At 48.8% G+C, this 65,362-nt stretch overlaps 3 protein-coding genes and 1 non-coding gene across 14 annotated transcripts; 2 read left to right on the forward strand and 2 right to left on the reverse strand.

Moving 5' to 3' along the window:
- The first annotated feature begins 352 nt into the window (after positions 1-352).
- LOC120248584 (palmitoyltransferase ZDHHC11-like) lies at positions 353-44,293 on the forward strand. 8 transcript variants are annotated; one of them, XM_039256973.1, is made up of 11 exons: positions 353-455; positions 1,207-1,262; positions 1,966-2,058; positions 10,281-10,493; positions 14,786-14,961; positions 15,393-15,494; positions 17,471-17,595; positions 19,759-19,914; positions 22,336-22,445; positions 24,115-24,149; positions 44,014-44,293. In XM_039256973.1, exons 3-11 carry the CDS (start codon positions 1,981-1,983, stop codon positions 44,057-44,059), a joined length of 1,041 nt encoding a protein of 346 aa, XP_039112904.1. In that variant the 5' UTR covers positions 353-455; positions 1,207-1,262; positions 1,966-1,980; the 3' UTR covers positions 44,060-44,293. The 8 variants fall into 8 exon arrangements, with proteins under 8 accessions (XP_039112904.1, XP_039112903.1, XP_039112902.1 ...); XM_039256972.1 differs by lacking the exon at positions 44,014-44,293 and adding an exon at positions 41,860-41,965; XM_039256971.1 differs by lacking the exon at positions 44,014-44,293 and adding an exon at positions 28,645-28,728.
- A 1,306-nt stretch (positions 44,294-45,599) lies between these two features.
- On the reverse strand, positions 45,600-45,671 carry TRNAE-UUC. The gene has a single exon. It is a non-coding gene; the product is annotated as a tRNA-Glu (tRNA).
- A 1,733-nt stretch (positions 45,672-47,404) lies between these two features.
- On the reverse strand, positions 47,405-51,705 carry CCDC115 (coiled-coil domain containing 115). Its single transcript, XM_039256968.1, has 5 exons — positions 51,424-51,705; positions 51,249-51,352; positions 51,083-51,165; positions 50,325-50,456; positions 47,405-48,578 (listed from the first exon to the last, which is right to left on the reverse strand). The coding sequence occupies exons 1-5, from the start codon at positions 51,532-51,534 to the stop codon at positions 48,466-48,468; spliced, it is 543 nt and encodes a 180-aa protein (XP_039112899.1). The 5' UTR covers positions 51,535-51,705; the 3' UTR covers positions 47,405-48,465.
- A 406-nt stretch (positions 51,706-52,111) lies between these two features.
- Positions 52,112-56,020, forward strand: IMP4 (IMP U3 small nucleolar ribonucleoprotein 4). 4 transcript variants are annotated; one of them, XM_039256964.1, is made up of 9 exons: positions 52,126-52,263; positions 52,383-52,491; positions 54,036-54,119; positions 54,821-54,930; positions 55,009-55,141; positions 55,239-55,393; positions 55,475-55,569; positions 55,669-55,742; positions 55,832-56,020. In XM_039256964.1, exons 1-9 carry the CDS (start codon positions 52,261-52,263, stop codon positions 55,942-55,944), a joined length of 876 nt encoding a protein of 291 aa, XP_039112895.1. In that variant the 5' UTR covers positions 52,126-52,260; the 3' UTR covers positions 55,945-56,020. The 4 variants fall into 4 exon arrangements, with proteins under 4 accessions (XP_039112894.1, XP_039112896.1, XP_039112895.1 ...); XM_039256963.1 differs by having other exon boundaries at positions 52,112-52,263; positions 55,239-55,569; XM_039256965.1 differs by lacking the exon at positions 52,383-52,491 and having other exon boundaries at positions 52,120-52,263; positions 55,239-55,569.
- Positions 56,021-65,362: the final 9,342 nt, after the last annotated feature.

Here is a 65,362-nt window from a genome sequence, read left to right on the forward strand (position 1 = left end):
CTTAGGTCATGATCTCGCGGTTCGTGGGTTCGAGCCCCGCATCGGGCTCTGTGCTGACTGCCAGCTCAGAGCCTGGAGCCTGTTTCAGAGTCTGAGACTCCCTCTCTCTCTGACCTTCCCCTGCTCACGCTGTCTCTCTCTCTCCTAGAAATAAATAAAACATTAAAAAAAAAGAGTTGATACTGAATCTGAATATAACAGCTTCTTTATCTAATTTAAGAACTAGTTTCTAACATTCTGTGTATTCAATTTTAATTTTTTGAATGTACAGTCTAATCTTTGTAGCTAGAATTGGGAATGGAGTTATTTTCAGTCTGTGTGAGTTTATTTTGGCTTTCCTTCTCATCACAGCCCATCTACTTGGGTGCGTGTACGATTACATTTACATCTTCCAGCTGAATGACGGTGGCCCCAGCAGTGAGACCCTGTAGGAGGAGCCTGAGAACATCACGGCAGTGAGTCACTGGGTTCTGCCCACAGGAGCATAGGCATTGTGGGTGGTGGCGAACCCGGGACATGACATCAGGGGTCGGTCAGAGGCTTGAGCTCTCCAAGTCAGTTAGCCAGGGAGATTGTATTCATCCATAGCTTTTGTAGGTTTTCAGGGTGTTTTATTTCTTGTGGAATGGAGGGCATGTTACAAGGTAAAAGTAGGAAATCCACCGTAAGACTGTGTTCCTTCAGGAGGGTCCCTCAGAGATGGTGCTGTGAATCTGGAGGTGTTCTTTCCTTCCCAGTTGGTCATCACCTGCCGGGACCACCCTTCCGCCTGCCTTATTCGGGCTTCCCTGTGGACTCTGCCATGGTTCCAGCAGGTGGAGTCTTCAGCAATTCCGTCTGGTGTCCTGACTGCCAGCCCAGACCTGCCCAGCCCCCACCCGCTGGCTGGTGCAGAGAGCGATGGGGCAGGCTCTGTGCTTGTGGCAGAGCACGGTCCACAGCAGATACTTGTGTATGGTCACATGACAAGAAAGTGACCCCGTACTCCATTTAATTGTCTGTTGAAAGCTGTGTGCTGCCAGATATTTTTCTTTAAAGAAAAAGTAAACTTTTAAGAAAAAATTCAAAAATTTAACTTCCCAGTAATGAGACATTCAGCAAGTTATATGTGGTAACATAGAGAGTGTCAGTGGCTCAGGGCAGACCTCACAGATCAGTGTAGTGCTTGCTTTCCTAAAATTGGGATTTTGTTTTCCTCTGTCCCAGCTGAATTCCACGGGCTTTGGGACAGCCTGGCATACGAGGTGGAGGTCCAGTCTCATGTAAGTTGCTGTGTTATTTTGCAAGAAGGTCCGGTTGTTTGAGGTGGGGTCAGTATTGTGTTGCTCTCCAGCATCTTGGAGCCCGATGAGTCAAACAGGCTTTGGGGAACTTTTCAGGCTCCTGGAAGCCCATGTCCCAGATACCTGTCCCGTGGGGGAGGGAGGGGAGGTGCAGAATGGAAGGAGAGCTTTCACTGCATTGTGCTCTTAACCCCTTGGGATGAGGAGGCAGGGCCGAGGGGCAGACAGAGCAGGTGGGCAGGTCCGAGCAAGCACTGGCTCGTCTGAACCCCCTTTCAAGGGGAAGGGTCCCCCATGCTGTGGGGGATGCCAGAAGTCCATCCCCACACCGCCGCAGGCTGCGTGACCACAGCCCAGGCTGTTGTCCTGAGTGAATGTGCTGTGGCTTGCCCGCTGCTGTGTGATCCCAGAGGGAGGGGCCCACTCATCCCTTGCTAAGTCTAGTCCTTTTGTGGGTCCTCTGTGTCTGTACAGTTAGAGTAGCAGCAGCCAATCTGGCCACGTACGTTCTGAGTTTCTTCCAAAATGAAAGCCTGTGAGGTACCCGGCACTTGGTGCCAGCAGTCTCTGAGGGGTGGTTGGTGCCTGTCCCCTCTCCTCGGGCACCGGCTCCAGCAGCACCTCTGTTTGGAACCTTTGCCTTGTCTGTACCTTTATCCGCATTTTACCTTTCTTTGCTCAGCTCCTCGATGATGTGATGACAGCCTTACTATTTTCAGACAAGAAGGCATCAACAGCAATCTCATCGCCTGGAACAGGGTGGTGCTGCTTCATGGTAGGAGCATGTGAGGTTTTCTTTATTTAACCAGATAAACTGTTGAAGTTAAGCTTTTTACTTGTCCCGTTGGCCTTCGAGGAGTTACAGTTCTGATGCAGCCAGAGCTGTCCTCGAAGGTCCCCTCCCTGAGAAGCCACTCCAGCTCATGTTACTCTGGGCATCTGTCACCTGACCCTTCACTCAGCAGCTGCCTGGTCTCTGCATTGTGACCTTTCTACATTGTTATTAAACTCTTCAAATAACTACCTAATTCCCCCTAAGTAATCGTACATTCCTTAGGACAGAAACAGCCTCACATTTTTGTAGTGTTCCTGGAGCTTCGCTTTGTGACCTTAAACTGCAACATCGTGCTTCACTGAAATTCTGCCTGAATCTTCTGAGGAGAACATTGGATTTTTTCTTGATGTTACTGGTTAGAAAGAAATCGAGAGAATGCCCAAATAATAGTGAGGTAGGAATGCAGAGTAATTAGCTTCTCAGATCAGTTAAGATTATATGCTTCTGTGGAGTCTTAAAAAGGTGTCTTTTTAAAAAGATTTTATTTGTTTTGACAGAGTACACACATGGGGGAAGGGCAGAGAAAGAGGGAGACAGAGAATCCCAAAAAGGCCCTGTGCTATCAGCACAGAGCCCGACTCATGGCTCAATCTCACAAACTGAGATCATGGCCTGAGCCAAAATAAAGGTTCAGATGCTTAACTGAGCCACCCAGGCACCTCTGAAACAGTGCTTTTAAACAGCAGATATTGTCACCATATTGTCCTGATACTGGGTTCTAAGTACGCAGTGAGTAGGTATTTTGATTAGTGAAATAAAGTGTTTCCCATTTAGAATTGGTTACGTATTTCTTCTTTAATTATCCAGAATGCCTGTAGAAAATCAGATGTGAAAGTGTCTGCGTTTTCTGATAGATGCGTTTGTCCCTCCACATTGGCCGTCTCAGCTACTGCCCGGCGTCCTGCTCGGTGGCACGTGGGCCAGGGGGCTGTATGAGCAGGGCCTCGCCAGCTGCTCTTCTGGTTCAATGTGGGCGGCAGTGAAAGCCGGGGATGCTGTGCGCTGCAGAAATGGCAGACTTCAGTGCCTTAGTCCAGATGCTTCTCATGGAAGCTGTTTGGCCTTTCACAAGGTGCCTTAGCGAGTGGGTTTTATAGAGGATGTGTGGGGACAGGGAGGGTGTCAGTGCGGACGGAGACCAGGAAATGTGCTCACTCTGGACGCTGAGGGGATGCACAGGCCGGGGGGCGATGCCGTGTTGGGTCATGGAAGCTGAGAGCAGAAACACGGGCTGAGGTCAACTGGGAGAAAAAGGAGAGCCTCGTGAAGCATGTTGTTAATATTTTATAGCACATGCGCTGCTAGCAGACTTCTTTGCGAGCTACCCAGCAGTCCTTGGGGTGATAGCATTCGGAGCTCTGAGCTCTGCTCGGTTTGTGTGCTGCGGATAACGCAACTACTGTTGCTTTAAGGAATTTGTTACCACACTGACTTAAAAACACATCGCTTGGTTTCGTTACAGGTCCTCCGGGAACTGAAAAAACATCCCTGTGTAAAGCACTAGCCCAGAAATTGACCATCAGACTTTCAAGCAGGTCACTTTTGGTAATTCGAGAAAGGGGAGCACGAGGACAGGGCTGTTTGCTCTTCATGTGTGACATAGAAAGTGGTTTTATGTCTTCATAATCTTCCTTTCATATTAGATGCCTCTCTTTCAAGGTGAATTCACTCCTGTACTGAATATTGTCCTGAGTCACAGTTTCAGTCTTAAATTTACGGCTCTTACTTTACGTGGTCTTTTGGGGACTGGCCTACATGGGTGTCCGAGTCACTCTGCCCGCAAGGCCCGATGCCTGCTGCTCTTGCTGACGGTCTACTGTACTGTTGCCTGAGAGAGTCATGACCAAACTATTGGTGGATTTGTCTGTTTCTCCTTGGGTTCTCTCTTTTGTGGTTTATGTGCATCATGTTTAGACACCATTTGGCCATTGTTTTCTAAACATATCCCCCTCCCTCCCCCAAACATACACAAACAAACATTATCTAGGGGTGAGCCCAATATTTGTGTGTTCAATTGTTTGATATTCTCCCATGGGCCACGGATGTAGCTTTTTTGTCTTTGAGGTTTTTAGAATTTTTCAAAGTGTTCCATTTTGGGCAGCTTTCTAAGATATTTGGTAGATTCACAGTGTTCTGCTGTCACCACGTGTGTTGAATTCAGAACATCTCCGTCACCATCAAAAGAAAATCCCACCCCCTTTAGCAGCCACCCTCAGTCCTTTCCAGAGCCCCTGGCAACCTACTCTGCTTTTGACATGTATGGGTTTTCCTGTTCTGAGCATCTCGTTTAAGTGGAATCATACAGGATGTGGCCTCTTACATCTGGCCAACCCCTCAGCATGGGGTTTCTGAGGATGTCACACTTAAAGCGTGTAAATACGGGCCCAAGGATGCCCTGCTGTTGCCATGGGCCCCACCAGGACTCAGGCTGCTCCTTCTTGGGTGTGTCACAGCCACGAAAGGGGGACCTGGGGCTTGGATTGCCTCCCTGTGCCGGCTGCCCCAGGAAGCTGGTAGGATCCCAGTCAAAACCGACAGATGTGGGGCGGCTGGGTGGCTCAGTTGGCTAGGTGTCCAACTTCAGCTCAGGGCATGACCTCGCAGTCCCTGGGTTCAAGCCCCACATCGGGTTCTGTGCTCAGAACCTGGAGCCTGTTTCAGATTCTGTGCCTCCCTCTCTCTCTGCCCCTTCCCCACTCATGCTCTGACTCTCTCTGTCTCAAAAATAAATAAACCAAAAAAAATTTTTTTAAAAAACCCACAGATGCTTTGGGTGGTCAGAGTAACTTGGCAGGTGGGTAGTGAGGGGGAGTGTCCCTCAGAGCCTCAGGGGCCATGTGCCAGCCATGGACTGCACAGCCGAGCCACAGCACCTCAACCACACTGTGGACTTTCCAGGGAGTGGGGCTGTCTGGGCGGAGTGCTGGATGAGGCGGATTCATCTTGCTACTCTTTTCTTCTGGAATCCACACTCAGAACAAGACCAGTGAGGGAGAGTGTGAGCACGTGTGAGTGTGCACACTTGTGCAGTCTTGTACGTGCATCTGTGCTCGTGCACAGAAGTGCACATGTGGCATGTGAGCATGCACATTTATGTCTGTAAATGTGAGCACGTGTGATCATGTTGCACATGTGTGCCTTTGTGCCAGTGCATGTGTGAGCGTATGTGTGAGCACACATGTGCACACATTGAGTCTGGTGTACACGTCTGCATGTGCACATTTGTGCCAGTGCACATGTGAGCATGTGAGCGTGCATGCAGATTCGTGTCAGTGCACGTGTGGGCATATGTGTCAGTGTGTGTGTGTCAGTGCATGTGTGTGTGCGTGTGAGTGCCAGCACCTGCCTATCCCGCCCTCGGACTCGTTCCTGACATCCCTGCCCACCGCACCCCGGTCCTGACCCCTCGGGGGTGGTGTGTTTAGATGTGTGCACCGTGGGGCTGCAGGCGGGCTCAGAGCAGAGCTTGTGAGTGACCTTCCTGTCCGGCAGGTTATGGATCAAGTACGGGATTGCTCTGTGAGCCTTAGAAATATGGGCGTGTTTGTGTTGAGGGAAGGGAGGACCAGGCTGCCATTTGGGGACGAGAGTGGGTTGCAGAGTGGGGCCAACAGGACGTTTGTCCCGTTAGGCTTTCTGGGCCTGCAGCCGTTCGTGGGTAGAGGTCCTGGTTGCCCGGGGCGGGGTTATGGCTCTGGTTTTAGGTCTGTTTCTTAGGGCTTTTATGGTGAATGTAGCTTCTGAAGTTATTCTCATGGAGCAAAGTGGTCTCTTTGGAGGCTCATTTCTCATGGGTGTGAGTGGCTGAGGTCACCGCGGCTCCCGGTCAGCCAGGGGACCCCACCGCCCGCAGACTTGGGGGGCCCTGGGGTAGTGCCGCCCCTGCGCCACTCCCCGGTGGCCTCCTGCGGTGGCAGGGCACCAGGTGCTGAGGTCACAGGCCTGAGAAGAAGCCCCGGTGAGGGGCCGGCAGCCTGCACACAGGTGCACCTGGGGAGACACGTTCTGTGCAGGCGGCCGAGACGTTGTGTCTCCATGTACCGAATGGACCCTTCAAGTGCTGTAAAGACTGTGCTTTCCCGCAGCTTGAGCTCTGCCGGTGGGAGTGGTGGCCTCACTGCCTAGCTAGCATTCTGTGTCAGACGTGGCCTCAGAGGTGAGTGCACCGTGGGAGACCTGCACTCTGGCGGGTGCCCTGCCCCCAACTGTGTTCAGTCACCGGCGTCTCCGTCTGCAGCCTCTGCTGTGCCGACGGCAATGTTCTTGGGGGGTCTGAGTTCCTGTTCAGGCAGCCTGTGGTCTGCCCTGGGTCTCTGGGGGCGCGCTGTGGACAGTGGTGGACGGCAGGACTGGGCCCAGGAGTCCTTGGCTCCTACATCACTGGAATGTGGCTCTAGGTGGAGGTTGGCACACAGAGCTCTGCTGCCAGCTCGGGGCTGCCATGGGCACTTCCTGGTGTGCAGGGCACATAGGCGGCAGCCAGTCTCTCCTCTCCCCTTGTCCGGTGACCGACCTCTACCACCCTCGTTCTCCAGCACACCTCACATCCCAGGCCCCATCTCCTGCTGCCCGCCTGTGGTCAGACAGGGCTGCCAGGATCAGTGTGCCTGTTACCTCCATGGACGCTTTGCTCCTGGAGATCTCAGCATGGCATGTGGGGCCAAAGGGTGCGTGTTGAGAATGTGGAAGCCCAGGTAAGCAGGCTGGATGGACCTGGACTGACCCAGACCACAGGTCAGCCTCGGTACTAGCCACGTGGCCCAGCCCCAGCCCAGCAGAGAGGTCTCCTGGCTCTCCAGTAGGGTGCTCTTGACCATGTGTTGGTGACACAGCCTTCCCTCCAAGCTGGTCCCTGCCCCCTGCCCAGTGGCCTCGTAATCCACCCGTCTGTCTTTGTCTTGGGCCTCTCCCAGCTGCCCGGTGGGAGGCAGACACCTGGCCACTGCAGGTGCTGGGCAGCAGGGCCGCACTCCGTGCACGCGGGACGCTAGAGCAGGTACCCCAGGGAGCTGTCTGGTGCCAGGGGCAGCAGAGCTCACGCTGTGCCCAGACTTAGGAGGGGAACGGGATCTGAGATGGCTGAGTGGGGGCCTTGGAAAACTCCTGCACTTGATAGCTGAGACCCTGAGGGGAGAGACCGGGAAATGGGGTGTCGATGCTGAGCCGTCCCTGGGAAAGACTCTTCCGAGTGCAGTGTGCACATGCCCCTCACCCCTGCCTCTTTTTTGGCCTTTTAGTGACATTTTCCCTGCCACCATGGCCTTTCTGTGACCTCTGAGGGGACAGGCTCAAGGCGGTGGTGTCTGACCTGACCTGGAAGGAGTGCTCAGGTCTGGGCTTCCAGGGCAGAGTCCACCAGTGGGACAGTTGTCACAAGGAACACTGGCCCAAGCAGGAGCTTAGGGGCCAGGACACACCACTGGTTCCTCGGGGCGGGGGGGGGGCGCTGCCATGGGCAGCCTGCGGGTGCCGCCTGCCACCCGGCCTGTCTGGGGGCCCCGCATCTTCTCTGCAGGCTGTGCCTGCTGTGCCTACCCTGGCCCCGCTGGCCCCGGGGGCCCCGGCGCAGGGCCGACCCAGCTTTATGAGGTGCTTTGGGTTCTATTGTTGCCACAGCAACTGGGTTTGTTACTCCTCAGTTAGGCCCGGGCCCAGCAAGCCTGTGCTTTTCTGTCCTGCCTGGACTCTGACCAGGAAGGAAGTGGAGCAGGTTCTGTCTCCCAGGTGGTAGGTGTCTCCTGCTTCTACTGTGACCAGAGAACTTAGAAGTGTAAACTCTACACATCCTAAGCAGGACACAGAGCAGAACAATGATTTTGGGGCTGACCTGTGTCAGAGTTCTGAAGGTCACGTTTGCCAGGCTGCAATATCATGAACACGCAGGTGGCCCAGGACACCCTGTCCTGGGGAGCATGGCATGGTGGCATCCATCCTGCAGACGGCCCTGGTGGGCAGGGTCAGCGGTTACAATGCCTGCCTCTGCCCACAGCCACACTGGCCAGTGCGGTGGCCTCTGCGTGGAGCTCCCGAACGTCAGCCGTGTTTGTGTTGGGGAGGTGGATGTGACGTCAGGAACCGAGCTTGGGGTGAGAGGGGACCCAGGCCCCACCGAGCCTGCCCAGGAGGGAGATCATGAGTTTCCCTTCCCACGGCCTGAGTCCCAGCATTTGCAGAAGGAGTAGACGAGGGCCTGGATCAGACCTGGTGGGGGTGTCAGGGAGGTTGTCTAGGGAGAGAGGCCAGCACGGGCTTGAAAGGCAAGAGATGGCCATTAGTTGGGGGAGGGGCAGAGACACAGATCTAGGGCGGTGTGTGTGCTGTGCATGTGTGTGATATGTGCATGTGTTTGTGCATCCTGTGTGTGTGTTGTATATATGCTTTATGTCTATGTGGTGTGTCGTGTGTATGTGTGAGTGTGGTGGATGTTTATGTGTCTGTGCTGTGTGTGTTGCGTGTTTGTGTCCAGTATGTACGGTGTATGAGTGGGTGGCTTATCACATGTGTGGTGTCTTGCATGCGCATGCCTGTTGCACGCGTGGAGTGTGAACGTGTGGACAGGTATGTCTGCACAGGCGTCTCATGCACACTTGGAGCCCTCATTAACTGCTGTCTGGTCCTGGCAGGAGGCAGGAGCTTGTGCATTTGTTTGGAACTGTATATTTGTCCTGGCGAGAGCTTCTGGGAGCTTCTGAGAGACAAGAACTGAACTAGAAGAACCGAGCAGTTGTGCGAGCTGAGCACGTGCGCCTGTGAGGGGCAGGAACGAGGCTGCCACCCCGCTGCCAGCTGCATCTTCTCTCTCCAGACCCCCGGTCTTGCAAGAGTCCACACGACCACGGAGCCCGCGGGAGCCCGACTTTGGCAGTGCCCTCCACGCTGGCTCACGGTGACTGTGGGTAAGTATGCGCTGCCCACCACCACCGCTTGGGCCGCATGTGATTGTGACCTCACACTCATGCAGATGTGGTCCCGCCGTGGCAACTGAGGATTCACTCATGCCCTGCGCAGTGTTGCCCTCGGTGCCACATCGAATGCAGGGAAGCATCCAGGGACCTCTGAGGAGCGCTGAAGTCATGCCCCTGCGTCTGCACACTCAGCCTTGTGTTCCAATGACAATTTGGCTGGGTCTGTTCAGGTTCAAACTAGTTTCAGAGCTTGAAAACTTGTTCTCTTTCAAATTTCACAAAATCCAATGCCAGCTGCAACCTCAGCATTTCCACACGTTGTCAGTGATGCCATTTCCATCCTGGGAAGCCCCATGGAACGTGTCCCGTCATGGCTGGCACAGCAGGCTCCTGGGTGGACGCACGCCCTCCCCACGCCCTCCCCACGCCCTTGTGTCCTCGCCACACCCCCTCACTCACTCCAAAGCCAGTTGTCTCTGCTGCCACCCTCCATGCCCCTTCTGTTTCCTCCCATGCCCCTGCTTCGCCTCCCTGTGCTGAGGTCTGTGATTGTGCCCTAGAGCCCACCTCCCTGTTGGTGGAATTTCATTTTGGGAGGCATCCTCTCCATTGGCAAGTGTTTCCATCTGAATGTTGTTTTCACTGGGGAATCATGTTGTAACACAGGGTGCTTTTGTGTGCCCAAACCCCAGTATGCTGGCCTTGCCTTCCACATGGGATGCTCCCAGCCCCTCAGCTCGACCTGGTTGACCCCAGAGCACCCAGAGGCCCCAGAAGCCCCTTGGTCAGCAGGCCTTTGTTCTGCAGCAAGAACAACAGAACTCTCTGGGGGCGTGATGTCTTGTTCTGTCCTCGAGGGAAACTTGCAGGAAATTCCCTGAGGATTTCAGCAAATAAAAGGATCACGTGGCCATAGGTCTGCTTTTCCTGCACACTTTTCTCCAGCTTCCCTGGGGATTAGAGCTTCCTCCTGAAGTGGGTCTTCCTCTGCATGTGATCTGTTTTCTGATGAATCTGTGCACTCACCCCCAGAAGGGGCCACGGCCATGCCCCACTGGGGGTGTGCTGGACAGTGTGTGTGGAGCTGCATCGCTGCTGTGGCCTGGGCAGACTGCAGGACTCCCCTGGATTCTCCTGGGAGGCCCCCCCCCCCACCCGCCTCGGCCCCAGAGGCCGCAGGCTGCAGTCCCCGGGTGCTCCCGGACGCGCAGGCCATGCAGGAGTCCATGTCTGCCTGCCCCTCCTCCTGTCTTGCAGATGGATTTGTGTGGCTGGAGCCAGAGACAGGCCGTGCTGGAAGCCAGGAACAAACGAGCTCCAGTCTCCAACCTGTCTCGAGTGAATGGCTGGTCATGGCCCCTGCACCCCTTCCAGGCATTGGCCTGGACGATGGTGTTCATCTTTGCCCTGGCCAACTTTGGCGTCTTCATCCCCTTCCTGCCGCCTAACTGGAACTTCATCGCCTATGGTGTATCCTTTACTGTGGGAACAGCGCCTGCTGTCCCAGGGAGGCTCCCTGCAGGCCCTCCCTGAGATCTGGCTCAGGGCCCTGCCATGCCTGCCGGTCCCCCACACCCGAGTCACCCGCAGGTCCGCACCCTCTTCTGTGACCCCACTCTCCCCTCTTCGCCCCAAACACCTGCCATGGCCATGGTGCCTGGAACCTGATGTCCGTTCACTGTGTGGCTCACTGGTGTGGGATCCGGGCTGAAAGCTCAGGAGTGTCTGCTACTCGCCTGCCATCTGCATTGGAATAGTGCGTCTGGGGGCCCTGGTGGAGGGGCTGTGGGGTGGGGCAGGGAGCTTGGACTAGAGGAAGGAGCTGCAAAGGTGTCACAAGGCACAGAGACTGAAGGCTGACTCCCAGGGATTTCCATGTCATTCGGTCTCAGGGACCAGGGTTCCCTGTGTGGGTGTCACTTGTCTGCAGGGCTACAGTGGGCTGGGTCAGGCTGGCCGGTGCGCGAGGCACGCCAGGGTTCCGGGGAAGACACTGAGTATAACCGTGGCCCCTGTTGAGATACGAGTATGTTACCAGGTGTTGGCAGGGCCTAGAGTTGCAGAGGCTGGAAAGAGAGCTCTCCAGCTGCTGGCAGCCACAGCACAGGCCCCAGTGGGGACTGCGAACCCTGTGGCAGCCTTGACAGGAGGCTCCAGACACGGCACCAGAGTCGACTTCAGGCCAGTTGTATAGGCACTGGGGACACACGTGGCACTATCATGCAGGCCCTGTGGAGGAGCAGCTGGAAGGGGCAGCTCTGTGTTCCTCTCCCTGCCACGTGGGCATCGCCAGGCTCGCTCCATCTTTACACTTTACTCTGCGGATCGGTACCTCAGTTCCACCAGTGCATCTGTGCTCTGGGGATCACCTCTGGCTGACCCTGGGCGTTGGCCAGGGCATGGCTGGGCATCCACCATGGCCTGATATGCAAGCCTGCTGCTCCCCCGCACCATACGTACCCCTGATCTGGCCAGCCTCCTCCTGCGGGGATCTCAGGGTGAGGGCTAGTCTGACCCAGCAGCATGGGGCCTGGTACAGCTGCCCCACCTGTAGGCCTGTGGCTCAGGGTTGGGGGTGCTGGGTGGGGCCTCCAAAGCCAGCATCACGCGTCCCACGTCACCCTGCATATCTTGTGTCTTTCACAGACTAGAGGATGGGCAGAAACTGTACAACCTCGTAGGTATCCCATCTCAAAATTTCTCCAGTTGTCCCCAAGGCATGCTTTGTTGGGGTTTTTTTTAAACCCAGAATCCAGTCATGGTTCATGGTTTGCATGTGGTGATGAGTCTCCTCTCTATGGCCCAGCACAATGGCCACTGGCACCCGTCCCCACGGCGTCCTGGTCAGAACTGCCCTCTTGCTGAGGTCTCGCACGACTGTGAAACATCTACCAGTTCTACCCTTCCTCCTGTGCACGGAGCTCACGTTCTCGTGTAGAGGGAGCACTCTCCTTCCGGAGCCAGAGGTCCTCAGTGCAGGCGGGGGGCCGGCTCTGGGGAGGGCTGGGTCCTGGCCTCCTCCCCGCCTCCAGCTGCCCCGTGTGTGTATCCTGACCTCTGTCCCTGACTGTGGGTTTGCTTGCATTCTGGGTTATAATTCATGGTCTCCATTGTCCCTTGACTGCAGCTCAGACTGTTCTGGGGCCTTTTCAAGCTGCCTTGTGTTCTCTGTCCAGGGAGCATTCTGAGCACTCACCTGCTTTCAGGCCCAGAGGGTGCCCCAGGCCCACTTGCACACCTTTTCCTCTAGGAGCCCTTGGCTGACCCCAAGTGCTAGGTTCTGGGTGGCTTCCATCCCCTGTGGGCTCTGCAGCACTTGGCCACTGGGGAGCATAGATGTCTTTCGGAGCCTGCAGGGAATGCTGCCCTGGGAGGGAGGGCAGGGTCTAGGTTGCAGCCTCCAGAAGACACAGCAGAGAAGGCAGACCCCTGGTTTCCGCCTGACTTCAGCTGCCAGCCACTCACACCGCCCAGCCCCTGCTCAGAGGGACTGGCCTCTCGTGTGACAGGTCTTAGTCCTAGGGCACTGTGGCCGGGCAGAGCCCCTGGTTAGGTTAGTGACTGCAGAGCTGGTGGGAGGTGGTGGGAGCTCTGGGGGTGCCTCTCCCCTTCCCGCCTCAGAACCAGAAGGACTCAGAAGGAGGGATGGCGAGATGGCGTGTGTTCTGGGCTGGCATCTCTGTGTGTTTACCAAACAGATTGTCGATAAGGGCACAGCAGGGGGCCTTGGCGTGGGGGGGGGGGCGGGGGGCTGGTCTCCTGCTGTGAGAGACCTCCTACCCTGTGCCTCTTGTTTTTTGTTACTCTCTGCAACCTGTGAGAAACCCATCACCTGGCCGTTTGAATGTGAGGACAGAGCCCTGGGGTAGCGCCCACCCACTGACACTTTTCTCAGCCAAGTGGCTGACGGAGTGAACAGCCAGGCAAAATACAGTGGCCTTTGGCTCACTTGTATCACTCCCCTGGGTGACCTGGGGTTAGAAGGACATCCTGAACCTGTGTTTACGCTTGAGGGGGCTTGCCTACCACATGGCAGGGGGCTGCCCCTCTGTTCCTGAGGGGTGCATTCTGGGGACAGCCTGGCCACAGCACCTGCAGGCTTGGGATGTGGGGAAAAACAGGCTCAGGGCAGAGGCCTCGGTGCTTCCAGTCTGAGGCTAGAGCGCAGGCCACACTGTCCCCACACTGCCTCCCTGGTGGTGTTCCCTTTGGAGCTGAGTGTAGTCATGGGGGCAAAGGGCCCCATGCCTCAGTCCCTGCCCAGCAGCCTGCCCTCCTGTTTCTAATGCAGCAAAGGAAGGGGCCACACCTGGCCCATTGCCGGCCTTCCTGCTGACCCCAGACCCCCCTGCGCAGGACCTGCTCCTGTTCCCCAGGAACCACACAAACAGTGCTTGTCTCTGGCCAGCACCCGCAGGCTTCTGGGAGCAGGTGTAGGGACCGCATGCCAGCACCGTGCGGGTGTCTCCAGCAGTGACAGCAGAGCCTGACCTGGCCCCACACCCTGCTCGGCAGCAGTGCAGATGAGGCTCAGGCCATACCCAGCCCTGCGGGTCCGGTGGCCACAGGATGGGCTTGGGGTCACCGCATCCCTTATGGGGCGCTGAGGGATCTGGTCAGTCCCGTCCCCCGTGCAGGTCCCCCAGGGCCCAGCTGGTTCTCAGCCACCTTCCACTCACCCCTGGCCCGGGCTGACTCTGTGCCCTCGGCTCCTTCTCGGCTGCCCTCCTCCTGCCCCCTCCCCCAGCAGCAGGGCTGGGTCTCCATCACCTCCATGTCATCATCTGGCAGCCTGAGCCCTGGGTCTGCACTTGCCACCTGGAGACTGGAGGGCAAGGGAGGAATGAGCGATTTTGGCCAGAAGCAACCTCCCGCTCGGGCTAGTGCACTGTGGATATTTCTTACGGAGCCTCCGTGGAGGCAGGGCCGTGCCCATGAACCAGGCTGGCAGGGCCTGAGGAAGACCCCACGGGGGCTTCCTGTGGGACTAAGCAGTGGCCAGCCCCCTGCTCAGAGACCCCCACCACTGTCAAATCACTGCAGACCCCGGGGCACCCGTGGCCTCGGCCTGCCGGGCTGGGTCATTTCCCTGCCACACGCTGGAGCCCAGGCTGTGAACCCTGAACCCTCCCTCTCAGCCCCGGTCCTGGGGCGCCGCGTAGGACTGACAGGGAGGCGGCTTCCACCTCTCCTGTTTGGTTTCCATGTGGACAGTGTGTTGGTCCCGAAGGGGAGGAGGAGGGTGGGATCCCAGGGCCTGGTTTTACCCTGGGTGCCATGGCTGGAGTGGGTGCCAGAGAGCTGGAGGGGCCTGGGGGTGAGGAGAGAAAAGACGAGACCCAGACAGACCATGCAGACTGGGTGGGTGAGCCCTCGCTGCTCCCCTCCTTCATGCTAGATGATATGCTTTCTTCCTTCATGCACGTGCTCTGAGCATCTCCGCTGCCCAAAGAACCCCTATGACCTTGGTACCCAGCGTGGTGGCCGCTGGCCCCCAGGGCCTTCCCTTGCTGCCTCGCTGAAGCATGGGGGCCATGCCCCCAGGATGCCAGCAGGCTCCTCCAGGGTCCTGCATCTAGTTGGAGAGCCTGTATCCAGCACACTCACTTCCTCACGGGGGAAGAAACGGGGGGGCTCTGTCAGCTGCAGGGGTGCGAGTGCAGGGTCCTGTGTCCTGGCCAGGTGCACAGCCCCCGCAGCGCTGACGGGCAGCCACCCAGAGTGGGCACCTTTGTCGCACGTTCCTTGACACTCATGCCCAGGTGACTGGCGGGCTTTTCCTTTTCCATCTGGTGGTTCACTTGACTGCAGTTTCCATCGACCCGGCAGAGGCTGCTGTGAGGCTCAGGAACTACGCAGAGCCTTTGCCTGTTTTTGACCGCACTAAACACGCTCATGTCATCCAGAACCAGTATTGCCACCTGTGTCAAGTCACGGTGTGAGTGCCCAGGGTGTGGGGGCAGGCGGACCCGAGGGCGCTGCCCTGCCGTGTGGACCTGCCCCCTTCCCCACGCTGTGCACAGGCAGGGCCCTCCCCAGGCCTTTCCGATTCCGTGCAGCTGACTGGTGCTACTTTCTTTGAAGGAAAAGCAGTGTGCCTCAGACACGCAGGGCCCCTCACCGATCTAGGGGCTCAGATGAGACCCAGCTCCCCGCCGAGCCCCACCTGGGCACTGAGGGCTCAGCAAGCAGCTTGGCAGTGTGGCCTGTGGCTCAGGGTGGGAGCTGGTCCTCTGCGTTCCAGGCGTGGCTTAGGGAAGGCACCCGCCTGGGGCCTGGTCTTCCCTGCCACCTTTCTCTCCCCTCTGACCCTGTCTTCCTCCTGCACACACTGCCAACTGACTGCTCATCCTGAATGCTTCCTTCCAGCAATAAGAAGGCCAAACATTGTAGTTACTGCAACAAGTGTGTATCGAACTTTGACCACCACTGCAAATGGCTGAACAACTGTGTGGGGAGCAGAAATTACTGGTGAGGGTCTGCAGGGAGGAGGTCTAGGAAGGAGGGGAAGAATACTGGGGGAGGGAGAGGGAGACCCAGCAGGGAAGAAGGGTGAGGGGTTTGCAGGGGAGGGAGGGGTAAGGGAGGAGGGACCTTGCAGTGGGGAGGGGTGAGCTTCTGGGCGGGGAGAGGAGGGTGCTAGGGAAGGGGGAGGTGGGACTTGGCAAGGGAGGGGTGAAAGGACTGGGGGAGGCAGGGACACTTGAAGGGGGGAGGGTTGAAGGGACTGTCAGGGAGGGAGGGGGACAGAGGAGTGGGGAGGGGCGAGGGCCTCACGAAAGGGGGTCTGCAGGCTGGGACCTCATGAGTAAGTGGGTGGGGGCCACAGGTGGTAGAAGGGTCCTGTCCTGTCCCCAGCACAGTGGTCCTTAGCGTCCTTCTGTTCTCCTTTTGGCTCTGAAACATGTTGGCCTGGAGCCCCTCCCAAATGTGGAGGCCCAGCCCCACCTGAAGGGGCACAGGCTGAGCTGACTAGTCCTTACCTGCTGGCCCGGGCCTGGCCGCTTTCTCCCTGGAGGCAGTCAGAGCACAGAGGATGGGGGCCAAGGCTGCACTGGGAGCAGGTGTTCAGCCCTGCACAGGCTTGGTGCAGGGCCTGTGGGCTTGGCCAAGACCCCACGTGCCAGGGCCCAGGCTGTGAGTGGCCAGGAAAGTCTCAGATGCTCCCCCAGCTAGTTCATAGCAGCCCTTGCCGGCTGGTGGTCCTTCAAAGGGGCCCCACTGCTCCCCCTCCACCCACAGCAGGCATGTAGCATGCAGCCCAGTAAAGGAGCATCGCGCCCTGTGTAGCCTGGTGAAGGAGTGTAGAGCTCTGTGCAGCCCCGTCATGGAGCATCCTGCTCTGTGAGGTGTGCAGTCCATTCAAGGCCATGTGAGAAATGCTCCACTTATTCAGGCCTGAAAAGCATTGCTGCTTCGAACAGAATGAAATGCAAAGCCTCATGATTAGAAAAGTCTAATGAGACTTGGGGACCTGGGGTGCCTGGAAGCCCCCATGCCCCCACTCCCCTACAGAGGAGCAGCTCCGGGCCACCCTCCACATCCACCTGACCCTTTGAGGACGCTCATGTTTTAGCTCTCTGCCTAAAGATGTGTGTAAAAAGAACCTCAAGGTGTTCTGGAAAAGAATAATGGAATCAAATAACTGTAAGCTGAAGAAAGGACATTAAGGTAGAAAATATTAAAGATGTAGTTTTCTTTAATATCACAACAGCAGAAAGCCCAAACGAAGACCTTGCAGCAGAAGCTTCTTCCAAGAATTGTGGACCAGAATTTAATTGTTGGATGGATTTAAATCATTCTGTGCCTTCAGAGCACAGGAAAGAGGACAGGACTGATTTTGTTCTAATGCCAAAGCACAAGATGTCGTTTGTGTACAGAAGCGTGCACAGCCCCTGGGAGGGTGTGTGGAGAACATGCACTGTGGGCCGCTGGCCAGCCAGGCACCTGTCCCAGCCCCTCCGGACTCCCCGAGTGGCCAGGCTTCCGTGCCTCTTGATGGAAGAACAGCACTCAGTATTCTGTGCAACATGGGGCGGGGCAGGGGATGGTGAACCCCACCCAGACTGGGCGGGAGCCTGGGTGAGCGGTGGTGAGTGTGGCGGGAGCCTGGGTGAGCGGTGGTGGTGAGTGTGTCGGGAGACTGGGTGAGCAGCGGTGGTGGGTGTGGCAGGAGCCTGTGGCCCTGCACTTGACACAGAGGCTCTGTGTCCCTGCCTGTGAGCCTGGCTGGACCCTCCTCACTGACACAGGGGGGTAAAAGGGGAGTTCATCTTTACTCCTTCAGGCATAGAAACTGGAGGTGCCCTCAGGGTGTCCCCTGGAGAGCTCAGGCAACAGAAGACCGGAAGAAGGATGGGCCTTGGGCTCAGGGTCAGGGACACCCTGAGCTGGCAAGCACATCCCCCCAACCCCCAGACCTGAGCCTGGCCCTGCCTCTCCCACAGGTATTTCTTCAGCTCCTTGGTCTCTTCCTCCATCAGCCTGCTCTGCCTGATCACCATCCTGCTGTTCATTTTCATCCAGTTCTTCATCAACCCGGCACAGCTGCGCACGCACCCCCACTACAAAAGTATGTTCGGAAGTATGGGATGGCTCCTCTCAGTTGGGGCTTTTTCTCAGGTCACTCGTGGCATCAGCTTCTCCCTCCAGCTGTATTTTGGGTAAAGCTCTCCTTCTGTAGGGTGTCGGCCTGGCCTGCTCCCAGATGGGTGAGCCATGGTTATGGGAAGGAGGGCAGCAGTCCCCCAGGCACCAGTATGCAGGTTCAGGGACCCGTGCCCGACACGCAGCCATTGGTCACGGCAGGGAGCAGCATGGGACAGGAGGGAGGGCTGCCTGAGAAAGGTTGTGGATGGCATGTGACTGCAGGTCTCTGCTGAGTGGCTCCAGGAGCCTGGCCTTGGGGACAGATTGGGGCTGGATGTGGCCTCGAAGTTCTGTCCATCACCTCACCCCCAGGCCTGTGACTGTGACCTTATTTGGGGAGAGAATCCTTCCAGATGTGATGAAGGATCCCGCAATCATGATGGGTTACCCAGGAATGTGTGGGGTCCTAGAGGTAGTGAAAATACCCTTAGAAGAGACTAGAGGGACACGGCCACAAGCCCAGTGTTGCCCGGATCCCAAAAGCTGGAAGATTCAAGGACGGATCCTCCCCTATGGCCTTGGAGGGAGAAGGGCCCTGCAACACCCTGACTTTGGGGCTCCATCTCTGTTGTTGAAACCGCCTGGTCTGTGGCCATCGGTCATGGCAGCCCTGGAAACTGATGCAGGGAGCTGATGCAGGGAGGACCCCAGGCGGAGCACCTCCTGTGTCTGTCCTGAGTGTTTGGGGATGTCAGCCCTCAGGGTGCAGAGCAAAGCTTCCTTTCTCAGCCCAGGCCTCTCTGAGCTGTGAGCATGTCACAGCTGACCCTCTTCCTGGAGGGGCACCCCGCCCTGTGCACTTTCACCCCCAGGCCCACACTGCACTTGGGATGGACGATCCCATCCCTTGTGGGATGGACCATCTAACCAGCACTACTCTGAAGTGCATCCTGGCTATTTCCATGATAAAAGGGAATAGTGGGGGTCTCAGTGAGACCAGGCCCCACCCAGCAGCATGAGGCCCCACCTGCCACCCTTCCTGACGGTGCACACACGCAGCCTGAGCAGAGAGGCTGGTGGTGCCTGCTCCCTCCAGAGCAGTCATGGGTGGGTGCTATGGCTTCCCTGTGAAGGCCTTCCTGCTCACAGGGCCTCTCGTGGCCCCCACACACTCCGAAATGTGGCTTGCACGTGGTAAGAGGCAACTCTGCACTCCCAAGTTCTGCAGCACGTGTCCTTACTTCCTCCCAGCATGGACATCGGCGGGGCTCCTGCTGTCATGCAGTGTCAGGACAGAGGGCAGCGTGGCCCCGGCAGGTGCTTCTCTGGGACTTGTGGTGCTGGAACTGTCGTGGTCCCGCTGCACATGATGCCTGATGACTGAGGCAGTCTCCTGCGTTTGCTGTTCTAGAAGATTCTGTGGGGCGGTTTAACTGCCAGTTCCCTGGGGTGCTTTGCTCTCATCGGTGGGAATTCACTGAGACGTCACCAGCTCAGGGGACAAGCGTGTGCCGGCCACACCATGGTGCAGCCAGCCTCACGCTCCCTATGCCGCAGTCCCTGAGGCCCACAGCCACACAGCACAGCGGGCCTGTAGCCACCTTCCGTGCCACAGAGGGGCCTGGAGTCTGTACTTCCTGGTCTCCATGAGGGGTGGGTGCCTTCCAGCTGGAATTCTGTCTCCATGGGCCTGCCTGCAGATCCCTCAGTGCTTTCCTCACACTTCAGTTTGGACGTGTCAGCGTCCCCAGGGGCCCAGAGGACCAGGTCCTGGAGTTGCCCACGGTGTAGGCCACCACCTTGCAGCTCCCTGTGAGGGTAGCTGGTTTAGAACAGGGAGGGCCCAGCACAGTGGCGTGGCCTGCAATACGGTGGGTGTTGGGCCAGACAGGGGGTCAGGCTCTGCCACCTGGACACTTAGTTATCCTCTCCCAGCCTCACCTTGCAGACATGTCAAGTGGGGCTGTGATACCTGCCTTGGTCAGGGGGCCACAGGGGCACCTGGGTGAGGTGTAGGGCACACACCCTGGCGGGAAGGGGCTTCCTCCGTCTGCCGACCCTCCCCCATTTCAGAGCATGCTCCCCAGAGGAGAGGCTGGCCACGCCCCAGGTGCTGGGCGCACACGTGTCTCCCTTGCCTCCGCAGACATCTCTGATGCCAACACTTGGCTGCTGTTCCTGCCCCTGTTCCCCGTAAAGACGAAGACCCTGGGGGTCCTGGGCATTGGGCTCTTCGTGCTGTTGTTATCGATCTTCAGCCTCGTGATGCTTGGACACCTGCTTATCTTCCACGTCTACTTAAGTATGTGTCCTGGACCCCACTCTGGTGTTTGTGCCTTGCGTTCCCACGTGTCCCAAGACAAGATCTGCTGTCCCCTTCTGGGGAAGAGCACACTGGACAAGTCATAGGACAGGAAGAGACACCTCTAGAGGGACAGCAGGGCTAATTCTGCTCTGAGGCCTGTGGAAGACACGAGAGTGACTAGGAATAAGTTAGAGAAGGGGGGGTAGAATGTGTAAGGCAAGAACAGGCACTATTAAAAAAGAGCAGGGGATTTAGAGAAGCACCAAATCTTAACAATGAAAAACAATGAGCCAGGGACAGGGTATCTGCTGACCCACCTCGCTGCAGGGACACCGGCCATTTCCTGGAGGCCATGAAGTGCTGCGTACAGCAGGCTCCACCATTGCCCTGCACGTGGGAGGGCACGAATTCTCTTTGCAGCCTCTGCAAGGGAGAGGGCAGCAGCAGGGCTCTCTCTGTGGCTGCTGGAGCTGGTCTGGCACAGGGGGTGTCCTCAGGGCCCAAATCAGCACCTGGAGCCAGAGGCCGGTAGCCCAGGCCCTTCCTAAGGCTTCCACACACTGCCCAGTGGGGACAAGGGTGGACTTGGGAGCAGTCCCCCAGCGGCAGCGTGCATGACAGCTGATAGGCGGCAGGGTGGGCAGGTCCAGAAGTCCACTGCAGCCACTCAGGATGGATGGGTGTGATACTGGAGAACAGGTCCACGGGATAGTCAGCCAATGGGAGATCCAGGGACAGGGACCACAGGTCTCTAACCTAGGCAATCCGGAGGGTGAGGGTTCCACACTCACCTTGGGTGCATGAACTGAGGTGAGGGTTCATGGTGTCACTTTCAGAGTATTTAGACAGCAAAGCACAGACTTCCAGACAAAGTTGGGATATTAACTATTATTTATAGTCAGCTTATTCTGCTTGAAATAACAGTCATTACCTGGCAGTTTTTGTAGCTCCTGGGCTCAGCACAGCCTAGCCAGCTCCACAGGCCCTGCTTTGCCGTAAGGCATCCACCAGGTGTGAGGAGGGCTGTGGTCTCATCCGACTGGAACTCACATCTAGGCTCATTACCAGGGTATTGGCAGGCCGGTTCCTGGCCTCACTTCCCCATGAGTCATTGGCCAGTGCCTCCTGCCACCGTGGGCACCCCAGCAAGAGAGAGCATCGGGCAGCAGAAAGGCAGAGCCAGCCTTCATAGCCCAGTCACAGAAGTGATGCCCACCCCCACTTCTTCTGCAAGGCACTGGTACCTTGGTACTGCTCTCCAGGGGATGGCGCTAAACAAACACCCTGAGGTTGGGGGGGTGCTGGGGCCCCCGTAAGAAGCTGCTGGAAGCTGGATACCTCATCTTGAAGTTTGGGTGAATGACATCCAGACGAGGCTGCAGCATGAGCGAAGTACAGCATTGGTGATGGCAAGACCTCCAAGGGAAATGCACAGATGTGGGGGTACCAGCAGCAGGGTGGGGAAAGCCAGCTCTACACAAGCGGGGCAGAGAGCGTCCCAGGCCAGCGGCCCTGGGCTGCTTTGTTGGTGCCTAGTGTCACTGGAAGGAACACGCTGGACACTCCTTCAGTGCGCACCGCACTCTGGCCTCCCTCCCCTGCCACAGCTCCTCCTTTACCATGAGATGAAAGCATATACACAAAAATGAGGGTGAGTGTGTACTTGCCATCTGATGGCGATGGTACCCATGCAAATCCCTGCAAGAGAATGAGTGTTTTCACGAGCATGTGACCTGGTGCAATTTTGTGGCTTAACAAAGGCAAGTTCTGAGGGAGGTGGATGAAGGTAGCAAGAGCCAGGTGCGGTTCATCAGAAAGCCACAGCAAACACAGATGTGCTTGAACAAACCACCCAGGGACAGGGACTGGCTCCACTGGGGGTGTGGAGAGGTCACCCTCCGTCTGCTCCTAGAGCTGCAAATAGGCTTCTGTGGGTGGCCCTTCTCGATTTCCAGAAATAATTAGGAACCATCTGTCCTTGTGTTTGTTGGTTTTGGGGAAAGAGAAATGGGAGGTTTGGCGCTTCTGCTGAAGCACATGCTGAAACAGGCACAGAACCCGTTTCATGGACGGTGCTGTCTATTGACAGACACAGGTCTCAGATGCCCTTTCAGTGACCCGTGGTGCTTCTGCTACAGTGCCAGAGCCAGTGTCTGGGTCCACACTGGCTTTGCGGGCCTGTGAGGCAGGTCCTGGGATGAGGTGGGTGCCCAGCAGCCTCCGGGCTGTGACAAGCTGCAGCCCACCGCCCACAGACCAGAGGGGCCCCGGAGTGGCCGTGCAGCAGCCCCCCATGATCCAGGCTAGTAGGCAGCTGCTGGCATCCTGCAGGGTCCCTGAAAGGCTGGGTCATGGCCTGAAGACCACTTGCCCAGTTGCATAATTGTAACTGCCCGTTTCATCCTTTCCCCTTTCTAGTGTCCAAGAAGTTGAGCACATATGAGTTCTTGACGCAGGGCCACTCTCAAAAGACTCCAAAAGTTTCAGCAGGACCTGAACCACTGTTCATTAAAGTAAAGATGCCACAGGTACCGGGTGCCCTGATGCTTCACCATCTGTGCTATCCAGGCCTGGGGCAGCACCCACTGTCATTGCAACTGGGACTTCTCAAACACAGGCCTTTGCTTCTGTGTTGGCACAATCCTCTGATTCTGTGTGTGCCCATGTGTGCACGTGGTTGTGTGAGATGCAGCACAAGTGTATATATGTGAGTCTGTGTATGTGATGCATGTGTCCGTGCGTGTGTATGGTGTGTGATGCAGTGCAGGTGTGTGTGTATGTATGTGAATGTAGTGTGTGTGATGCGGTGTGTATGGGGGTGTTTGGTGTGCGTTTAACATGAGGTGTAGGGCATGTCTGTGTAAGAAGTGCAGCATGTGTGCGGTGCAGTGCATGTTTGTGTGTGAAGCTACATGGTGTGTGATGCAATGTGCGCGCGCGTGTGGTGTAAGATGCAGTGCACGACTGCATGTGTGCATGATGTGTATGATGCAATGCACATATATGTGGTTGTGTGTGCATAATATGTGATGCAGTGCATTGTGTGGTTTTGTTTGTGTGTTTAGTGTGAGATTTGGTGCATGTTTGTGTGACCGAGTGTGTGTGTATGATGCAGTGCATATGATTGTTTGCATGTGTACATGGTGTGTGTGATGCAGTGTATGTGTGTGCACATGCATGGTGTATGCAGCACAATACATGTGTGTTTGGTGTGTGATGTGCTTGTGTGTTATATCATTTGTACATTCACTATGCATAGAATCAAGCCAGCAGGGCTGACTCCTTTTAGGCCCATATATTAATGCAGCTGCTTTTCATCAAAATTAAAAACATTTGCTTTTCAAAAGATCACCATTAAGAAAATGAAAATATAGGGGCGCCTGGGTGGCTTAGTCGGTTAAGCGTCCGACTTTCGCTTAGGTCATGATCTCGTGGTTCGTGGGTTTGAGCCCTGCGTCGGGCTCTGTGCTGACTGCCAGCTCAGAGCCTGGAGCCTGTTTCAGTCTTTGACTCCCTCTCTCTCTGACCCTCCCCTGCTCACGCTGTCTCTCTCTCCTAGAAATAAATAAAGCATTTAAAAAAAAAAAAAGAAAATGAAAATATAAGCCAAAGGCAGAAATGAAATATTTATAAATCCTATACTTGTGTCCAGTTTAAAGAATTCAAAATTCAGTTATAAGAAAAGTGACCCAGTGTTTTAACTTTTTAAATGGGCAAAAGATATGAACCAGCTGTTCACCAAGGAGGGCCCAAGGGTGGCAGATAAGCACATCGGCATCATTTACCATTAGTAAAACAAAACCACAGTGAGGTACCATTACACACCCATTAGAATGGCTAGAATCAAAAGGACCAACAATAAAGTGTTCATAAGCTGTAGATATGAAACTTTACTAGCGTGAATATCAAATTATGTCACTTTGAGAAGCAGTTAGGTGTTTTCTTAAAATGTGATATATTACTTACCATTTAAATCAGCAATCCCATTTCTTGAAAGTGGGATCCCACTTTCTTACCTATGTAGTGAGAACACGGTTATTCATGTAAAAGGTATGCTATCCACCCAGTGAGATCTTTTCCCAGGACCCAGGAGACTCTGAGTTACCATTACTCAAAATTAACTACTAACTGACTTGATATTTGTATCAAGCTCAGTGTCAACAATTTTTTCACTTTATGAATTTTTATCGCCCACAGCAGGCAGATGACGACCCGAGTTCATCTACACGTAGGTAAGGGTGTAAGCTTACCAGAGTTGTTTTATCTGTCTGAAAAATCCTATATGCTCTTAATACGCTTGCTTTAAAAAATCTTCATTACTCCAAGGTTATACAGATATCCACATTCTTTGCTAATATTTTCACCATTTTTATTCGTTTTGCATTATGATTTCCAAGGCGTCCCGAATTTGTGTGTTCACGGAGACAGGGGCTAAGGTCATTACCCTAGCAGGGGGCGCCGCCCTTCACCCACGACCTGGGTCCCCGAGCTCCCCCGGGAGACCCTCTTCCGGCCGCGCCTTGATCTGAACATCCGGCAGGGGAGCCCCCTTGTCATTCTCTTTTTTTCATAAATAATTCCTGTTGACGATTCCTCCGCGTTATTTTCCATATGAAATTTAAAATAGTTTCTGTGTAATTCTGGGAACCGCGGAGTTCAAAGCGGAGTTTCAGTAACTCTGCTTGGACGCTGTAGCGAGCGGAGCACCTGGTCTCAGCTCCAAGTCCGGAAACCAGCCCGGAAGTTGGTCAAGCCCGGGGTAGCGTGACGGAAGTGCCGCCACACGTTTGGTGGTGCGCTCGGAAGCTCTGCCCGGGTAGAAACGGGTAGGGGGAGACTCCCACGTTCTGGCCCAACGGGAGCCTGGCGGGAGCAGGGCCCGCGCCGGCTGTGGACTGTCTAGCGGGAAAGGATCTTTCCCTCCAAAAAAAACACTTTGTGTCCTTAGACACCTGATGGCCATACTTCTGTGAGAACCCAGGTCGTTTGGAGTTTCACTTGAAGCATCGCATTGCTGCGATCATTTATTATTTTTTTTTAATTTTTTTACATTGACTTATTATTTAGAGACAGAGAAAGAGCACGAACGGGGGAGGGGCCGAGAGAGAAGAACACACAGAATCTGAAGCAGCTCCGGGCTCTTAGCAAGCTGTCAGGACAGAGCCCGACGGGGGACCCAAACCCACGAACCGTGAGATCATGACCTGAGCCAAAGTCAGACACGGAGCCTACAGAGCCACCCAGGTGCCCGTCGCTGAGGTCATTTAGATACAATCTGAGCACATTCCCCAACCCCAGTCCGGCCTGGGAGCCAGCTGCCTCCAGAAACAGTCGAGGCCGAACCCGTTTTCGGGTAGTCGGTGTGCATGCTGTGCAGGGGCTCTAAAGCTGCAGAAGTGCGGTGTAGACAACACATAGGGGGCTGGAGACCTAAAGTCGCTGGCAGACCCAGGCGCTGAAGTCACTACTGGCGCTTTGGGGACTATATTCCAACTTCCGTTTTAATATTCTTTTGTGAATTAGAATCACAGTGCTTTGGGGCGCCTGGGTGGCTTAGTCGGTTAAGCGTCCGACTTTCGCTTAGGTCATGATCTCGCGGTTCGTGGGTTCGAGCCCCGCGTCGGGCTCTGTGCTGACTGCCAGCTCAGAGCCTGGAGCCTATTTCAGTCTGTGACTCCCTCTCTCTCTGACCCTCCCCTGCTCACGCTGTCTCTCTCTCTCTCCCTCCTAGAAATAAATAAAACATTAAAAAATTAAAAAAAAATCACAGTGCTTTATTTTTATGAAATTATAATCACATTTTATAACTCTTTAGAAGCCCCTTTCTATAATTCCATATATTGGAGTGCCTCTGGGTGAATCAAGTGGTTAAGCATGGGACGCTTGGTTCCACTGAGGTCATGATCTCACAGTTTGTGGGTTTAAGCCCCGCATTGGGCTCTGTGCTGACAGCAGTGAGCCTGTTTCGGATTCTCTCTCTGCCTCTCTGTATGCCTTGTCTCCCAAGAGTTTCTTTCTGTCAAAAATAAACAAACAAATAAATAAACTTCAAGAAAATCCACATATTGTGAACATTGCTAAAAGAAAAAAACATAATTTTATGAATATAAGTTATTTCATCTCTGGGAGGATCCATATTCCTCATTTCTGGAATATTATTTTTTCAACATATTGCTCTCTTCTCCCAGTGGAAAATGAGCTGTTCTAACCTTTGTATTGAAAGGTCAGTTGTGTGAGACACAAGCCTGCTCGGTGTGGTGGCCTGTCTGTCACAATGGCCTCTCTTTCCTGCAGAAGTGTCCCTAGTTTGACATGGACAGCCTTACATGTTAGGCAAAGCCTGATGTCAGAATATCAGTTCTTAGAGATCAAAGAGTATGTTTAAATCACGTGGCACCATGCCAACCCCCAAAGAGAAAACTCCACTCAGTAAATGCCTGTGGAGTGACATGATGTTAAATCACTGGTATATTTTAGAAGAGAACTTTGTGTAAGACTTTCTAAGGTGCATGTCTCTAATAGTAGTTATAAGAACAATTTATTGGGAGTGTTTCCTCTGGACTGTTTATCTGCTGTGGAAGTAGGATCACATGAGACCTGGTCACAGTCTTGACTCTTACACCAGCTGTGTCAGCACAGGCAGGACACCAAAACTCTCAATGGTGCTTTGTAGAATGAAGGGAACCACTTGAGGAATTGTTGTCTGGATTCAGTATCGTGTTGCGTGTAAACCCTCAGCTCTCTGCACAGCACGCAGCGGAGACTCAGTCACAAGCCTTTGTCCTGGTTCAGGGGGGACTGGACGAGTGGCTCTGCTGCTATCAGTCTCTGTGGTGGGAGGGGACTCAGATACTGGGCAGCCAGAAACAATTACAATCCTCCACTCCATCATCCAATCTTATTTCTCCCTGTAGGCAAGACTTCTTTCCCGATCTCAGAGATGAGGAACCCAGGACATTCAGGACTTTGAGTGTCACCCAGCCAGGAGATGACAGAGTTTAATGTGAATCAGCCTTGAGTCTAGAGCCATGAACACTTCCCCTCTGCCTGTGTGGCATAGAGAACACTCAACCATGGTTTTGGACAGCAGACTTCGGGTCCTCAGGCAGCCTTTCTCTACGTCCTGCCCAGTGACTGTGTCTGAGTGGGTGCTCCATGTGTTGAGCAGGGAAGAGGTTCAGGAACCAGCCGTGCCCACAAGAAACTCACAGAAGGATATCAGGCCAAGACAGAGCTCCAACACCCAGAGTCAAGTCAGTGTAAGCAGCGCTGTGCCTGGGGAAGCAGTCGCATGGCAACACCTGAAATAACTCATTCCAGACCATTCTAGGGGTCTGCTTTCTCATTGAAACCATGAACATCGATGTGAATGATTTTCTCAATTTCTCACCCAGCTTTTTGTCACCTCAAAACATTTCGCTTAATATTTGGGACCTTGCCAGACAGCTGTTATGTATTTTTAATTCAGTCATTTGTGGTCAAAGACAAATTCTGTCATTTCTTTTCTGATCAATTCATTAACTTTGTTGTATGGCCCAAACATGTTCTGTATTCATGAATGGTCCTTGTGGACATGAACAGAACATGGATTTGCTGCCATGTTGTAGAGCATTGTAGGGATGACTCCTTGGTCAGGATGGGTGGTAATGTTGAAATATTTCAAATCCTGAGTTTTTCTCTGTACCTTCGACTAGTGAGAGGGGAGTATTGAAATCTCAATTTTAAATTGTCAATTTTTGTATTTCTCTTTTTTGTTTTATCAATTTTCATTTTATCTAAACCCAAGGTGTCAATTAGGTGAATACACAGAATGAATATGTCTTCTAGCTGAATTGGCCCTTCATTCGTGTATGAAACATTCCTTCTCTTGAGGTCTACTTTCATAAAATTATGCACATTTCATGGTTCTTATGGTAAGTGTTGCATGGTCTATTGTAGTCCATTTCATTAATTGTTACCTACCGTGTCCATCTCTTTAAAGGGCTTTTCTTTGGCATAGCAAGAACTTGTTTCTTTATTCTATTCAACAATCTGATTTTTGAGGATCAGTTAGGCCGTTTTCTTGATTGGAACTATCAGTCAATCTCTCGTGTTGATGTTATTTATGTTGGTCACATCTGTTCTGTTTTTACCTCTTTTTTCTCTTTATTTCTTTATTTTTATTTTTAATGCTTATTTATTTTGAGAGTGAGAATGTGAGCAGGTTCTGTGCTGTCCCTGTGAGGGGCTCAATCTCACAAACCGTGAAATCATGACCTGAGCCAAGAGTAAGAGTCTGACCTCAGTCATGACTGAGCCACCAAGTCAGCCTTCTGTTTATTGTGATTCATGAATATTGTTTTGGTATTTCCTCTGCAATATCTAGGAATGCTTTACTGGCTATCCTTTTTTCAGTGGAGCGCTAACATGTCTTAGTGGTTGCTTGAGGCTTTAAAACTTGAATCTTTACTTAGTCTGTCACACTCTGCCATCAAATAATATTTCCTCAAATATATGTTACCTAAATATATGAAAAATATACACACAACAAATAATTGACTTCCATTTTCCCTTTCTGATCTTTGTGCCATTCTTGTCCTTTTACTTGATACTTGCTGTAGACCCAATAGGTTAATGCTTTTCTGTTTCCTTAAACACTCCAGTATCTTGTAGAGGAAAATTTTAAATGAGATAATGAAAGAATCATATTTTTCCATTTACTTATCTACCCTTTTCATTTGTTTCTAGATTACAGTGCCCATCTGCTACCATTGTTTGCCTGAAGAACTCCTGTCGATGATGTCTCTCTATATATTTTCACCTGTCACTTGGGGAGTCTTTTGCTGTGGAATTATTTTTCTTCAAGTTATGTGTTCCATTTTCCTATTTCCTTGATTATTGAGGGTTTTTTTTTAATTGGATGATGGACAACACTTTAAATGTGTTGGAAGCCTGGATTTTGGTATCCCCTCCAATGAGTGCTGAATGTGGTTTTAGCAAGCATTTAATGACTTGTGACTCAGCTTCATCTTCTCCAGGTTTACCTGTTTTTTATTGTTGGAAGATGTACTATACATAATATTTACCTTTTTTAGGTTTCTTCTCAAGCTCAGATGGATGAGTTGAGAGTAGCATTTGCTCTGGAGTCATGTTGTTAGATATCCCACTGACTTGTGACTTTGATGCAGTTTTATGGCCCATGAATTCACTCATATTGTTGTGTTATAGTGAATGGTGACTCTAAGTGACATATTTGGCTTTATACCAGTTGAGACTTTCATCCTCACCATGACTGTACTATAAATACATCCCAAATATTAATTTTTCATCTTGAAGAAAGTTAACATATTTTCCTTTAAAATATTTTGTCCAGGCAATGATGGCAGGAGGGCCAATTTGAAAGCCATCTGCAATTGGCCAGCTGAGCTGCCTCGTGATTGGCCACCTGAACAAGGCCAATCTGAAAGGGGACTGATGACTGGCCTTGAAATTGTGCTGACATCACAGGAAGTCATTGTGATGAATCAGGGCTGTTAGAAAAGCCAGGCACAGATCAGGCCACACTGAAGAAAGACTTGGAAATACCACCACAGTTCTTTCTGCTGTTCATCACTTTCTCTGTACTGTCCCCTGTCCCTGCTGATGGTAAGCCCCTTCCCATTCCTCCTGCCTGGGGCCTCTTGTTAACACTATGTATTCTACCTTCAGGTGTGCACCTACCTTTGTGCCTCTCTGGTCCTGAGAGTCCACATACCTGTACCAGGTGACTCCTGGACTGCTTACCACTATGAGGTTGGGTGGGCCACTCAGATATATGTTCCTATTTAGCAGGTGGGAGTGGCCATATTCTGAGGGAGCCTTGCCCCCCTTTTCTGCAGGAATCCTTCAATACTCAGCACAGGGTACATCAATGCTCTGAATGTCAGACTGACCCAGACTTCCACAATGTGGACAATGCCCACTGACACCTGACAGTAATGGAATTATTTGAAACAAATAACCACTTGGAGAAGGAATCACAACACTGGAGACACTGGTAGTATTTGGGAAACAGCCCCTCAGGTCATGAACTATTTGATCTCCCTCAGTAATGGACAAAATTTTCCCCCGACACTGGGCTGACCAGGCACCCACAGACCACAAGCCTTCAAATGTAGTATCACATACCACCATTGAGTCCTCAGAACACCAGGTTTGCCAGGCGAGTTTGCCCTATCATAAGCCCTGCATCCCAGCTTAACTTTGGGCAAAGGAGTCATCTGGACACAGAGCTGACCAGAGGCCCTCAGACCGCGAGCCCTTCAATCCAGGAAAGAGAGCAACTGATTGCACAAGACACTGGCCTTTACAGGGGCTTTCAGAGCACAAGCATTCCAATTTAGCAGAACACAGGGCAATCAAGTGACCAGAATATTGAGCCTGCCAATAGTCATCAGGCCATGAATCCTCCAAATCAGCTCTTCTCAAGGCCAAGGAGTCATCTGGACAACACGCTCACCACTTCCCTGGGACCTGGAGGGGTCCAAAGCATCTCAGAACTAGGCCAAGCAGTGTCGTTGACAATGGGTTCACCACATGTCCTTGGATTTGGAGCCATGTAACAGAGAAGAGAAGAGGACAGTTAAGTCTCCAGGTTACTGGGCTTCCCAAGAGACATGAGCCCAGGATTCTTCCCACCCAGCATGGCACTAGGCCAAGGAGTCACCTGGACAGTGAGCTAACCACATGCCCTGGGACCTGGAGTCTGAAAATCCATCTATGAACTTGGCCAATGTGTCACTTGAACAGGAAGATTGCCATATGCCCTTGGACCTGGAGGCCTACAGCAAAGCAGATAGGGCATTCAAGTCTTCAGAACATAAGGCTTGCCAGAGCCTTCAGACCATGAGCCAAGCAGGCCAGCTGTGCACTAGGCCAAGTAGTGACCTGGAGACTGGGATCACCACTTGCCCATGGACCTGGATGGCTCCAAACCAGCTCAGCACTAGGCCATGGAGTATCCTGGACAGGTGGCTCACCAGGTGTCCTTGAATATGGAACCCTACAGTGAAGGAGAGCACAGTGTAATAAAGTCTACAGAACACTGGGCTTGCAAAGAGCCTTCCAACAATGAGCCACCCAATCCAGCCCTGCCCTAGGCCAAAAAGTCATGTGGAGAGCAGGCTCACCATGAACCATGGAACTGGAGCTATCGACCACAGCTCTACACAATGCCATGTAGTTGCATGGACATGGGGCTCACCATGTGCCCTTGAACATGAAGATCTCCAAGAGAACGTGGCACAGAGAAATCAAGTAGAACTCTGGGCTTGCCAGGAGCATCTAGAACACAAGCACCCAAAACACCTCTGCACTAGGCCTAAGAGTCACCTAGAGAGTAAGCTCAACATGTGCCCTTGACCTGGAGACCACCTACCCAGCATAGACAAGGCAATCAAGTCTCAGAACACTAGACTTGCCAGGAGCATACAAACCAGAAACCATCCAACACTGCTCTGCCAAAGGCCAAGGAATTACGTGGACAGCAGACTCAACACATGCCCTTGGACCTGGAGATTTTGAACCCAGCAAAGCACAGGGCAATCAAGTCTCCAAAGCACTGGGCTTACCAGGACCCTTCAGACTATGAGCCTTCGAATCCAGCTCTCCACTAAGCCAAGGTCTCACCTGGACAGAAGGATCACTGAATGGCTTTGGACTTGGACGGCTCCAAACCAGCTCAGGAATAGGCCTAGGAGTGTGCTGGACATAGGGATCCTCATGTGCCCTTGGACATGGAGGGCTCCAAACTAACTCTTCACTTAGCCAAAGAATCACCTGGACACAGGGCTCACCATATGTCTTTGAACCTGGAGAGATCCAAACCAGCTTAGCACTGGCCAAGGAGTCACTTGGACAGAGGCAGAGCTGGGATTCTTTGATGAATTGGGCACCGAGGGTTAGAAGGTAGTTGGAGGTTAAGGTTCCAGGCTCAGACCCTCCTGGAAAATGGTCCTTCTTAGCTCCACGGATGTGAGTGGAAGGTTAGGTGAGGTACAGATCCCAGTGAGGCGGGCCACACCAGTAGCTCCAGCTGAGGTGCAGGGGAAGACCCATGGCTTGGGACAAGAGCTCAAAGCAAATAGCTCTTAGCACCTGAGTAGAACTGATGGGAGCCATGAGGAAGTCATCTCTGGGGGAGGAACACGAACTTCAGGTAGACATAGGAAGTAGGAGGCTTGATCCTTTAAGATGGAGTGTGTCTGAACTGTTATGAGGGCAGCTAATTTTAGGAGCCTGTGGGGAGGCCGGTGGAGTCCAGGTCACCTAGATGGAAGGGGGATGTGAGTCGCTTATGTGATCCCAGCACTTGGAACCTCCTGTGTGCACCTGCTCAGATCCTTCTCCCCACACCCTGGGTTTCCAGAAACATCAGGCTCCTGCATGGGCTGAAACTCCAGAGCTCCTCACCCTGTTAGTCCCTATTCCTTCATGTGTAAAACACAGACAACCTAAGGCGGTGGTGGCTGTGTCAATAAAAGGCAGGAAATGGCAGGGTTGAGGAGGGGATGCACAGAGGTGCAGGAGAGGTGGTGCGTCTTAAGGAGACAGGAAAACTGGGAGTGTCCGCTGTAATTCAGGTCTTGGTCCTGGCTTGTGCATCTCAAAGGAAAAGCATTGACTCTGGGAGGACGGTTTTCCGTGTGCTGTTTCTGTCCCACACCTGGCCTTTTCTGCCCCTCAGGGTTACAGTCTCTCACATGCCAGCACCTGGCCACTCAGTCCAGCACCAGTCCCCACCTGTCTCCTCACCTGCTCCTTGACGCCTTCAGGTTATTATTGTTCTGTGGAAGCTTGGAGCTTGAGTGATCCAGAGTGGGATTGCTAGCTTTAGATAACTGTTCCGAGATGTGATGACAGGTATTTATATAGGTAGATAGATGTATAGATTCCAAGGAAGCTGCAGGTGGTACATAAAAGTCCTTTGACAAAGGTACCCTCTGCCCCAGTGTATTATCAGACATCGCTGCAGAACAATGTTAAATCCAGAAACAGACAGTGGCATGATGGGCCTGTCTGGTTGTCAGTTTGTCATGTACCTTCACGGATCCAACAGCACAATCCAGTTGTGGAACTGCTTAATCTGCACAAAGATCTCCTTCATGCTACCCACCCCACCCTCACCATGCCTGGCCATGGCAAGCGCCCATGTGTTTTACAGTTTGGTAGTTATGTCATTTTGTTACTTGAGGGGACCCCTACAGCTGTTACCTGTGATGAGGTTTTTTTTTTTTCATTTGTTTTCTCTCAGAATAATAACACATGTATCCATCCAAGTTTGGTGTATCCCAAATTTACGTATATATAGTGCCATCACAATAGCAAAAATAAATTTTAGTTCTTTATCAATTTGGATGTTTTTTATTTCTTTTTCTTATTGCTGTGACACCACTTCAGGACTATGTGGAATGAAAGTGATGAAAGTGGATATTCCTGTCCTCTTCCTGAACTTAAAGAAAAAAAAGATCACTTTTTCACCATGGAGTATGATGCAGCATGTTTTATTTTTCTTTTTTTCTCATATATGGTCTTTTCCAGGGTGAGGTGAGTTCTATCTACTCCTTCTTTGTTGACACTTATTATGATGAATAGCTATCATATTTTGTCAATTACTTTTGATCATCTCTAAAGATGATCATACATTTTTTTACCCTTCTTCTTGATAATGTGACTTATCAAATGGATCATTGGTAAAGCGAGTTAAAATCACCCATGTGGGGCGCCTGGGTGGCTTAGTCGGTTAAGCGTCCGACTTTCGCTTAGGTCATGATCTCACGGTTCATGGGTTCGAGCCCCGCGTCGGGCTCAGTGCTGACTGCCAGCTCAGAGCCTGGAGCCTGTTTCAGAGTCTGTGACTCCCTCTCTCTCTCTGACCCTCCCCTGCTCACGCTGTCTCTCTCCTAGAAATAAATAAAACATTTTTAAAAATATCACCCATGTATTTCGCCAGAATAAATCACAGTTGATAGTGGTTAATTTTAAAATTGAATGTTGAATATGTGTTGGGAAAATTTGCTGAGGAATTTTAGGATGTATATTCTTCTGGAATCTTGACGTGCAGTTTTTGGTTCTTGATTTCTTTTTAGGGTCTTATTCTGGTTTCAGTATCTGTGTAAAATTGGACTTGCAACCTAACATAGAAAGTTTTATTTTCTCCTCAATTTTATTTTGAATGGCTGGAAAATGGTGATCAATTCTACTTTTAAGTATTTGATAATATTCACCAATCAAGATATAAGATCCTGGAATTTGCTTTGTTTGGGTGTTTTGTTTTTTTTTTTATGACTGATGCCATTTCATTACTAATATCCACTCTTTTAAAAATTTCCATTTTCTTCTGAATCAGTTTGGAACAAGTGTATATTTCTAGTAATGTATCCATTTCCTCAAGTTTTCCTATTTGTGGGCATATATTTTTTTCCTCAATTTTATTACTTTATTTTATAATTTTGTATTTTTAAAAGTTTACAACCAAGTTAGGTAGCATATAGAATAATAATGATTTCATGAGTAGATTCCTTATTAAGGAATCTTACCTATTTAGCCCATCCCCCCCACAACCCCTCCAGTAACCCTCTGTTTGTTCTCCATATTTAAGAGTCTCTTATGTTTTTGCTCCATTCACTGTTTTTATATTAGTTTTGCTTCCCTTCCCATCCGTTCATCTGTTTTATATCTTCAATCCCTCATATGAGTGGAGACATATATTTGTCTTTTTCTGACTGACTAATTTTGCTTAGTATAATACCCTCTATGTCCATCCACATAGTTGTAAAATGGCAAAATTTCATTCTTTTTGTTTACCGAGTAATATTTGATTATATATGTATACCACATCTTGTTTATCCATTCAACTATCTGTAGATATCTGGGCTCTTTCCATACTTTGGGTGTTGTTGATACTGCTTCTCTAAGTATTGGGGTGCATGTGTCCCTTCGAAACAGCATACCTGTATCCATTGAATAAATACCTCATAGTGCAATTGCTGGATTGTAGAACATATCTATTTCTAATTTTTTTCAGGAAACTCCATAGTGTTTTCTAGTTGGCAACACCAGTTTGCATTCCCACCAGCCAACAGAGACCCTTTTTTCCCACAACCTTGCCAGCATCTGTTGTTGCCTGAGGTGTTCATGTTGGCCCTTCTGACAGGTGTGAGGTGGTATCTCATTGTGGCTTGGATTTGTATCTCCCTGATGGTGAGTAAAGTTAGAACATTGTTTCATGTGCCTGGTGGCCATCTGGATGTCATACATTTCTATGAGCGGTCATACGTTTCTAGGATATCGTCTTCTTCTTTTTTTTTTTTTTATTTCTAGGAGAGAGAGAGAGACAGCGTGAGCAGGGGAGGGTCAGAGAGAGAGGGAATCACAGACTGAAACAGGCTCCAGGCTCTGAGCTGGCAGTCAGCACAGAGCCCGACGCGGGGCTCGAACCCACGAACCGCGAGATCATGACCTAAGCGAAAGTCGGACGCTCAACCGACTAAGCCACCCAGGCGCCCCTAGGATATCGTCTTCTAACTGAAAAACTTCTTTAGAAAAGTGTTTTCTATTTCTGTCATTCCTAACAATAGTATATTATGTTTCTACCAAAGAACGGGTCTTGCCTGAAAAAGAAAACTAACTCATTTCAGTTAAGAGCAAACCAAAAATATCATTTTGGAAGTTATTGTTGTTAATCATGAAAAAGTACTGAATTTCTTGCTAGAAGCAACAAATTGACATTTGGGACCTACCCACTAATATTTGCAGTCTTGAACACAAGAAACGTCCAGAAAAGTAAATTCAAGTGAAAAGCCACAAATTACACTCATTCATTGCCAGCTACTTTTAAGTGTAATCCCAAATTATTTATTGATTTGAGAGAGAGAGTGGGAGGGAGAGACCACAGGAAGGTCGGAGAGAGGGAAGGTGTATGAGAATCCAACATAGTGAAACATGATGTTAGTTGAATGATGGGTTCCCCACAGTGTTCTTTCACAGAGTTGAGTATATAACTTACCTCAACCTTCCATGCATGTGTTTTGAAACATTACTAACTTAGTGAAAAAAGATGGTAACTGAATGCTGCATTCCATGCAGTGTTGTTTCACAGAGGTGAGCATACTGCACTTCCGTCATTGGACTCTACATCAGTATTCTAACACTACTAACATAATGAAAGATGATGTTAGTTGAATGATGGGTTCCCCACAGTGTTTTTTCACAGAGTTGGGTATATAACATTTATGTTATACCTCCATTAATGTGTTTTCAAATATTACTAACCTTGTGAGTCAAGACATTAATGGAATGTTGCACTCCACACACTTGTTTCATACAGATAAGCATACTGCACTTCCATCATTGGTCTCCCCACCTGTTTTCCAACACTACTAACATAGTGAAAATTGATGTTTGTTGGATGATGGGTTCCGCACAGTGTTCTTTCAGAGTTGAGTATGTAGCACTTACATTATACCTCCATGCATATGTTTTCAAATATTACTAACCTTGTGAGTCAAGACATTAATGGAATGTTGCACTCCACACACTTGTTTCATACAGATAAGCATACTGCACTTCCATCATTGGTCTCCCCACCTGTTTTCCAACACTACTAACATAGTGAAAATTGATGTTTGTTGGATGATGGGTTCCGCACAGTGTTCTTTCAGAGTTGAGTATGTAGCACTTACATTATACCTCCATGCATATGTTTTCAAATATTACTAACTTTGTAAAACAAGATGGTAACTGAATGAGGCATTCCTCACAGTGTGGTTACACAGAGTAGGGGCGCCTTGGTGGCTCAGTTGGTTAAGTGTCCGACTTGGGCTCAGGTCACAATCTCATGGTTTATGGGTTTGAGCCCCGCATTGGGCTCTGTGCTGACAGCTAGCTCAGAGCCTGGAGCCTGTTTCAGATTCTGTATCTCTCTCACCCTCCCCTGCTCACGCTTTCTCTCTCTCAGAAATAAATATTAAAATTTTTTTTTAAAATACTCTCTAGTTCCATCCACATTGTTGCAAATGGAAAGATTTCATTCTTTTTGATTGCTGAATAATACTCCATTATATATACATACCACATCTTCTTTATCCATTCATCTGTCAATGGACATTTGGGCTCTTTCCATACTTTGGCGATTGTCGATAGTGCTGCTATAAACATTGGGGTGCATGTGACTCTTCAAAAGAGCACGCCCTTATCCCTTGGATAAATACCTAGTAGTGCAATTGCTGGGTCATAGGATAGTTCTATTTTTAAATTTTTGAGTAACCTCCATGCTGTTTTCCAGAGTGGCTGCACCACTTTGCATTCCTACCAACATTGCTAAAGGGTTCCTCTTTCTTCACATTCTTGCCAACATCTGCTGTTTCCTGAGTTGTTAATCTTAGCCATTCTGACAGGTGCAAGGTGGTATGTTTAATTTGGTTCTAATTTGTATTTCCCTGATGATGAGTGATGTTGAGCATTTTGCCATGTGTGTGTTAGCCATCTAGATGTCTTCTTTGGAAAAGTGTCTATTCATGTCTTTTGCCCATTTCTTCACTGGATTATTTGTTTTTTGGGTGTTGAGTTTGATAAGTTCTTTATAGATTTTGGATACTAACCCTTTATCTGATATGTTGTTTGCAAATATCTCCTCCCATTCCATCAGTTTCCTTTTAGTTTTGCTGATTGTTTCCTTCGCTGTGCAGAAGTTTTTATTTTTATGAGGCCCCCATAGTTCATTTTTGCTTTTGTTTCCCTTGCCTCAGGAGAGGTATTGAGTAAGAAGTTGCTGTGGCTAGACACATGAAACGATGCTCAGCATCCCTCCTCATCAGGGAAATACAAATCAAAACCACACTGAGATACCACCTCATGCCAGTCAGAGGGGCTAAAATGAGCAAATCAGAGGACTCTAGATGCTGGCGAGGATGTGGAGAAACGGGCAACCTCCTACACTGTTGGTGGGAATGTAAACTGGTACAGCCCCTCTGGAAAACAGTGTGGAGGTTCCTCAGGAAACTAACAATAGAACTCCCCTATGGTCCAGCAATAGCACTGCTAGGAATTTACCCAAGGGATACAGAAATGCTGATGCATAGGAGCACATGTACCCCAATGTTCACAGCAGCACTCTCCACAATAGCCAAAACATGGAAAGAGCCTAAGTGTCCATCAACGGACGAATGGATCAAGAAGATGTGGTTTATCTATACCATGGAATACTACATGGCAAGGAGAAACAATGAAATCTGGCCATGTGTAACAACATGGATGGACCTTGAGGGTGTTATGCTTAGCAAAATAAGTCAGGCTGAGAAGGACAAATATCATATGTTTGCACGTATAGGAGGATTGGGAGGAACTTAACTGAGGAACAAGGGGGAGAAGAAGGGGGAAATGGTGGGGGAAAGGGANCTTGAATGCTGACAAAAACTGAGGACTGATGGATGTGGGGGGTAAGGGGGGGATGGGCATGGAGGAGGGCACTTGTGGGGATGAGCACTGGGTGTTATGTGGAAACTAATTTGACAATAAACTCTTTGTAAAAAAAAAAAAAGTTGCTGTGGCTAAGGTCAAAGAGGTTCTTGATTGCTTTCTCTTCAAGGATTTTGATGACTTCCTGTCTTAGGGTTACGTCTTTCATCCATTTTGAGTTGGTTTTTGTGTATGGTGTAAGAAAATGGTCCAGGTTCATTTTTCTGTATGTCACCATCCAGTTTTCCAGCACCATTTGCTGAAGAGACTGTCTTCATTCCATTGGATATTCTTTCCTGCTTTGTCAAAGATTAGTTGGCCATACATCTGTGGGCCCATTTCTGGGTTCTCTATTCTGTTCCATTGATCTGATCATCTGTTTTTGTGCCAGTACCATACTGTCTTGATGATCACAGCTTTGTGATACAGCTTGAAGTCTAGGATTATGATGCCTCCAGCTTTGGTTTTCTTTTTCAAGATTGCTCTAGCTATTCAGAGTCTTTTATGGTTTGGATAGAGTCAGTAATTTTAATAAAATTGGGCACTACGTATGAAATAATTACTGGAAGGGACCACAAAATTGGGGGTGCAGTGTTCAATCCTGAGTCACCCATGCTTTTTGTTGTTTAAAATCAGGCAAAATTGGGTAGTTAAGGAATCAGTGGGAATAATCACTCCTCTATTAATTAGGTCTTATATAATAGCTTTACTCCTTGATGGCCTTTCTCTAATTTACATTGGGCCATATTAACTGGAGGTCTACGGAGGTCTCATTATTCTCAAGCCAATTTATAACTGCCAAAAACTTAATTTAATTTTAATTTATTCCTCATTGTGTTAGAGGATCAGTGTCCAATTGGGATATTTTAGAGTAACAAATACTATTAATATGGGAAATTTTGGCAAGGCTATAGTTAAATTGAAGCATACTTATTTTTCTCTACTTTATACTGAGTTGCTTTCCTAAGACTATAAAGGGTACAGTGTTTACACTTAGCAGGACCTAAGTAATTTGAGCCCAAGCATTGATTAAGACCATGAAGCTTTGTCCGTTGGTGCAGTTTAGCAGATGTTAAAACTCAGAACCTATACTGTTGAGGCACAAAATCCCCTTTTATTTTTTTTGTTATACAAATTTTAGTACATTTTCCACATATAATTGAGTCAAATTAAACATATGTTTTATTTACTTTTTTCCACCCTGCATCTACATTTCTTTGTGTGTGTCTTTTTCTTTTTTCTTTTCTATTTGTTTGTTTGTTTATAGTCCTTTAGCTGCCTGGATCCACAATTTATAGCTTTTGTGTCTGGGTAATAACACTATGTGTATACCTTCTAGGTGGTTACAGCAAAAGCGGGAAAGAGGGAGGAGCCCCTAATAGGTGGCACTTTCCCCTTACAAGCCTTTCCAGTCCGTCTCCCAAGGATTGGGGTTTGCACTTAGAGAGTTATAATAGCCTCTTCTTGACATGGTGCAGTTAGCCCTTGGTCTGGACTACCAACTTTTTTCATTGTCTTTTTGGGCAAAACCTTTCAAAAATGGCTTACTTGTCTAGGTAAGTAAAATTTTAGTTTTTGTTTTAGTCTCCAGTCTGTCCCAAACCATTTTTACCTTTGAATATTTACCAAGTAAACTCTTGGTGGTCCCAAATGGCCCTGTCTGTAGGCAGTGGCCTACCTTTCCATGACGTCTCAGTTGACCTCTGAGGGGTCCATATCCACTTCCATGACAGCAACAATGGCCTTATCAGTATTTTGGGGTTCCAGGTTTTGAGCATCATGCCCTTCGTATGCTGGTAAGCAGCAGCACTCAGAAAGGCCCATGAGTGCTGTCCAGTGTCTTACATTCCTAAAACAATGGCATGACTTCCTCAGGGGTCTTAGACAGGGTAGGGATAGTGTCCCCCAACCTTTCCCTCTTCATTAAGCTTTGTGCTACTGGTTTCCATCCATGTGGTTCCTCCTACTCTGCTGACTCAGGCAATTAGACAAATGACTACAGAATAATCATGACCTTTACCATAGGACCTGTGGATGCCACGGTCACTAGGATGTCCTCACACTGATTCCATGAATGGCTTGAAACAGAGTGTCTCCAGCTATAGTGTGGAACAAGCTAAATAAAATGACTCTGTTACAGGATATAACGACTCCATTGGCCCTACCACGTGCTGACCAGTGGATTACTCAGACTCATCCCCTGCCACCTGGATGGGGTCCTGCCTCACTCCCTTCAGAGGAGCCTTTTTAAAAATCAGAAGTAACCAAGTAATTTGAACTGCCCCCAGGTGATCTGTCCTGGGCACTTAACACCTTGACTCAGAGAGGATGTAAGGAAGGATTCTGTTTACAGATTTTATAATTTGTTGAGTGGATTCAGAGCAACATCTGGTGCTGGCAACAAAAAGAAGCTATGGCCCCACAGCACCGACACGACAGCCATCAGAATGACAGGCCAGGTTGCTACTACTGTCTGGAAGAACCTGTAAATCAAGAAATGTCTAGTGACATGTCATGTGGTCTGAACCAAACCATCCTGATTTGCTGGACAAATGGTCTCAGTAGGTTTTTTTATTTTATTTTATTTTATTTTATTTTATTTTATTTTATTTATTTAGGGCAACAGAGAGAGCACACATGAGTGGGGGAGAGGGGCAGAGAGAGAAAGAGAGGAGAGAGAGAATCTTAAGCAGGCTCCATGTTCAACTTGGAGCCCAGCTCAAGCCTTGATCCCATAACCCTGGGATCACAACCTGAGCAGAAATCAAGAGTTGGATGCTCAACCAACTGGGCCACCCAGGCGCCCCTATTTCAGTAGGTTTTATTATTATTATTATTATTATTATTATTATTATTATTATTAAAGTATGGTATGGCCAACATACAGGGGACAACTGCCACTGAAAAGATAATTTTACTCAAAGTTCCCAAGAGAGGGAATATACATCATGTGGGGCAAGGAAGTGGCAGTAGGGGACAAAGAATAACAAAGGGTAAGGTCAAGAGGCAGAAAGGGTGAAAAGGAACCTACACACCACTTTGTGGGAATTAATGGATTAAGCAGGGTAACCAGGGCTAGGATTGGCTAGTTTGAATAATTTCAGCAGGTTTGGGGGCATAGGAGCTTCCTGTGGTGTCTGGTACCTAGCCCTGGAGTGATTAGGGCAAGTGTATACCAGCCCATACCTTGATAAAAGTAGTGGTTAGTGTGGATCTAATTAGCTTCTCAAGAAAGGCAATTGACTGGCTTCCAGCCAGGGCCTCAAAACTTGGTCAAGGTAGCATTTATAAGAACTATATTGCAAGAATCCACTGGTCTTGTAATCTGTTCCAACATGTACTCAGCAGTGTATGCAACGTCAGTGTATGATCTTATTTGGAAATAGGATCTTGAAGATGCAATTAAGTTAAGATGATGTCATACTGGATTAGAATGGGCCCTATATCCAATCACTGTTGTCCTTATAGGAAGAGAAAAGGACACACAGAGACACATCGAAGGAAGAAGGCCATTTGAAGATGGAGGCAGAAATTGAGCCATGCACCTCCAACCTAAGGAATGACAAGGATTTCCAGGAGCCACCAGAACCTAAGAGGAGGCAGGAAAGGAGTTTTCATTAGAGGCTTCAGAGCAAGCATGGCCCTAGCAACAACTTGGTCTTAAGACTTCTAGCCTCAGAACCAAGAGATATTACCCAAACCAGTATATGTACCCAAGGGATACAGGAGTGCTGATGCAGAGGGGCACATGTACTCCAATATTCATAGCCGCACTTTCAACAATAACCAAATTATGGAAATAGCCTAAATGTCCATCAACTAATGAATGGATCAAGAAGATGTGGTTTATATATACAATGGAATACTACATGGCAATGAGAAAGAATGAAATGCCATTTGTAGTAATGTGGATGGAACTGGAGGGTATTATGCTAAGTGAAATGTCAGAGACAGACAGATATCATATGTTTTCACTCATATGTGGATCTTGAGAAACTTAAGACCATGGGGGGAGGGAAGGGGAAAAATAGTTACAAACAGAGAGGAAGGGAGGCAAACCATAAGAAACTCTTAAAAACAGAAAACAAACTGAGGGTTGATGGGGGTGGAGGAGAGGGGGGGATGGGTGATGGGCATTGAGGGGGGCACTTGTTGGGATGAGCCTTGGGTCTTGTATGTAAGCCAATTTGACAATAAATTATGTTAAGAAAAAGGACTGAGAGATAATAATATATATTATATTATAATATAATATATATATTATAGTACAGGAGCCTTAGTACAGATGTGGTGATAATATGGGGGGGGGGGGAATACTCTATAATCCTATAGTCTTTTAAGAGAGATTCTTCCCTGAGGCTAAAACCTTCAAAAGTGCTTCCCACCTTTTTTTTTTTTAATGTGATATAGGAAGTCTGGAGAGGGTTAAAGTTGGGTACTTCTCTCCCCCCAGGACAGGTTGGCTCTAGTATAGTTTCCCTGAGGAAAGACCTTTGTTGAGGAGGACTGGGTGCCCTGGCATATTTCACAGTGGTCACTCTTCCCCTCCCCTTCCCAGAAGCACCAGGGGATCTTTCTCCAGTCTTGATCCTAAAAACCTATAGGGCTCCTGGAGGTAAAACCCACAGGAATGTGAGGATTGTGGACACCAAATGAATATAACTTTTAGAAACTCTAAAAGAAAGAAAGACAGTTTTATTCAAGCCCAAGTTAGGACAGTGCCTAGGAGGTGCACAGAGAAGATAGTGCTCTGGAGAATGAACACTGCGCAGGGTTATAGATTCTTAAAACATTTTTAAAAGGTCAAGAGATTACAGATTAACATATAGGCAGGAATCACAAGTTTTAGTATCAAGAAATGCAAGGAATATTCATTGATACTCATCAACAAGATGGTTTTCCTTTAGGCAACTCATTTACAAAGCAGATGCACAGTGTATGTCAGGTGGGCCAGAAATTGGACTTTTGGTTTAAATAAAGTTTATGTACAGTCATCCTGACTTAGAATGGAATCTAAAATGGCTACTCCTTTGAAAAAATTAAAGTTGTTACTGCAGATGGAAATTTTCTTTTGCCTTTAACCAACGTCATGCTAAAGATTTTATTCTTTCATAAAATCTCACATGCTTTGGCTGGGGGCTCTTCATTTCCTTAGTTTATAAATAAAAATGTCCCAACTCCTCTGAAGAATCTGCCTGCTTCTCTCTGTCCTGGCTGAGGAGCTCGGGTTCAAAACCTTTGGGGTGCCTGGGTGGCTCAGTGGGTTAAGTGTCTGATTTTGGCTCAGGTCATGATCTCACAGTTGCTGAGTTCAAGCCTCACATTGGGCTCTGTGCAGAGAGCCCACTTCTGATCCTCGGTCTCCCTCTCCCTTTGCCCCGCTCCAGCTTGTGCTCAGGTGCAGGCTCTTTCTCTCTCTCAAAAGTAAATAAACATTAAGAAGAAAAGAACAGAAAAGAAAACCTTTCACTTTGCTGTCTCTGAAGAATTTCTTCCAGCTTTCCTGAGGGCTCTGACTCTGAGTTTGATGGCCAGCGGATCCATGCCTAGATTTCAAATGGAATAGGAAACTGTTTTAACCGGCAAAATCTTTTTTTTTTTTTTTCTTTTTTTCTTTTTCAGTTTTCATTTGAGGAAAACCAGCATTCGCCTGACTGGCTGTTTCTAGTCTGTTTGCAGATATGTGAGTTGATTCTGAACCTTCCCAGGGGGTGTTATGGGCTCCATGTTGAGGAGGGCCACAGTCACTTTCCCACACTGAAAAACTTGAAAACCATACCAATAATTGTCTACATCAGAGCCAAGTTACATTTGCTTTATACCAAATGAAACTGTGGAGAACTAAAAGTGCATTGTACAAAATGTGTATGGTGTTCTTATATTTCACTTATTTTTGGATTCATGTGACTAGATTCGTACTTTCTAGAAAATGCTTCTGTTAAATAATTTAGTGAGTCACTGTTAAATCTGCTATAGTAATAAATTGATGCCTCTTGTCTATTTTTGTCTAAATTAAGCCACCGAGATAGCAGCTACCTAGGACTCTTGTTCTGCAAAAGTACAATAAATATTAAACATGTCAAAATAAATAAAATAATAAAATTACATTAGAAAAGACAGAAAAAAGAAAAGAAGAAAAGAAAGAAAAGAAAAGGCCCTTGTAGGCCTGTAGAGAATTTTTTCTCAGCAGGGTCAATTAGCCTTTAAGTATTTCTACCAGATGCTGGCTCCAGCAGCGCCTTCTGAGCCTGGTATACTATGACTCTCTGTATTCAGTCTTCTTTCCAGTTTTCAAGGCAGCAATTTGTTCTGTGACTTCAGTTTTCTCATGGATCTAAGAAGAGTTGTAAATAGAAGTAATTTCTCCCCTCAAAATGTGTGAATGAATAAATTATTGTAGTGGTCTACTCCTGAAGGCGGGACCTCAGCCCTGCACATAACCTCTCCTTGGACTGACTAAATGAACCAGAGAAAAGGGGGTGGAAAATTGAGGAAGGCACTTCGTGACTCCTGTTTGTAGTTTTTGACGGGAATTGTGTACGTGTTGCAGAAGGAGGGGGGCTGGGTGAAGGGTTATCTTAAAGTTTTAAGTAATTTCCATGAAGGGTAAGGGGGAACACCAGATTGCTCAGGTGAAAAAAATCGGAACTCTAACCACTGTACCATTAGGCAAATAAAGCGGCCACAAGACCAGAGAAAGTTAAGTTGTCAGAGACTTCTTCCAACTGGCTCTCTCCAATCCGTTCCTGCCCTGCATCCTATGCTCCTCCAGAGCCTCAGCTCCAACCATCGCAGCCCAGCCTCTGGACTGTCTCTGGAGCAGAGGATTCAAGGGTCTTGATTCCACCCCCATCCCCTCCTTCCTCCTGGAGGGTGTCTCTACCCAGAGGTGTGTGGGAAGGGCCAGACAGTGGTCACCCTCCACTGAGACTGGCAATAAATTTTGAGTATTTTAAATATTATTTAATATTTAAATATAATAGTATTCACTTCTATAGTGTATACTGTAACATATAATTAAAGAGTTGCTGATAGAGAAGTCAGTTATTGATGTGGTAAAAATCGACACTTCATTCAAAACACAGAAGGCTGGGGCCCTGGGCCTCAATATCTCCAGGTTTAAATAAAGCAATATCCAATTCCACCTGCGGTGAAAGAAATAAGATCCCAGCCAGCACTTACAACTTGAAACAAACAGACACCCTTAATTCCCATACCGGGAGTCGAACCCGGGCCGCCTGGGTGAAAACCAGGTATCCTAACCGCTAGACCATATGGGAGGTGCTGGTGGCTGGTTGCTCATCGTGTATACATCGCTTCTGTCGGTGTCTCCTGTGCGCCCCCACACAACAGCGGTGCACTACCGGCCTCAGTCCACCAATGGAAATTTTCTGACTGCAGCTCCTTGCGTGAGTCCCAGCTTCAAGAACCCCTTTCTCACAACTGAGTCTGGGTAGGAACATCCGGGCCTCTCTCAGGGGCGGGAACTCCTGCTCCCGTAAATCTCCTTTTTTTTTTTCATACTTCCTTTGCCAATTTTTTTTTTTTTTTACAAATAGTTTATTGTCAAATTAGTTTCCACATAACACCCAGTGCTCATCCCCATAAGTGCCCTCCTCCATGCCCATCCCCCCTCCCCCCCACGCCCATCAGTCCTCAGTTTTTGTCAGCATTCAAGAGTCTCTCATGGTTTGCCTCTCTCCCTCTCCCCCACCATTTCTGCCCTTCTTCTCCCCCTTGTTCCTCCGTCAAGTTCCTCCTAATCCTCCTATACGTGCAAACATATGGTATTTGTCCTTCTCTGCCTGACTTATCTCATTCAGCATAACACCCTCAAGGTCCATCCACGTTGCTACACATGGCGAGATTTCATTCTTTCTCAGTGCCGTGTAGTATTCCATGGTATAGATAAACCACATCTTCTTGATCCATTCGTCTGTGGATGGACACTTAGGCTCTTTCCATGTTTTAGCTATTGTGGAGAGTGCTGCTATGAACATTGGGGTACATGTGCTCCTATGCATCAGCATTTCTGTATCCCTTGGGTACATTCCTAGCAGTGCTATTGCTGGGTCCTAGGGGAGTTCTAGTGTTAGTTTCCTGAGGAACCTCCACACTGTTTTCCAGAGGGAACTCAGAAGTGGACCCAAAAGTATACAGCCAACTAATCTTTGACAAAGCAGGAAAGAGTATCCAATGGAAAAAAGACAGCCTTTTTAACAGATGGTGTTGGGAGAACTGGACAGCAACGTGCAGAAGAATGAAACTAGATCAATTTCTCACACCATGCACAAAAATAAGCTCAAAATGGATAAAGGACCTGAACGTGAGACAGGAAACTATCAACACCCTAGAGGAGAAAGCAGGAAACAACCTCCCGTAAATCTAAACGACTAGAGCCAGGGCAGATTGCCGAGGGTTCGGTCTTTGTGTCGTGTTTGCAGGCACACCTGAAGCCCAACTCCAAACAATGAATGGTCATTTCCTGACATCTAAAATGAAGGACACCCTCCAGGACCAGAATTCCACATGAATGTCTTGTCCGTGAAAAGCAAAAACCGACTGTGGTGTCTTCTCATTTTAGCTTCAAAATCTCACTGGTTGGCACTTCGTTGGTAATAGTATTTTGTTCTGAAATTCAACTAGTGTGGAGGGGAATGTACTTTTCTTCTCTAGTTTACTTTTGAGTGCTTCCAATAAGCTTTTCACTGACAACTTAAGCCCAAGGTGGCAAAAAGAGAAACGAAACAAAAATTCTCCCCAATCCAATCACAAATCTGACCACTGCAATTAAAGTATATGTGAAAGGCTTAAGGATTTTCACTGACAGTAAAATCAATGAAACAATGGAAGTCCAAAATATGATAGGGGCATACATCGGGATTAAGTGAAAGAATGAAAGGTGGCATGCATCTCAAGTCGGAGGTAAGGGTAGATTAATCGACATAATGTACGTATGTAGACCTATGGTAGAAAAGACAAATTGGTTGCAAGATTCACCCCATACGTCAACTGAAAGTTTTTTACGAAAACATTGGAGAGTTCCTTTATCACATCAATTACAACCGCAAGTCCAGAAATCATAAAACAGCTGATTGATAAATTCAACTCTATTAAGAAAACTGACTAGAAAAATACAAGAGCTGGGTGATGGTTACTATAGTTTTCACCTTATTCATTAAGCTATTCAATTGTTTTATGCAGTTTAACGTGTTTTATAATAAAGGCTTAAAAAAAACACCATGTGCAAAGTTAAAAGATAAACTGGGGAAAATATTTATATTTCATATTAAGAACAAAGGATTAATTTTCTCCAAACATAAAGATTACCTCCTTGAAACTGCTAAAAATACCTACAACCCAGCAGGAAAATGAAGCATGGCCATAGTTCCCATCACAGGAAATACAACTGGACCTTTAAAAATTAAAAGAGGGTTTGTCTCACTCCTGAAAAGATAAAGGAAAGTTTTTAAAAATCTGAAAGGTCTCTTCCTGGAGTTTGCTTCCCAGAGTTCCCTTGAAAATCGAAGTCAAATCTGTTTTACTTTCTGGCTTAAAACCTGTCAAGAACTGCCTATTACTCAGGTGTTTGTGCTTTTTATTGACCTGGAATCATGCTGTCCTGATCTGTTAGCCATGTTTGGTTTTCTACCCATGTATCAAGATCAGTTTTGAGAATCTAGTGAAACTGAAGCACCTATTTTCTGTCCTTCTCTGCCACTAGCTGTGTAGTATTGGATCCTGTAAAGAAACGGCAGCTGATGTGTCCATGAGACTGTCCTGGTTATTTACTAACACGAACCAACCTAACAGCTCTGCCCTTGCCCCACACGGATGTGTCCTAGCAGAACACAACCCTAGAACTGGTGTCACAGAAATGACTGTCAACATTATTCAGTTTGCCTCTTCAAACTTTCACACTTAACAAAGCTGGAAACATGCAAACCAGAGACATTTTAAGTAGCAGGGATCAGCTGGGAATAGGGACAGGGCAATCTGTGGAGGAGGAAGGCCTGAGATGAGGTAGCCGCAGGAGGGGATGGCTGTGCTCGCTCCTCTGCCTCCAGTCACAGGTCATGCAGACTCAGACTCCAGCTGCTTGAGTTTTTCCTGAAGCCCCCGGAGCTGGCTTCGACCCCAATCAATGCGGATCTGAAGGCTGGCCATGTCTGCTGCCAGTTGCAGGCCTAAATGAAGAGACAGAATTGTCACCATGATATGTGTGATGTGACACATGACTCAGGAGACATCCCCAAAGACTGGAAAGGCTCCAGAACTCTCTGGCCTCCATACTATTCCTAAAATATTTCAGGAAGAGCCTTGCATTGGCTGCTTCAGAACCTCACTAGACTCAGAAAATTTTACCTCTTCAACAGACTTCCTTGACCTCCTTATATCACACCCATCAGGAACTAACAATTCACAGATCATAACACTGTGCATGCCCTCATTTCCTTTCTTCTTTCCTTCACTGTCACAGTCCTTCACTGTTCTCCCACTCTGTCTTTCTGTTTTTTCTGCCCCCAAGAGTGCTCCACATTCCGGATCCACATCGAGGTGGCTTTTGCCTGATGCCTCTGCTATTAAGTCATCTGGGTCCTCCATGCTGCCTAGTCCACCGGCCAGTTAAGTCTTCAGCCTACCTGCCTAACAGCAGAGCTGGCCGTGCATCTGATCACCTCCCTCCAGGAAGCACTTTCTCCTCTTGTCTTCTGGGATCCCTTACCCTCTGGGTGTTGCTCCTGCCTCACCAACTGCTTCTCAGTCTCCTCATATGGTTTCTCCCTTTTCTCTTCCCACCTCCTCTCCACAGTCCAAGGCCCTCTGCTGATCTCAGCCTTAATGCTGTGTCTGTGTCAGCAACTTGGGAATTTAAACACCAGTGTCATACAGTCAGCTCCCAAATCGCTCTTTCAAGGCCAGGTCTGTTCCAAACTCCAGATTGTGTGTGCCCCGACGCCTGATCAGAGTCTATACCACACAGCACTGGGAACACCCTCACACCCAACTCCTGACTTACCCGTGGTACAACTCCGCAGCCCTCTCACAGTGAGGGCAGCTTCCGTCCTAGGTGTTGGGTTCCCTAGCTAGAATCTAGGGGCTCATCCTTCACTTCTCTCCTTCCCTAACTCTCCAATTGATCTATCAACAAATCCTGTGGCTTCTACTCTCAAAACATACAGGTTCCCACCACTTACCCCCTCCTTCACTGCCTCCACCTCCATCTCAAGCATGGCTGCTCCCTGGCACCTGCTTCCTCCCTTGTCATGTCCCACCCAGTACCCACAACCTTCCTATCACTCTGTGGGTCCAATGCACCTCCCTCTGTTCAGAGCCAAAGTCCTCATCAGGGCCTACACGGCCTCAAACCACCTGGCCAAGCCTCCTCTGACCTCAGCTTCTGGCATTCCCCACTACGTAAGTTCCACTCCAACTTATTGGCTTCCTCTCTGCCAGCCCAAACGTGATCTCATCTCAAAGCTTTTGCCCTGGCTAACACTTCTGCCTACAACACCAATCTCCCAGATCACCCACAAAGTTCCCTCCATCTCTTCAGAGAAGCCTTTCCAGACCACCCTTTATAAAATAACCCCTCTGGTCCACTCCTGTCCCACTCTATCCACCATACCCTATTTTTTCATAACAATTCTCTACCTGGTATTGTGTAGAGGGCTGGCTTATTGCATGTTCTCTTTATCCCTTCCACAGAATAAACATTCCATGAGAAGTATTTATCCCTTTTGTTTCCTCCTGTATTCCTAGCACCTAGCATGAGCTTGGAACGTTACCAACAGCCAGTAAATGCTTCTTGAAAAAACAGGTGTACAACAAAAGTCTGCTATGGAGAAAACCTAGAAAATCCTTTGCAGTTAATCCAGCCCTGGGATGGCATTAGTGCCCAAGTGTTTCCAGTAGAAAGAGGATCCACTCACCCTCCCGGAAGCTGGCTTGGGCTTGCCGCAGACTGTGAGGAACTAGGATTCCAAACCAGTTCAGAGGGTCCCGGAGGGCTGGGAAGGACTCTGGCTCTGGGGTTCTGGTGAGACCCTTGCGTCTGCGCAAAGCTGGATAAAGAAAGAATGGAGGTTGGGGGTTTCATTAAATAACCCTTGACTTCTCAGTGACAATGTTGAACTTGATCTGAGCTCATGATCTTGACAAACATCGGGTTTTTGGAAAATAACCCCCAACCATTTGTTCCAGGAAGCAGCTTACCACAAAGAGCAATCCTTCCCTTTGTGATTCAAATGAGAGGCCCTGACCACCCTTTCTCAAGACTCTCCTAAGATTAGCAAATGACTCCCTTGTTTACCTGTGACAGAGCCACACACTGACTTTTCTCATTTTGCCTGAACATGCTGAAAGGCCAGACAGGACCTCCAACTCCCCCTTCCTTTCATAAATGATTGAGTAGAATTTTGTCCCCCTAAGGTAGACATATAAACACTTTCTGTTCAACTTCCCCTGATTGCAAAACTATCACAACTGTGACGAACCTCATCTATAACTTGTCTATTTCTCCCCTATAAAAGTCTAAAGCAAAAAAAACACCCTGCTGAGACATTCTGATCCTTCAATCTGGGCCGCCCTCCCCATCGCAACACCCTCAATAAAATCATCTCCTCAATTATCCTGTACATTTTGTCTTTGGCGTCGGGAGGGCGCCCAGAAGGGAAGGGGGGGTGCTCACCTGCCTCGCGGGGCCCCACCTCCTCTGGAGTCTGGGCGCTGGGTCTCACCAGCCAGAACGCCTGGAGTCCGTCTTGGGCCTCGCTGAGGAACGAGAAGGCAGGCTGGACACTCGGAGGCCCCAGCCCGGCCGCTGCCCGCCCGCCCCAGCATGCACAGCTCCTCACCTGGCGCAGACGCGGACTTGGGGCTCCATGCGGGAAGCGTACTGCAGGGGCCCTACCGACTTGGCACCCATAGCGTAGCGAGCTTGGGAGAGCGAGAGCCAGCCCTGGAGGAGAGGAGAGCGGTGAAACCCCGTTTACCCCCGCACGCCCCGCCGCCCTCTGCCCAGGCCCCCACCTCCTCCACGCGAGCGTTCAGCGCCGCCCGCTTCGCCTCCAGCTCCTCCAGGTCCTGGAGCAGCTGCAGGAGCAGCGAGTCCAGCTCCGCCCGCAGGTCCGGCGCAGCCATGGCCCAGGGTACCGAGTCAGGAACCAGCCTCTTCCCGGGTCGCCCAATCGCCGTTCGCCATGCCGTCAGGACAGCCAATAGGCCCCCGACACCCTCCTTCAAGGGGCGTTCCCGGCCGTGGGCCCGGCCGCCCCGCGTTTAGAGGCCGCCGGGCAGTGGCTTCTAAGGGCGCGCGCCGACTCGCCGGCGGCCCTGACGTCGGCCAGCGTCGCGGACAGTCGGCCGGAACGGTGGCCGGCTAGCTCCTTCTGGCAGCGGCTGCGTGGTGCAGGTGGGCTACAGCCGTGGCGATGGGCGGGGCCGCCGTTTTAAGGGAGGAGCTGGCAGGCGAGCCTCCGGGCACCTGCTTTGCCGCTGCCACAGTTGCTGGGTCGTTTCGGGCCGCCGGCTACGACTGCTCGGGCGGCTCGTCAGCCTACGGCCGGGCGTTCCGCCCCGCGGCGAGCGGGCGCGAGCCACGCACACACCTCCGCGGCCGCTCTCGCGTGGGGCCGACGACGCTTCGACGCCAGCCTATTGGCTGCTCGGGTGAGCGTGGCTCTCAGACTGGCCAATCGCCTGGCAACTCCCGCCCACCCGTCGCCATCTTAACAGCGGGCACTCCCAACGGTAGCAGAGCCTCGGGAAGCTTCTAGTCGCCTTCCTGGTTGGGGGCCGCACCGAGGGTGGAGCTGCGCCGTCGGAAGCGGAAGAGGCTCCCGGCCCCACGTGGAAGCCGCGCTCAGGATGGTAGGAGGGCTGTTGGAGCTGCGGGGCTCGAGGTTGGGGGCTCGCGGGGGGCCGGGGCGGGCGGCCGTCGGGCCCGGCCGTGTGCGGCCGCAGAGGCGCTGACGGCCCCCCGCCCCCAGCTGCGCCGCGAGGCCCGCCTGCGCCGGGAGTACCTGTACCGCAAGGCGCGCGAGGAGGCGCAGCGGGCCGCCCGGGAGAAGAAGGACAAGGTGCGGCGCGCGCTCGAAGGTACGCCGTCGCCGCCCGCGGCCGCTCTACACGCGTCACTGTAAACACCATCGGTTTGCGTTTTTAAATCCAGCGGAATGAAACGCGTGTAATTAGTGCTTCTTCCTATTAGTGTGGCTGAGCTTCAGTTATTTCCTGGCCATTTCCCTTGCCTGTTGGGTCTTCCTGTTTGTTTCCGGATGTCCCTTCCGTGAGGGTATGAATTACTTACATTTATGCAGCACTAAGCAGAGTTAACAGTTTGCCTGTTAATTCTGTTTACAATGTGTTTAGTTCTTAACCAAATTTAAATGTTTTACGTTGTCCTATAGATATTTTATCTCCCGCCCCCACCCCCTTATTTTTCTTTTTGCTACCTTCTTCAGTACAGGGTAGCAAGAATATCTTTTTGTCCTTTAGCATTGTTATGATTCCCTTGCTTTTTAAAGCTTAAATTGTAGAGAACTTAATTTTATATGTGTTGTTAGGGTTTAACTTTTTTTTAAAAAAGCATTTTCTTTGGTTTTTGTCATACTGAAGAAGAGTGTTACACATGCCTGATGGGAAATGCCATATTTGTCCCTATTTTCTTGGGTCTTGTGTGGGTGCAAATTTGTTTCCTAATCTGATAGTACTTTAGCGTAATGCCTCTAATTATTTTAAGTTCACTTTGATTTTCTTATGGTTTAGACAGAAAGTGCATATGTTTTGTATATAAATGTTTGCATTAGGCATTGTGGTAAACACTTGTGACCTATCTGCTCACATTAGAAATAAAAAATGCTCGGGGTGCCCGGGTGGCTCAGTCGGTTAAGCGTCTGACTTGGGCTCAGGTCATGATCTCACGGTTTGTGGGTTCGAGCCCCGCATCGGTCTCTGTGCTGACAGCTCAGAGTCCAGAGCCTGTTTCGGGTTCTGTGTCTCCCTCTCTCTCTGACCCTCCCCTGCGCATGCTGTGTCTCTCTCAGAAATAAATAAAACATTTAAAAAAAAAAAGTAGCAATTTAGGGGCCACCTGGGTGGCTCAGTCATTTGAGCATTCGACTCACAGTTTGATCATGATCAAACATGTGATCATGATCACAGTTTGGTCATGATCTCACAGTTTGTGAGTTCCAATCCCACCTCAGGCTCTGCACTGACTATGCAGAGTCTGCCAGATGAGCAGTTTTGTTATCAGAGGGTTTCAGGATTTCTGGTCCACCTTCATACAGAGCACTCTGGATTTATTCTTTAAAAAATTAGTTTGTTAATTGTTTTCTAATTATAAAAACAGTATATACTTGTGACTAAATATTTTAGAAAGCCCTCAAACCATGAAACTCAGAAACAATAGTAAAGGAAGACCTCTGTAAACATTGTTAACAGGTTGGCATGTAAGACACATTGTTTTGTCTCCCCCTTTTCCCCCCTGCCAAAAAATCACGTATTTTCTTTCTGCACAGAAAGGAGTAAAAAAAGGTACTTTTTCGTCAAGTCTGTACAAGTTTTCGTAAGCCACAGTGTTGTTCCAATGAGGGATCCATGCTTGTGTCTCATTCAGCCCCTCTGTCTTCCCCCTGCAGAGAACCGCCTGATTCCCACGGAGTTACGCAGGGAGGCTCTGGCCTTACAGGGATCCCTGGAGTTTGATGATGCCGGTGGTGAAGGTGAACTTCCCCGACCCTGGGCCAGCTTCTCTCCCTGCACTTGGGCCTGCTGGCTTCCACGTCATTCCTCAGACACCTTGAAGGAAAGGCTATGCAGTTCCTGCTCCCGAAACTGTCCCCCAAGTGCCCTCGCGGCTCTGCACAGATGACACCTCCGAACTGCTCTTCTTTAGTGCTCCCAATTTCGTTTACATAACACATGCAGTATCATCCCACTTCCTGTTTTGTCTGCTGTTTCCCTCACTAGAGTATGAACTCTGCTAGGGCAAGACAGTGTCCATTTTGTTCACTGCCATGTCCCCAGCTCCTGGCATTTCCTTGGCATCCAGGTGTTTCATTTGTTGCATTATCCAACAAATATTCAAGGTATCAAAGACATTACAAATATTTGTTATGAGGGAAAGGAGTCTGTTACCTTCGGCCTAACAATCTGGACTTGTGTAGTATGGTAGCAACTATCCCTGTGTGATAAATATAATTAAAATGAACTAAAATCAAATCAGATTTAAAATCCTCAGTCACACTTGCGTTTGTAAACTGTGTGGCTGGGGAGCACCTTCCTGCCCAGTGCAGGTGTGGAGCATTTTCACTGTTGGAGGTATTAACCAGACAGTGTTTTTCTAGACAGATTCAGCCTCCCTCAAGTTAGCATTTTACTTCCCAAGACAGTGTCTTGTTCTTGCCCCTCATGCTCCTGACAGGTGTGACCAACCACATGGATGATGAATATCGATGGGCAGGGGTTGAGGATCCTAAGGTCATGATCACTACCTCTCGAGATCCCAGTTCTCGCCTCAAGATGTTTGCAAAGGTACCAGGCGTGGGGAGCAAGTGGAAAATGCTCAGGCATGAGTGGCCCCAGTGCTACTTGGAGTGTGTTCATATGCAGGAGCTGAAGTTGGTGTTCCCAGGTGCCCAGCGCATGAACCGCGGCCGGCATGAGGTGGGGGCACTGGTGCGAGCCTGCAAATCCAACGGGGTCACCGACCTGCTGGTGGTCCATGAGCATCGAGGCACACCTGGTAAGTCTGGTGGGCAGGGACAAGGTATCTGCTGGGATTGCTGGGGTGACCGTCTGAGAGCAGAGTGGGTCTCTGACGGCCTGCCTGGCCCCACCAGTGGGGTTTATTGTCAGCCACCTGCCCTTCGGCCCCACTGCTTACTTCACACTGTGCAACGTGGTCATGCGGCATGACATCCCTGACCTGGGAACCGTATCAGAGGCCAAGCCTCACCTCATCATGCATGGCTTCTCCTCCCGCCTAGGGAAGCGGGTAAGTCATGGTCCGCGGGTTGAGGGCTGGGGGCAGGGACTTCCAGGCTGGGCATCTGCCGCTCTCCTTCCTCTGACCCAGGTCTCTGACATACTCCGTTACCTGTTCCCCGTGCCCAAAGATGACAGCCACCGAGTCATCACCTTTGCGAACCAAGACGATTATATCTCCTTCCGGTGGGTCCACGGGCTGGCCTTAGAACAGTGTCCTGACCTTTGTGTCCCTCTGCTGTTTATCGTTGGCCCCCATCTGCTCCCTGTCTCCCCTTGCCCCAGGCACCATGTATATAGGAAGACCGACCACCGCAATGTGGAGCTGACTGAGGTTGGACCTCGCTTTGAACTAAAGTGTGAGTCTGGAGCTTTATTCTACTTCTGGGGGGGTGGGGAGGAGTTGCTGGGATTATAGATGACAGTGTTCCCATCTCCATCCCCCCAGTGTATATGATTCGTCTGGGCACGCTGGAGCAGGAGGCCACAGCAGATGTCGAGTGGCGCTGGCACCCCTATACCAACACTGCACGCAAGAGGGTCTTTCTGAGTGCTGAGTGAGCCCACTCGCTGATCAGATATGAACTGACTCAGGAGGAGGGGGGAGGGGCCAGAATAAAGTCTCCGTGCCACATTACCCCGTTTGCCTCTGTGTGGTCAGGCTGAGGGTGAGGGACAGTGTTCATGGGGCCTCCTCAGGTGGCGATCTCACAGCTCAGGGACATTCTGAGGCCTGGTATTGAACATTGTGTCTAGGACGAGGCAGGCCCGACCTGCTGGCTTGCACCTATGCCATAGGGAAGGTTTGGGAGATTTGGTGTTGCTGTCACCAGGAAGTCAGGGGCCCTCTGAGAACTCATCTCAGACTGGGGACGGACACTGGTATATACTCAAGGACCCTGGTTTTATACAGAATGTGTGTTAAGATTCTACAGCATGCACGCAGGCAACAACATTAAGAAAGAAATCCATCACACCACATGGGGCAGGCCTGAGAAGAAACAAGTCAGGCAGGGGGGTGGAGAGTGGAAAGGTCTCTGCAGCCACCCTGAGAGCCACGGGACAGCGTGAGGCAGCAGAGGCCATTTGGATGCCCCATGCAGTGACCCTGAGGCGGACATGCTCGAGAGGGTCCCAGGAGCAGGAGTGGCCTAGTGAGAGAGGAGTCTTGAGGGAGACTGGTGATAGGACCTCATGGGATGTCTGTGACTTGTGGCCCCACACGTGAACCCAGGGCCTCCGGGGAGCCTCTCTCACTTTGCCATCGCATCTGTGCATGAAGACTATGCCACGAAAATATTTGTGTAAGTTATGGAAATTCCAAAATACATACAAAGCAGAGTATTATGATGTTTTATATCAGTTTCCTGGGGTTGCTGTAACAAATTGCCACAACCTGGGTGGCTTAAGACAACAAATTCATTCTTTCAATTCTGGAGACCAGAAGTTAGGTCAAGGTGTTGGTTGTATTCTCAGCCCCTCCTCCATTACCTGCCTCTTCCAGCTTCTGCTGAATACCAACAGCCCTTTGTGCTCTTTGGCATGTAATTGCAGTATTGTGGTTTCTGCCTTTTTCTTCACATGATCTTCCTCTGCTGTCGAGTCACCTTTGTGTGTCTTGTATAAAGACACTTGTCATTGGATTTATGGCCAATAGAAAATTAAGCATGACTTCAAGACTCTAAACTTAATCACATCCACACAGACCTTTTTTTGTCCCAAATAAGATCCCATTCACAGGCTCCAAGAGTTCGGCTGTGGACATATTGAGTGGGTGAGGGTGCCATTCAAACAACTGCATGTCCCCATACCTTACCTTAAGTGAGTGTGGGGCCCCTGCCCTTCCTGTTTTCTTTTACCTCCCTGTACCTCGTGCAGAGACGTTCTGGGCTGAAGAACGAGGCCTCCCTGCTTCCTCTGAGTACCCTCTCAGGCGAGCACCAGGAGGCCTGGGGCCACATCCACTGTTTCACTAAGCACAGAGCAGGCCCTTAGTCACTGGTGTTTTTTTAAAAATTTTTCCTTTAACGTTTATTTTCAAGAGAGAGCACACGCGAGCAGGGGAAGGACAGAGAGGGAGACACAGAATCCGAAGCAGGCTCCAGGCTCTGAGTTGTCAGCACAGAGACTGATGCCGGGCTCAAACCCACAAGCCATGAGATCATGACCTGACCGACGTCAGAAGATGCTTAACTAACTGAGCCACCCAGGTGCCCCTTATTTTTTAATAGCACAGAAGTCTCACTTAGAACAGCCTTTGTGCTGGGGGCCAGTTCTTAGCCAGGGACAGGCAGAAAGTAAGATGTGAACTATTTATTATTCACTTCATCGTGACTTCCTCTGTGCTAAAATTAGCCTTTGAGTGTAATTCTTTCAAGTTCCTCAGAGAATCCAGCACACTTGGGCTCACTATTAGTGACTTTATGAAGGAGAAGTTGGGTCCGTGTTTTGCTTGTCAGCTGTATTTAACCATAGGGGGTGAGCGGTATAAACGTTAAGTTTTGTAACGTTTTTAAGTATCTGATGTTAAGTCCTGTTTTCCCTGGGGGGAACGGGACCCCTCATACTGTGCTGCTGGAAGAAGCTGTGAGTAAAGTCTTTTCAGATGGTAGTTTGGTAGGGTTTCTTAGCATTTAAAATGTGGTTCTGCTTCTTGAGTCACCATCCTAGGATCAGAAATGGTTGCTGTGATGTTTCTGGGGACAGTTTAGGCACAGCTTTGCCTGGACAGGGGAGCTTGGAAAGCTTGTCAACAAAATAACAGTAATTAAAGCAAGAAACAAGTTAGAGGAAATATCCACTGTAGCACCTTGTGTGTTGCACAGATAACATCTGAGGACTCAAGGAGCCTTCAATTTGAGGCATGGTACAGTGCTGAAAGGGATATTGGTGCATCTTTTGTTTGACTTGTCTAGAAAGAAATTAGTTAATAAATTGTACAGTTTTTAAGTGTGAAGGACAAGGGAGGAAGCAGAAGTGGGTGTGGGCTTTTGTGCTTACCATTTGGAGGTTCTCTGGGAGGGAGCAGTGGCCCAGGGAGAGCAGAGGGCTCTTGAGTTCGGGAAATGCCATGTCACATCTGCAACTGATTTCATGTTCTAGTATTCTCAATATTCAGGAATACTAACAATGTAGGGAATCTAAGTCAAGGGCATGAGAGATCTGTGCCCTGTTTTGTAATTTTCATATAAACATGATATTTCAAAAATAGAAGTTTTAAGGGAATTACTGCTAATCTTGTTGAATGACAACATTGGAGTTCATTTAGAAAATGTTTAGTTCTGGGGCGCCTTGGTGGTAGTCAGTTAAGCATCTGTCTTCAGCTCAGGTCATGATTTCACAGTTTGTGAGTTCAAGCCCTGCATCGGGCTCTGTGCTGACAGCTCAGAGCCTGGATCCTGCTTCAGATTCCGTGTCTGCATCTCTCTCTGCCCCTGCTACACTCATGTTGTCTCTCTCTCCTTCAAAAATAAGTAAACATTAAAGAAAAAAGAAAATGTTTAGTTCTTAGAGACATGGCATACTGTTTGGAGGTTAAATACCAGCTTGATAACTTGCTTGAAAATGCTTCAGCAGAGGGGGGAAAGTAGCTGAAACAAAATACTAATTATCATATTTAGCAGACAGAGGGTTTGTTACAATATTCTTTCTACTTTGTAGTATGTTTCAAAATGGTTTTTTTCTTTTTTTTTTTTTTAAATGTTTTATTTATTTCTAGGAGAGAGAGAGACAGCGTGAGCAAGGGAGGGTCAGCGAGAGAGAGAGGGAGATACAGACTCTGAAACAGGCTCCAGGCTCTGAGCTGGCAGTCAGCACAGAGCCCGACGCGGGGCTCGAACCCACGAACCGCGAGCTCATGACCTAAGCGAAAGTCGGACGCTTAACCGACTAAGCCACCCAGGCGCCCCTGTTTCAAAATGTTTTTAATGTCTTACTTATTTTTGAGAGAGAGAGAGAGACAGCATGAGCAGGGGGGGGTCAGAGAGAGAGGGAGACACAGAATCCAAAGACAGGCTTCAGACTCAACTAGCTGTCAGCACAGAGACCGACGTTGGGCTTGAACCCACAAACCGTAAGATCATAACAAGCTGAAGTTGGACGCTTAACGGACTGAGCCACCCAGGTGCGCCTCAAATTTTTCACAGTAAAGGCTTAAACAGAAAATAATTAAAAATGCCTTCTCTTGTTATTAAAGCATATTTTTAAGTTATTTAAAATCTTCAAGCAAAAAACTTGAAGTTTGAAAATAAAAGGGAACTTCATATATAATGAAGTTGGAAAGCAAGCAGGGAATGTTTTCATGCCCAACCACTCCTTGTTAATTGCAGACCCAACTGGAAAAGAAACCTTTTAAGGCCCTTGCTACTTTAATTTTTTTTTTTTAATGTTTTATTTGTTTCTGAGACAGAGAGAGACAGCGTGAGCAGGGGAGGGTCAGAGAGAGAGAGGGAGACATAGAATCCGAAGCAGGCTCCAGGCTCTGAGCTCGACGAGGGGCTCGAACCCACCAACCGTGAGATCAATGACCTGAGCCGAAGTCAGACGCTCAACCCACTGAGCCACCTGGACGCCCCTTCTTTGCTACTTAAGCTGCTTGTTTGCTATTCCCCCACCATCCCCTTGCAGGAGAAAAGTTTCCTACTACCCTGGCAACAGACCAGCCAATGAGAAACAGTCACAGCTCAGCCAATGGAAAGCCACTATACTTTGAACTCTCAGTTTATTCTCAGGGACTTTTTGTTTAGAACACCCCTCCTGACTTCCCATTTTCTTCTGTAAAAGAGCATTCCATTCCTCTCCTTTGCTCTCTGGACTTCCCTATGGTTTTGCTCATCTGTCCTTGTCCTGGATCGCAATTCCCTACTGTTCCCAAATAAACCGATTTTTTGTTGGTAAATAACTGGCAGTTTTATTTTTAAAGTGAAGGAAAGAGACATGCTAAACATTAATGGTGATTGAAAGCCATTGAGAGTTAGGGGCAAGCGGTGGGGAAGAAGAAGAGGATGTATTCATTTTTCACTTGTACAAAAAAAAAAAAAGGGCAAGAGTTTAGGCACTGGCCCACCGGACTGGCTGCAGTGAACATCATGCCCACTTTCCCTTATTCTCCCTTATTCTTTCCTTAGGGCACATTCCCAGAAATGGAATTTCAAATGGCCAGGGCCCTGTGCTGGTGTATGAACTGCATTATCTCTAGGAGGGTAAACATTCAGCTGGTGCCTTGTGGGACAGAACCGGTGCACTAGGGACCCAGGGAAGGAGACTTTACTTCAGTGCTGCTGTGGGAGGACATTTCATTTACTTGTTGACCACTTTTGTGATCTGCCTGCTGGGTCCCCAGTGGGCTCCCTGCTCACTTTCTTAGGAGTGCAGGGGAAGCACTTTGATTTGTTCTGATCAGTTTCAAGAGTTTAAATACTTTGTTGTAAATACTTTTCTAATACTCATATTTCTTTAAGTTATAAAAGTAACACATCCTCATGTTTTAAAAAACATACAGAAGTGCACTGTGAAAAATAAGCCACTTTCCTACTACCCACAACCCCAACAATCCAGCCCTACTCTCCAGAAACTATTGACTATTGCCTTAGAATCTATCTGTCTGTCTATCCGTCTATTTATCCATCCATCCATGCATCTATCTATCTAGGAATCATGCTCTGCACACCATTTTGAAACTTAGTGTCTTTCCCTTTAATAATCTCAGGATACCTCTAGGTTATCAAAGATATGCAGTATGTGTGAATCCACTTCCTATTTAATGGCTGCACATCGAAGTTGTTTCCTATTTTTACTCTCAGAAATCTTGCTTCAAGAACATCATTGACCATATTTCTGTGTATATTTATGCGAGTATATCTGATGAATAAATTCTTGCGAGTGGAATTTTGTCTTTAGTTAAAATGATCCTAGATGCTGAATTGTCTTCTGAGAGGCTGTCCCAGTCACTGTCAGAAGGTCTTTCTCTGTCCTTGCCAGCACTGAGTACTATCGGACTTTCCATGTTGGCCAAACTCTAGATAGAAAATCATTTGTATTTCTTTAATTATGACGGGTGTTGTGCAGCTTTTCAAATATTTTTAGCCATTTGTATGTGTTTGTTCTCTGACCTGTTTGCTCTCCTCTATAAAAATGATTGTTCACCTCTATATTGATTGTTTTAAATATTTAATTGTGCAAATTTTTTTTTACAAATAGTTTATTGTCAAATTAGTTTCCACATAACACCCAGTGCTCATCCCCACAAGTGCCCTCCTCCATGCCCCTCCCCCCTCCCCCCCACATCCATCAGTCCTCAGTTTGTTCTCAGTATTCAAGAGTCTCTCATGGTTTGCCTCTCTCCCTTTCCCCCACCATTTCCCCCCTTCTTCTCCCGCTTGTTCCTCCGTTAAGTTCCTCCTAATCCTCCTATACGAGCAAACATACGATATTTGTCCTTCTCTGCCTGACTTATTTCGCTAAGCATAACACCCTCAAGGTCCATCCATGTTGCTACACATGGCCAGATTTCATTTTTTGTCATCGCCATGTAGTATTCCATGGTATAGATAAACCACATCTTCTTGATCCATTCGTCTGTGGATGGACACTTAGGCTCTTTCCATGTTTTAGCTATTGTGGAGAGTGCTGCTATGAACATTGGGGTACATGTGCTCCTATGCCTCAGCATTTCTGTATCCCTTGGGTAAATTCCTAGCAGTGCTATTGCTGGGTCATAAGGGAGTTCTATTGTTAGTTTCCTGAGGAACCTCCACACTGTTTTCCAGAGGGGCTGTACCAGTTTACATTCCCACCAACAGTGTAGGAGGGTGCCCGTTTCTCCACATCCTCGCCAGCATCTAGAGTTCTCTGATTTGCTCATTTTAGCCACTCTGACTGGCGTGAGGTGGTATCTCAGTGTGGTTTTGATTTGTATTTCCCTGATGAGGAGGGATGCTGAGCATCGTTTCATGTGTCTGTTGGCCATCTGGATGTCCTCTTTGGAGAAGTGTCTGTTCATGTCTTCTGCCCATTTCTTCACTGGGTTGTTTGTTTTTCGGGCGTGTAGTTTGGTGAGTTCCTTATAGATTCTGGATATTAACCCTTTATCTGATATGTCATTTGCAACTATCTTTTCCCATTCCGTTGGTTGCCTATTAATTTTCTGGGTTGTTTCCTTGGCTGTGCAGAAGCTTTTAATCTTGATGAGGTCCCAACAGTTTATTTTTGCTCTTGATTCCCTTGCTTTTGGGGATGTGTCAAGTAAGAAGTTGCTGCGGTGGAGGTCAAGGAGGTTGTTTCCTGCTTTCTCCTCTAGGGTGTTGATAGTTTCCTGTCTCACGTTCAGGTCCTTTATCCATTTTGAGTTGATTTTTGTGCATGGTGTGAGAAAATGATCTAGTTTCATTCTTCTGCATGTTGCTGTCCAGTTCTCCCAACACCATCTGTTAAAAAGGCTGTCTTTTTTCCATTGGATATTCTTTCCTGCTTTGTCAAAGATCAGTTGGCTGTATACTTTTGGGTCCACTTCTGAGTTCTCAATTCTGTTCCATTGGTCTATGTGTCTGTTTTTGTGCCAATACCATACTGTCTTGAGGATGACAGCTTTGTAGTAGAGGCTGAAGTCTGGGATGGTGATACCTCCCGTTTTGGTTTTATTTTTCAGTATTACTTTGGCTATTCGGGGTCTTTTGTGGTTCCATACAAATTTTTGGATAGTTTGTTCTAGTTTTGAGAAGTATGCTGGTGCAATTTTGATTGGAATTGCATTGAATGTGTAGAGTGCTTTAGGTAGTAATGACATCTTAACTATATTTATTCTTCCTATCCATGAGCATGGAATGTTTTTCCATTTCTTTGTGTCTTCTTCAATTTCCTTCATAAGTTTTCTATAGTTTTCATCATACAGATCTCTTGTATCCTTGGTTAGGTTTATTCCGAGGTATTTTATGGTTTTTTGTGCAATTGTGAATGGGATCAGTTTCTTGATTTCTCTTTCTGTTGCTTCATTATTGGTGTATAAAAATGCAACCGATTTCTGTACGTTGATTTTGTACCCTGCAACTTGGCTGAATTCTTGGATCAGTTCTAGTAGGCTTCTGGTGGAGTCTGTCGGGTTTTCTATGTAGAGTATCATGTCATCTGCGAAGAGTGAAAGTTTGACTTCCTCTTTGCCAATTCTGATGCCTTTGATTTCCTTTTGTTGTCTGATGGCTGATGCTAGGACTTCCAGCACTATGTTAAACAACAGTGGTGAGAGTGGACATCCCTGTCGTGTTCCTGATCTCAGGGGGAAAGCTCTCAGTTTTTCCCCATTGAGGATGATGTTAGCTGAAGGCTTCTCATAGATGGCTTTGATGATGTTTAAGTAGGTTCCTTCTATCCCAACTTTCTCGAGAGTCTTTATTAAGAAGGGATGCTGTATTTTGTCAAATGCTTTTTCTGCATCTATTGACAGGATCATATGGTTTTTATCTTTTCTTTTATTGATGTGATGTATCACATTGATTGATTTGCGAATGTTGAACCAGCCCTGTAACCCAGGAATGAATCCCACTCGATCTTGGTGGATGATTCATTTTATGTGGTGCTGGATTCGATTTGCAAGGATCTTGTTGAGGATTTTTGCATCCGTATTCATCAGGGATATTGGACTGTAGTTCTCTTTTTTGGCTGGATCTCTGTCTGGCTTGGGAATCAGAGTGATGCTGGCTTCATAAAATGAATCAGGGAGTTTTCCTTCGATATCCATTTTTTGGAATAGCTTGAGAAGAATTGGTATTAATTCTGTTTTAAATGTATGGTAGAATTCCCCAGGGAAGCCATCAGGTCCAGGGCTCTTATTTGTTGGGAGATTTTTGATAACTGATTCTATTTCTTCACTCGTTATGGGTCTATTCAGGTTTTCTATCTCTTCCCATGTGAATTTTGGTAGTGAGTGTGTGTTTAGGAATTTGTCCATTTCTTCTAAGTTGGCATATAATTTTTCATAGTATTCCCTGATAATTGCTTGTATTTCTGAGGAGTTGGTTGTAATAAGTCCATTTTCATTCATAATGTTGTCTATTTGGGTGGTCTCTCTTTTCTTTTTGATAAGACTGGATAGAGGCTTGTCAATTTTGTTTATTTTTTCAAAAAAACAACTCTTGGTTTCATTGATCTGTTCAGTTGTTTCTTTGGTCTCTGTGTTGTTTATTTCTGCTCTAATTTTTACTATTTCTCTTCTACTGGGTTTAGGGTGCTCTTGTTGCTCTACCTCTAGTTCCTTTAGGTGAGCTGTTAGATTTTGCACTTCTGCTTTTTCTAATCTCATGAAATAGGCCTGGAGAGCAATGTACTTTCCTCTTAGGACTGCCTTTGCCACATCCCATAGATTTTGAATTGTTGTGTTTTCATTTTCATTTGTTTCCATATATTTTTTAATTTCTTCTCTCATTGCCTGATTGGCCCATTCATTCTTTAGTAGGGTGTTCGTTAACCTCAATGTTTTTGGTGGTTTTCCAGACTTCTTCCTGTAATTGATTTCAAGTTTCAAAGCATTATGATCTGACAGTGTGCATGGTATGATCTCAATTCTTTTATATTTATTGAGGGCTGCTTTATGTCCCAGTATGTGATCTATCTTGGAGAATGTGCCATGCACACTTGAGAAGAAAGTACATTCCCTGGCCTCGGGATGTAAAATTCTAAATATATCCGTCAGATCCATCTGGTCCAATGTGTCTCTCAAGTCCGTCATTTCTTTAGTGATTTTCTGTCTGGTTGACCTATCCATTGCTGTAAACGGAGTATTAAAGTCCCCTGCTATTAGCACATTCTTATCTATAAGCTTGTTTCTGTTTGTGATTAATTGTTTTAGATATTTAGGTGCTCCCATATTCGTTGCGTACACATTTAATGATTGTTAGTCCTTCCTAATGGATGGACCCTGTAATTATTATGTAGTGCCCTTCTTCATCTCTTGTGATTGTCTTTAATTTAAAGTCCAGTTTGTCTGATA

The sequence above is a fragment of the Hyaena hyaena genome, unplaced genomic scaffold (genome assembly GCF_003009895.1).
Source record: "Hyaena hyaena isolate Hyena2069 unplaced genomic scaffold, ASM300989v1 scaffold_602, whole genome shotgun sequence".
In the NCBI taxonomy this organism is placed as follows: domain Eukaryota; kingdom Metazoa; phylum Chordata; class Mammalia; order Carnivora; family Hyaenidae; genus Hyaena; species Hyaena hyaena.

Bases quoted from the DNA above. Each gene is read 5' to 3' on its own strand.
- LOC120248584 (XM_039256969.1), top strand. From the start codon at position 1,981: ATGACAGCCTTACTATTTTCAGACAAGAAGGCATCAACAGCAATCTCA. The intron at 2,059-10,280 runs GTAGGAGCATGT...CCTGTCTTGCAG, and splicing joins CAGGGTGGTGCTGCTTCATG to ATGGATTTGTGTGGCTGGAG. The intron at 10,494-14,785 runs GTATCCTTTACT...ACTCATGCCCAG, and splicing joins GGAACTTCATCGCCTATGGT to GTGACTGGCGGGCTTTTCCT.
- IMP4 (XM_039256963.1), top strand. The intron at 52,492-54,035 runs GTACGCCGTCGC...TTCCCCCTGCAG, and splicing joins GGTGCGGCGCGCGCTCGAAG to AGAACCGCCTGATTCCCACG. The intron at 54,120-54,820 runs GTGAACTTCCCC...TGCTCCTGACAG, and splicing joins TGATGATGCCGGTGGTGAAG to GTGTGACCAACCACATGGAT.
- CCDC115 (XM_039256968.1), bottom strand. From the start codon at position 51,534: ATGGCTGCGCCGGACCTGCGGGCGGAGCTGGACTCGCTGCTCCTGCAG. The intron at 51,166-51,248 runs GTGAGGAGCTGT...CTCGTTCCTCAG, and splicing joins CAAGTCCGCGTCTGCGCCAG to CGAGGCCCAAGACGGACTCC. The intron at 48,579-50,324 runs GTGAGTGGATCC...CTCTTCATTTAG, and splicing joins CCAAGCCAGCTTCCGGGAGG to GCCTGCAACTGGCAGCAGAC.